Source organism: Lagopus leucura, unplaced genomic scaffold, assembly GCF_019238085.1.
Source record: "Lagopus leucura isolate 7727_CA_CO unplaced genomic scaffold, USGS_WTPT01 Super-Scaffold_100048, whole genome shotgun sequence".
NCBI classification, from domain to species: Eukaryota; Metazoa; Chordata; class Aves; order Galliformes; family Phasianidae; genus Lagopus; species Lagopus leucura.
Genome location: NW_024962294.1, coordinates 1,754,272 through 1,819,954, shown reverse-complemented (window position 1 = coordinate 1,819,954; position 65,683 = coordinate 1,754,272). Strand labels below are relative to the sequence as shown.

The following is a 65,683-nucleotide window of genomic DNA, read 5'->3' as shown; positions in this document are numbered from 1 at the left end:
GTTTGCTTTAAGTTGTTGGGTGCTAATTATCACTAAGTTACACGTGGGTTCCTCTGGAGCTCTGATAACTTTGCTGCTGGTGCTGAATGGTTTCCACTGGGCTGATGCCATGTAGGTGAGGGTGAGAGCCTCAGTCATCAGGGAGTGATGTGTACAGTTTGCATCTCCTGTGCTGTTGCTTAGTGAGTGACTGCTTCCAAAATGCCCCAAAGCACAGTGCCTGTGTGCTGCCACGGGTTTGCTGGAGCAAGACTGGGTGCGTGAATGCAGCCTCTTTTTCTCCTGGACAAAAAAGTGAGTGTTTTTCCAGCATGTGTTTCTCCTGTGCACGTTGCAGCCCAGCACTGTGTGTGGATCTGTGTTGCTGCTGGGACTGCGCTGGTGCTGCTTTTGTTACCAGTGATTGATGCTCCAGGTGTGCCTCTGCTTAAAGCTCCTCTCACATTACCCATTCCCTTTCTTTTCTTTCCGCCATCCTTTGAAATTTCCTTTCTGATCCCAATGCTGCTGCCCACCAGGCTGCAGATCTTCCCTCCGTGCCACCAGAACAGAGCCATCCCCGGGAGCTGGGAGCCTAATTAAGGCACGTAATGAATCTGCAGAAAGAGATGGCCCGCTGCACTCATGCATCCTCGGGGTTCTTCCTCCACAAAGTTAATTGCATCAGACAGCTCTTAAAATAGGGTGCTGTGCCTCCTGGGGGTGGCTGAGGGCTGAGTCCTGGGGAGGTGCTGCTCCTAAAAATACATTCTTTGCTCCCTCTGACCTTCCCACAGCAAAAACCCCACGGTAGCATCGCCCTCTGTGTGCTCAGGTTGGTTCTGTCACCAACCATTGTCACCAACCATCATTGCAGAGCTCAGGTCCCTCCTCTCCGGCTCTAATTAATGGTAGGTGATAATTTGTCTCCGGTTGAGTTGGAATTGAACGCTAAATGGATGCTTGCCCCCATGAAGAGGCTGGGCTTCACGCTGATTATGACAGAACAGAGTATTACTTATGTAAGTGTGATGATTTACGCTGCCTGGAGCTCTGGATTTTCTCAATATATGACAAATCTGAGGCATTTAAAAAAAAAAACACGAGACGCTTACTATATTTTACATTATTTTCTAGAACGCGGATCCCTGTGGGCTGCCTAGAAATCCATTAGCATGGAATGTAAAGATGCTTAGAGGCATTTACCCGGATTAGCTGCCTTTATGTAGTCAAGGATCTTTTATATGATTACCTTAAAAGCTAAAGAGCTGCTGCAAAACATTTATAACCCGGAGATTCTGAAGCGAGGAGGGCGCATCTGACAGAAAAATTAAGCTGTTCAAAAACAAACGCTTCGACTTCCAGACAAACAACATGGAAGGTGAAGGCAGCGAGCACACTGAGTAGCGACCCCTTTGCAATCCATGGTCCCTGCTTGGGGACAGTCCCCGAGGAGCAGGACAGCAAGACCTGTGCTGGAGCAGATTCCTCTGGCATTGCCTCACGCGGCACAAAATCGCACATATCTCTTGTTTTCAGCTGTAGGGAAATCTTTTCAAGTGTGGAAGGCGAAGGGAAGGCGCAGAAAAGCATCGGTGAGCTTTTTTGCTGCTCCTTCTTCCTTCAAGGGCAGCTTTGGCAGCCGCGCATGGAGGCCGGCATCCTCCTGCTCCTTTGTCCTTTAGAATAAAAAGTCATTTGTCAGCAAAAGAAGCAAAGTTTTGTTTTTCAGTCTGGATCTGGCTGTCCTCCCACTGAGACTTTCAACTCTTTATCTCAGGAATTGATGGTCTCGGGTTCTGATCCTCTTTCCTTGGTGTTTGTATTGATTTTTTTTTTTTTCCAGGAGTGTTATTTTCACCGTGGTTTCAGAGCCATCCTTCTGTCTCCACTTACAGTCAGTAATAGCTCAGCTCGCAGAATTACCCATTTTCTGGGCCGTGTTGGTCCCAGCTCTTTGCAGAAGCTCCTGGGGTGGCCTGAAGCCAGGTCTGCTGTCCCCATATTGTCAGTGGGGCTCATCCCTGTGCCTGGTGGGGCTGTGTCCCCTCAGTGCAGCCCATGAGGGCTCAGGGGACTCTCCTTGTTCCATGTCTGCGCCCAGTAATGAATAAATCCCAGTCTTGATTCAAAAAAGCTGCTCTGTTTCCTCACCCCCGCGACGGTTTTCAGTCATCTCGTCTTGCCAAAGAAAAATTCATGAGATCATTCCCCCACAACAACACGATGCTTCAAACCCGTAATTAAAATACCTCTGGCTGTTCTAATATTGAGCTTTTATAAGTGCTTGGAATAATATCTCAGAGAAATGGGAGAGCTTTGTGCTCTATCAGCATTGACATACCCTTCTCCCAGTGAAATATCTCGAGCATCAAATCCTCTGTATATGTGGAGGACACCCTTCCCTGTTGGCTTCCTCTATGGGGGGAGAGCCTACACCTCCCCAGGGCTCTCAGTGGTGAATGAAGCTGTCCCAAGGGTCCATATTGATTCGGTGGATGACATTAATACCTTCCAATGTACCAGCAGCAAAATCCGGGCCATGAATGCTAAGCGGGTGGCTGCTGCTCCCCAGAGATGGGTAAGCAAGATCCCATACATTACACCACGTGAGTCGTGTGTCATATTAGAGCAATCTAGTTTTAAAGGGCATCTTTCAGGCACAAACTAGCTTTTTCTCACACTTGACTGATCACACAAATAACTGTGATTAAAGGTCAAGTGCCTGGGTTTTTCTATTTTACTCCTTAAAAATTTATATGCGAAAGAAAACCTAGAAGTTAACATAGCATGAAATTGTTATGCAGTTATGAGTCTTTAACGACAACTAAATATCACTTTCCTTCCTGGGTGGCTGGCAAAACCTCCAGTAATAATGGGACGTTTCTTCTGGTTTCCACTCGAGGAAGATTATAAATAAACCCTGTCCTTTGCTTCCCTGCCCTGTAAAGTGATGGAGGGGAGATTTATTTTAATCAGGTTGTTACTTGATTCCAGGGCTGAGAAAAGGCAGTCGATGTGTGCCTGGTGTGGGTGAGAGATGGGGCACCCAGTGGGGATGTCTGTACCAGTACAGTTCTGCACCCCAGGGTCTGGGTTTCAGGGCTGGCTGTGGGGTCGGTGCTTTGGGGTGAGAGGGGATTGCTGGCAGGCAATCAGAAACACAGGTCTGTATTGCTGAACCTGAGTGTGAATATGGGCAGGAAAAATGTTCCCTCCATTTGTGCAGAATGGCCACAGCAGCACCTCCCAACAACCCCTGGTTTCCAGCAGATTGCTTCTCTATTGCAATGCTTCCCAAACCTCTCAAAAAGCAAATGTGCCTTAGGTGTTTAAAATAAAACGCTCGGAAAGATGAGATTATAGCAACGTTGCCCTCAGGGTCTTGAGCTGGTCCTCAGGTCGCTGAGGATTCCCAATCTTGCAGGGATTGCTTGAAGTTACTCACATAGGTGGTCTCATTGACTTCAGGAAGGGCATACTTGGAAGCCAGGGCACAAGGCAAATGAACTGCAATCACCATATCTAATTAATCTAATTATGCAGTGTGCAAATCTGAGTCTGATTGGCAGCAGGCTTCAATGGGGTACAGTAAACTTATGCATGTATGAAGGAGGCACTGCAGAACTGAGATGTTTCAGTGCATTTGTTGTGGTTACAAACCGCTGCTCTTCCTGCAGCACCGTGCCCCCTTTCCTACGGGCATCATCGCTGTGTTCCTGCTCCAACAGACATCCCCACACCTCTCCCTTCATGCCCAACCCAGCCCCCAGTGCTGGCTGCCGTAGCTGCAGACTCAATGTTTTTATTCCAGGCTTACAATGTTTTACATTTGACAGCACATAATTACGGCGTGGGGAACAACCCACAGGAATAAGTGTTGCTACATAAGCAGACTTCAGCATTGGGTTGTACAGCCATCAGATGGGAGGCTGACGGGTGTTCAGCCTGTTGAGATTTTGCAGGGACCTGTAACACCTACAGTTAGCAGGAACTGAAGCACACTGCCTTCCTCCTGGGCACAGGCAGCTGCACACCCATGGCTGTGCTTTCCTGGTGCTTCCTTTTGGCCAATCTGAAATTTATGGCATCTACAGCACCTTGAAATGCAGCTGAGAATCCAATTCCAGCCTGGAGAGGCAGAGCCTGAGGCTGGAGGTGAACTTGGCACACCCAGGCATGGCTCTCAGGTGGTGCATGAACGAGGTCTGCAGGTTTGTGCAGAGCACAGACTTTGCACACTCAGGAGCAACATGGGACTGTGGTGCTGGTGCAGGAGGTCAGAACAGAGGGATCTGGAACACCCCGAACAGGTTGCCCAAAGAGGCTGTGGATGCCCCATCCCTGCAGGCATTCAAGGCCAGGCTGGATGTGGCTCTGGGCAGCCTGGTCTGGTGGTTGGCAACCCTGCACACAGCATGGGGTTGGAACTGGATGAGCATTATGGTCCTTTTCAACCCAGACCATTCTATGATTCTGTGATCTGCTGGACACCTCTCATTTCTCCAGCAGTTTGCAGGGGGCCAAGGCTGTGCAGCCACCCCAGTGTGACAGGACAGTGGCAGTGTTGGGACAGGGACGCCATTCATTCCCAGTCTGTCCATCTAGGCTGCAGGAGGGTGTGTTGCTGCCTGCTGAGGCCCTCTGCTTTCACCTTTCCCCATGGCTGTATAGCTTTGGGGCCGCCCATTGTGTGGTGCAGAGTGAAGCCAACCCATCAGCCCTCCTGCACTGCTGAGCAATGGGAACACGACAGTAGGAGGCAAACATCACCTAACGGGAAAGCCTGCTGCATTAGGGCTGTGACCAGAGGCATCTCAGCTTCCCCAATGGCCAAGCAGTCCGTCAGCTAACATCAGACAACGATCCCTGCCCTTCACACTAAGGCCGGGAATCCCACTGCCCGTTCCAACCCCGCGAGCCTCTCGACGCACAGCCGTGCCATCAGTCGGCTTCAGAGTGAACGCGGCTCGCCCCGCCCCCTGACCCCCATTGGCTGTTGGGCGCTCTAAGCCCCGCCCCCTCGGCGGGGGTTGGCTGGAGGTGGGGGGAGCGGGGCGGAGCGCGGCGGTCGGAGCGCGGCGGCGGTGGCGCGGGGCGAGCGGAGTCGGCGGCGTCATGGAGACGGCGAGCGACGGCGGCGGTTTCCCCCGGGCGCTGCCGCTGCTGCTGCTGGTGCTGCCGGTGCTGCCGGTTTTGCCCCGCGCCGCCGCCGAGAAGGGTGAGCGCATCCCCGGCACCGCCCGTCGGGTTGAGCGCTTCGCCTCCGGTGCGGTGCCGCTCTGTGGGTTTCCCTTCCCGGCGCAGCCCTCGGGGATCCGCCGTGAGCTCGTTAAAAGGAACGGGATGGGGAAGGAAGGAGGGCGCGGGGTACCGCTGTATCTGCAGGGAGGGAGGGAGGAGCGGGCTGGGATGGAAGGCACGGGCGGTGCGGGGCGCAGTGCGGGCACGGCACGGCTCGCCGGGTTGCTGTTTGCTGCCAGCGAGCGACTCCTGAAACTGAGAACGTGGGCAAATGCCCCGTCCTGCCGAAAGAAAAGGGCTGTTCTGTGCGAAAAGAGTGACTTAGAAGCTGGGATGTATTTTTTAAAGGAAATTCGGGCTGAGATCTTTGTGGGGTCCATCGGGCGCCAGCGGGTTCATTAACCTGTGTTGCTCTCCGCAGTCGTCCTGATGGACTCGAAAGAATCCCAGGCGGAGCTGGGCTGGACCTCACAACCGGCCAACGGGGTAAGGGCAGCCCCGGGTGCTGCGTGGGGCTTTGCGTGGGAATCCTTGGTTGTGTGGGGCTGAGAGAGCCGGCGTGGCCACGGGGATGGTGTGATAAAGGCGAACACCTCCCCAAAATGCACCCTGTGCTCCTATAGAGCAAATTGTCAGCAATCTGAGTGGCACAGGGGTGAGCTCCGGTCCGTTCCCTGCAGCAGGAGCTGCTGTTGGCAGAGTATGGCAGCAAAGTCAAAGTTTGTGTTCCTCACTGCTTCAGGTTTGTTTTCCAGAAGGCAAACAGAGTGTTTAGAGGGGAAAGTGAAGCATCCTGGAGTCGTCTACCTTCCCTGGCTGTCAATCTGCAGAAGAAATAGTGTTTTGGGTGCATTTAGCAAGCTGGCATAAATATACCCTCAAAAACAATTGCTTTGGGAAGTGTCAGAGCATCCTTAAAGCTTGAATCACCAGCTTGCTCAGAATCTGTGCTGGTGATTTTGGGGAAAACCACTGCACTTGCAGGCAAAGGACTCATCCTGTCCCAGCTCTAATTTCTCCGAGCAGAGGAGCTGCTGCTGGTTGTGATATTGTCACTGCACGATGGCTCTGTGTGTCCTGAACCATCTGTGCCTTCTGTGGGTGGCTCTGGGAGCTCTGGTGTGGGGTGGTTCTACAGCCCTGTGACCGCAGCGTGTGGTTTGGGTGGCTGAGGGATGCTCAGTGCCTGTGCTGTGCTGTTTGTAGGTGGAGAGGCAGCTGGGGAGGCACTTACAGTGGTGGCTGTGTTCTGCTCAGGCTTTGGCTCCAGCTGCCAAAGCCTCTCGGCCTCTATATTCTTTTCACAGTGGGAGGAAATCAGTGGTGTGGACGAGGAGTACAAACCCATCCGTACCTACCAGGTGTGCAATGTCATGGAGCCCAACCAGAACAACTGGCTGCAGACGGGTTGGATCGCCCGGCGCGATGGACAGCGGATCTTCATCGAGCTGAAGTTCACCCTGCGGGACTGCAACAGCATCCCAGGTGTAACAGGCACCTGCAAGGAGACCTTCAACCTCTACTATGCCGAATCCGATGCCGATCTGGGCCACAGCATCCGCGAGAGCAAACACACCAAGATTGACACCATTGCTGCCGACGAGAGCTTCACGCAGGGGGACCTGGGCGAGAGGAAGATGAAGCTGAACACAGAACTGCGGGAGATCGGGCATCTGAGCAAGAGAGGCTTCCACCTGGGCTTCCAGGACGTGGGTGCTTGCGTGGCCCTGGTCTCCGTGCGGGTTTATTACAAGAAGTGCCTCAGCACCGTGCAGAACCTGGCGGTTTTTCCAGATACGGTGGCAGAGACGGCTTTTGCCACATTGGTGGAGGTGAAGGGCACGTGTGTCGAGCATGCCCGGGTGGATGTGGATAATCCCCCCCGGATGCACTGCAGTGCTGAGGGAGAGTGGTTGGTGCCCGTCGGGAAGTGCCTCTGCAGCCCAGGCTTCGAGGAGAGGGACGGGAGGTGCAGAGGTAATGGGGCTGTTTGCATCTTTTTGGCTGTGGGAGCGCTGGGTGGACGTGCCAGAGCTCTGAATACCACCAGCATTTCCCCCCAGCTTTATTTGGAGCCCTAAAATTACCCTCTGTCGTTAATATCCCAATCGCCGTGCTTTAGATGCAAGTTAATCATTTGATGACTTTACAGCTCTCAAGGTTGCTTTTAATGACAGCTGTAAAAATGAATATAACCCTGACCTTCCCTGGGGTCTTCTTAATGAACCCAGTGCTGGGACCATTTTGGAGCAGGAGAGGTGGTGGCTGTGGGTACGGGGGATGCCTGGGAGCTGCGGGAGGCGAATGTGGGCATCCATCTGCACATCTCTGATGTGTCCCTGAGGAGTGCCATGGGCTCGAGTGAGTGGAGCAGCTTGAGCTGTCCTGGTGTGGATGGGTTTTGGTGTGAGAAAAGCTCTTGTTTTCACGTGTTGGGTAGCATCGGTGCTTGTTCTGCAGCATGGAGCCTGCTGCCTTCAGAGCAGCACAGCCTGGGGTTGCTGGAAAGCGGGCAAAGAAGCACCGAGGCCAGGGGTTGCCAGGGCCCAAGTGCTTCAGCTCTGCAGTAGGAGAGTGAGGTTTTCTAGAGGGAGAAGATGTGCTTCGATGGCGCTGCTTGAGGCTTTATGGATGTGAACGGTTCAGACGTTCCCCTGAACCCCGAGGGGTTTTTATGGTGCCCCAGCAGTGACTCTTCATGCGCTGCCCTCCTCCAAAAGACCTTATTAAAACTATGGGGTTGAAATCTCATCATTGCTGACTGCTTCAGTGGCTGCGTGGCAGCTCGCCACGCTTTCCCCATCTGTTTGGAGTGGGAATTTACATAGCGAGTCCCAGAAGGCTTTTGCTAATGTTTCAGGTTTCTCTGTGTTGAGTTTAAATAATTCATATTCTCTAAGGAAAAATATCTGAAGTAATTTAATGGACGTAATTAAGTTTTTCCCCCCTCGCACAGAAAGCAGGTCATTAGTCACTCTCAGCGGAGCAGCATCTTATGTCTGGTCAAATATCAGAAAGCAGTTTTAAGAGTTGAAAGTTTTCGTGTGTGTCTTATTTCCTTCTTTTTTTTTTTTTTTTTTAAAGCTTTGAATAACTTTAGAAGATTTCTGATGAAAGCCTTTCCGGGCTGCAGAAATTGCTGTGCAAGGACAGGAGTCCTTGAATTGGAAGTGGATAAAGGGAAGGGCTGTCTGGGGATGCTCTGTGCCCAGCAGTGCAGCCAGAATGCTGGGCACCAGCCTGGTGCTGCCCCTCATAACCTGTCCCATGCTTGGCAGTGGGATGGCAGAAGTGATGCAGGGCAGAGCTTAGAGGTGAAGGAAAGCCAGGGAAATTAGCTTTATTTCCCGCTGAATGCGGCTTCCAGTTGAATCACAAAACCTCCTTGCTCTGGTGATTTAGGTGCTGAAATCACCCTGCTGCTGCGAGAGCATTTGTATCCTCACACTGAAATTAGGAGAGATGAGAAAAGACTAATAGGATTTACGGCGCTGCTAATTAGTGCTGTGATAAAGCCAAGCCTTTTTGCTGTCCGTCTTCCCACATAGCACCGTTCCTCTGAAGAAATCCCAGAGCACCCGACAGCTTTCCTGGGTTTGCACATTTCTGATGAATCATTTTGGTGATCATTGAAACGCAGCCATCTCTGGGGTGGAAGTGAGCAGCTTTAGCATCTGCTTAACATCTTCCTGCGAATGAGAGGAGAGCTTCTGTCACTGTAAATACATTTAAACTGCTTTTCTTGTCTAATATACACCTCCAGCCAGCTGCTGGCCTGTGCTTACCCTGATCTTAAAACCTATTTCCAGCAGATGCACGGTGGGCGGGTGGAAGGTGCTGCAGCACTGTGGGCCATCTCCTGTCCATCCCTATCTTGTTTTCAGTTGGCTTCTCAGCACTGATGTCTTTTTGCCCTTCGTTTTGCCAGGTGTGAGCTGCAGCCCCTCCACGCCATTCACTTTGCAACAGCTTCTGTGTAAAATGAAGCTGCGATGTGAGGGATCTGCCTGACGTCTGCTGTGAAGTTGTCTTTTGTGCTTCATCTTTCCCATCCAATCCCTTGCAACGCCCGCAAGGAGAATTTCGACAAAGCCCAAGGTTAATATTTACCAGCCAGTTTTGTTGCAAATGAGACAACTTCAAGCAGACGTTGAATTAATATGACGGAGATCCGCTTCCAGAAATAGCTGTCAGCCACTCTTCTTTGACAGAACCGTAAATTTGTGCTGTGGTTCAGTCTCATCCATTTGTTTCCCTCTGCTTTTGACAGGAGTGGTGGGAGCTGGCGTGGAGCTGCTGGGACAGCAGTGCTGCTGTCACCTACACGGGGCTCGGTGGCAGTGACAATCAGGTCAGGCGGCTGTGTCCCTTCTGTGCGAGGATCATACATTGCTGATGCTAATTTTAGGGAGAAAACAGTTGCTAGTGCTTTGTCTGGGTTTTTAGAGTGTGTTCTCAAGTGAGTTTGATGGGGGTGGAAGGGATGGCTTTGCCCTCTGTGGTGCAGCAGGCAGGGTTGTCCTGGAGTGTCCATCCCTGATGGTGTGCAGGGGGATGTGGGGGCTTTACAAGGTGAGAAGCTGTCTCTGTGGTCTTGAAATGCAGAGATGAGGCGAGGGGTCAGCAGCTGCTAGAAGAACACGGTCTTTGCTAATGGCAGCTACTGGTGGTGCAAAACCTAACTCACACTGGATGCTGTGCAGTTAGCAGCAAGTGAGCTCTGCTTGGATCCATCAGGATCTGCCTGTTGGGGTGTCCTGATGGATCTACCAGCAGAGCAGTGCCTCTGCCCCAATGCCAGGTCCTGTTTGAGCCAGTTTTGATGAGAATGGATCTTATTTTGCAAAAAAGCAAGGCTGCAGTAGTAGTCCTTGAATTTGATTTTCCAGAGGGGAGCACTGCAATAGAGGAAATATTCACTGTTCCATAAATGCAGCCTTCCCCCTCTCGTCCCACCAGACCTCCCCTCTGCTCCTTGTGCTGCTGAGTGCCGTGGGCTGAGGGTGGAGGAATGCCAGCTCTGCCTTCAGCCCCTTTTTGCTGTGCACACATCTCCTGGGACTGCCACAAAGAGCTTTTGTTGGCCAGCTGCTCGTGCTGGATGGCAGCACTCATGCTTCCTCTTCTTTGGGAGAAGGGAACGAAACCATCCAGTCCCCTTGCCCAACGCAGGATGGGGATGCTGAGAGAGGGGCTGCGTCGAAGGCAAAAATCAAAATTAGTGATCCTGAGAACCAGTGCAGCATCTTGTGATGGCAGTGCGCTGGAATATTGCCACTGCTCAGCTGTTTGCTGCCCTTCTCTGCAAGCTGTGATGTCAGTGCATCCTTTTCCTGGCTGATTTATGTGTTCTGCCCTCCCCCCCCCCCCCCCCCAGATGTGATACAGCAGTTGTGTCTGACTGGGGGTGGTGGGAAGACCCTTTCCTCTGTGGCTCATGCCCCCATCAGAACGTCGTGTCTCTACAGTAGTTGAGAAATAAAAAAGTTTGAGTGGGAATTAAAGAAATTTAGAGTGAAAAGTTGCAATATTCTGTGGGTCGTTACAAAGGTACCTCCTGAAGCCTAAGGTCTCCTTTTCCATTTAAGTACAAAGAAGATGGATCCAAATGCTCAGCGCTTGGGGCTCCTGATTTGTTTAATCTTTTATACATTAGTTTACAAACCTGTGTGCACTCCTGGAGTTTATTTTATCTCCTGAATGATGCCAGGGTATTATGCATAATAAATTTATTTGCTCTCCTGGGACTCTGCACTGAGCACCAGGCTTTCCTTTCATCCTCAGAGCATCCTGTGCAGCCTGTGGGATGCTCAGCTCTGGGCCTGGAGCTGGGCATGCCATAGTGGTGTGAAATGAGGACAACACATTGAGAGGGGCTGAGGGAGTAAATCCGTGCTGCAGTTGGAGGACTGATTGGTGAGGAAATTTACATTTGGGCTTCACAGAATCACAGAATCACAGAATCACCCGGGTTGGAAGGGACCTCAAGGATCATGTAGTTCCAACCCCCCTGCCTGGCAGGGCCACCAAACATCCACATTCAGATCAGGTTGCCCAGGACCCCGTCCAACCTGGCCTTAAACACGTCCAAGGACGGGGCATCCACAACCTCCCTGGGCAGCCCGTTCCAGGGCCTAACCACTCTCCTAGTAAAGAACTTCCCCCTAACATCCAACCTAAATCTTCCCTCCTTCAACTTGGATCCATTTCCCCTAGTCCTGCTGTTGTCAGCCCTTTTGAAGAGTTTACTCCCCTCCTGGGTGTAGGTTCCCTTCAGGTATTGATAGGCTGCAATGAGGTCACCCCGCAGCCTTCTCTTCTCCAGGCTGAACAAGCCCAACTCCCTCAGCCTGTCCTCATAGGGAAGGTGCTCCAGCCCCCTGATCATCTTCCTCTCTGAATTATTGGCTTTCTCCTCCTGGGGGTTGTGCTCTTGCAGAGTGTGGCTGGAGCCCCTTTTTGACCTGAGCAAAGTGACTTTTTAAGGTGTGGGGAGCGTGGCACTGAATGAATTCTGAGTATCTGCCCATCAGCAGCCCCTGGGGAACCCGCAGTGCCTTTGGTAGATGCTGCTCTCCTTAAGTTCTGCAGACGGACCACCCATATGAAATATGCTTTCTCTTTGGTCTCTTTTTGGAGTAATGATCAAGCTCGGAGATATTTATTATTCTGGATTGCATGTTATATTGCTGTATTATAGTGTGTCTGAAATAATTATGGCTGTGGAAATTGTGGCAGAGCCAGACACAAATTACTCTATGACACTTAATTTTAGACCAAACTACTCAGAAAATTGCAAGCATCACAGTTGGCTTGCAGCATTCTTGTCAGGCCTAAGGTTATACAGACCTGGCTGCTGGATGGACACGGTGGTTGTTCTGCTGAAATACAAAGGGAAACCCACCTTGCCCCCAGCTCAGGGGGCATTGCAGGGACTCACGCACTCAACACAAGCAGGGTGAGCTGGAGGTGTGGGTTGGCCAGCCCTCAGCATGGGAGGAATTGGCTGGCTGTACTGGGGAACTGTAAGGGACAGCAGTAAACAGCAGTTGGCTCCATGGATGTGCCTGCATTAATGTGTCCTTGAGGAAAATTCCTGCGTGAACAGCAATGAGTTTCTGCTTGGTTCTGTGGCACTGAATTCAAGTGAATGCCTTCTTGGTGCTGAATGGATTTTGATATTTCAGGACTGCCTTACTAAATATACTTGGGTATTTAATTTTCCTCTAGACTAAATCACAGAATTTAATTTCGGCTATTAAGAGCTCATTGTTGGAGATGCACAAAGATCTACCCTCTGGACACAGGTTTTCATTTCAGTACTTCTCCAATTATTTAGCGAGGACTGAAATCATAGAGTAGCCTTGTCTTAAAGCTTTCAAGGATGCTGGAAACGACTGTGGGCTTTTTGAAAGTGTTACTGAAAAAATGGCTATGAAAAAAGAAGTTTTCAGAAGAAAAACTGCCTTTGAGTTCTCCTCGAGCGGACACAGCCTGAGATGCCCATCCTGGTGGGCAGCACTGAGCCCAGAGGAGCAGAGACCCGATGCGGTGCCGCATTGATCTCTCCTTCCTGCTGGCTTTGTCCCTCCTGCACGGGCACAGAGATTGCAGAAGGTCTCTTTCCCTTCATCACGGCAGGGCTCAGTAACGGTATCGCTCGCTGCCTGCAAAGTATTGATTACAGCTTTTGCAATAAGACAAGGCAAGATTGCAAACCCAGCGTGCACGGGAAGGCAGGAGCCTCTCTATTACCCGAGGACATTTGTTGACAAGGCTCTTTCACCAGCTCAATATACTCCCGGAACTTCAGTCTGATGCTATGTTTTGCACAAGGTGCCCTGTCTGGTTTGGGGCTACCTGTCCTCATCTGTGTGTGCTCGGTGGCAGCTGTCCTTCCAGGGCACCAGCACGATTCTGATGGGAAGAAAAAGCAATTGCAGAGCTCTGGGGGATGATGCAGTGCTTGGAGAAGCTGGGTCTGAGCTAGGAGGAGCTCTGAAGTCTGTGTCTGGGGTTTAATTTAATTACATGCTATATGAAGAGAATATTTTTGTTTGTTTGCTTTAAGCCTGCTGCTTGATAATTTCATTAGCTGCACCCGCAGCCTTGTGTGTTGTGAAATGACAAGTGACAATGCTCTCTTCTCCACGCTTTTAGCGATGGGATGGAGTTCAGCACTGTGTCTTTTTGGGAATCTCTTCCAAGCTGAGCAGCCCTGCTCTGCTGGGCCCCCATTTCCTTCTTCTGGCAAAACATGAGGGTTTTAGGGTTCCCTTTTTGGAGATCTGCTGCCAAATGTCACAGCAGCCAGAGGCTCCCTGGGGCAGGCAGGGTGCAGGCAGGCATCATCCCACGTCTTGCACCCACCCTGCCCACACAGATAGATCATCTGATAAAGAAAACAGGAGAAATGATGTGCTTACATGAGCAGAAAACTCAGCTCTGTGGAGGCTGAGCTCAGGCTGCTGCCTGCTGTCCCTTCGCCCTCCTGGAGAAGGTTCTCTGCGCTCCTTCTTTAGACCTGGGAGGCTGGTGGGAGACCCTGAGGTCAGCCGTGGGTATGGGAACTGCTGACACCAAGTGCATTTCCACCAGCATTTCAATGAAACGTTTAGGATGTAATAACCATTGGCTTGATAATGGCATTAGGATGGATGGAAGCTGGATGTGCACACCTGGTCCGAAGGGTCAGCATCACTGTAGCTGCTGTGGGAGACAGCAGTGTGGGCAGTTCTGTGTTTTATCCCACTGCTGATAACAGAAAGTGAGGCAGCAGGGACTGATGTGGTGCAGGCAGGGCTGATGACCTGTGCTGGGAGCAGGGGGCTCGCGGTGCTCAGAAGGGCTCCTCACCTTGATATGCATTAGGCACAGGGACGGATGTGCTTCTTCCTGGTGCTCCTGGAAATGCTTTGGACCCTGGTGAAGGTCTGCAGGGAACGGGGGACACAGAGGAGCCCAATGCTGTGATCCACACGCAGCCCCTCCGGTTGGCAGTTCCAGCAGAGAAAATTAACGCGCATTAAAAGAGAGCGGACTTTGTCAAATACAATTTCATGACCAAAAAAAAAAAAGGAAGGAAAAAAAAAAAAAAAGGAAAGGAATTGATTTTGGAAGACAACCGAGTTGTAGTGTTAATTACAAATGACTGTATAGGCGTTTTGGGTGAATCTGCAGGCGTTATTGATTCCTGCTGGCAAGCGCACGGCTCTTCCGCCGTCTGCAGGAATTCAGCAGCATGAATAAGTTCAGCAGTGCTCGTGCATGCAATGTCCTCCCTGTTTTCCCTTTGTTCTCAGAGATCTGTGAGGTGTGTGAATCACCAAGCTGGCGTGAGACAGTTGGGGTAGGAAAACCAAAAGGTAGAACTCATCAAAAGCTTTCAGGTGGGGGGCAGAAACATGCTGCTGGGCTGCAAAGGAACTTTCCTTGTGGTCTGGCACAGCTCAGTGTGATTGGAGAGGCGAAGCCACAGGCACACGTGTGCACATGTGTTTCCCAGTGGTGGAGGCAGGCAGGAGGTGTTTGATGGTCTCTGTCTGATTTCTGTATCGATGCTACCTGGAAGCTGTGTGGGTTAAGTAGCTTTAGTCCTAAATCCGCGATACAGTGCAATTTCCACCTCGTATTTAATCTTCCATCTGTGCTCATCCTCTCAATATTTTATGCTAAGCTTCGGTGTTTGCTCAGGTCTCAGCCCCATCCTCTCTGCAAAATGATGAGCGCTGTTTAATTAGGCACCGATAAGCTGCAGGAAATGGATTTTTGGATTCCTCAGGCCCTGCTGAGTGGCTGGGGCAGTGTCAGCGAACATCTCCTAACCTGGATTTGTCTGTTCAAACCCACCTGTCCCATCTTCCCTGCTTGAGTGTGGACAACGTTCCCATGCTTCAAAAAGAAAACAAAGGTTAAGTGAATTGTTTGAGGTAATCAGCTGTTGCAGCGATGGATAGCAACATCACCCAGGCTACCGGCCAGCTGGTAAATAGAGCTGGGGTGATTAATAACTTCATTTTACTGCTGCATGCAAAATCCTGGCCGTGCTTCACTTGAAAAGAAATGCAATCAGCTCCAAAGCTGCAGAGCTGCAGTCAGTTGTCCTGCTTGGTGCACTTAGCGAGTCGCCTCTAATCACTGCTCATCAGTTAACAAGATAAAGCTGCTCGGATGCTGATGCCCCACAGCTGATAAATCAGGGTTTCAGCCAGGGATCCCTTGCTATTTTTTAAGGTGAAACATCTATGCCCAGCTTGCTGCTGCCTGTGGAATGCTGAGATCCGTGCTGATGACAGAGAGGCTTCTGCAGCCCCTGGGGGTGTGGGGCAGAGCCTGGGCTGCAGCAGGAGGAGCAGTGGCAGCAGTGAGGTGCTGCAAGCTGGATCCTGCTGGGGAGGGGGAATTAAAGCTGTCCTGTGGTGGCTTAATCAGAAACCAGGCCTTTTTCGTGCCTCTCTGCATCCTTAATTGCTCCAATCTACCTATGGCTAAGACTGCATGTGGGAGAGGATGCTGCTTTTTGCTCTCTGAAGTCACCTGTTCATGTCCAACAGTGGCAGCAGATGTGTCTGCGTGAGAAACCCACGGGGTTCTGCTGCTGGCAATGCAGTGTGGTGACAAGGAGGGAGTGTGCCCTCTTGGAGGTGCGAATGGGGGACACGGGGAGCATCTCACGTGGGCACCAGTGATGGAAACACAGAGAGGCGATGAATTTGTCTGGCCCACCCAGCTGCTCCTCCTCCAGGATGAGGGATTATTGGATTCCATTATTTAATAATTCAGTTGTGGTGGTACCGGAGAGGCAATTGTGTACCAAACGGAGAGTTTCATTCTGTAAGTGGATGGCCTGATTGCTGGAGAGCTGCCGCATACCCTCTGCAAAAATGAGCACTGCAAAGTAACAGAATTGCCTGTAAACTAACTGGGGACCAAGGAAAATGCTTGTGGGATGAGGTGGAGAGAGTGGGAGTTTGTCTCAGAAACTGAGATGCATCTGTGATGCATCAGATGTCGTGGGGTGCTTCTGCACTCCTTCTGGAGCATCAGAATAGGACAACCAGGGGACAGAGTTAAAAACAACAACGTGCAGAAAGCCAGGAGGCTGCAGCACTCCTGTTATTGGCTGTGATTTCAGTGAAGGATTAGGCAATGTCTAAATGTTGTTTTGTCAACTTCCTTCTCCTAGCTATTAGAGACGGGGAGGAACTGCCTGAAAGATGCTTCTAATTGAAAACGCTCAATTTCCTACCATGAGATGTCAAATTTATGTGACTGCTGGGCTTGCCTTTAGCTCCGGGGGATGACAGCAGTATATTCCCTGGTTTTACTGCTCGAGTCCCATCAAGTTTGTAAACAAGATTGATTTTTCTGTTCTGCCTGACAGAGGCTACGAGCAGGAACCCGGTGCCAGCGTTGGAGCTTTGATGCTGTAATGAGAAGCTGCTCCCTGCAGAGCAGGACATGCCATGCTCTGGGCTGGGATGGCTGAGCAGGAGAGGAGCCCCTGGGAGCTTAGGATGTGCCTGCAAGCACTGCGTGCCAATGGCAGTCCTGCTGCCCTGTACTGTGGGCAGTACAAAAGGAAATGCAAGCTGAATGCATTGCCACACGTATTGGTGTAACAGTAGTCTTGCTTTGGTTTCTCAAATACAAAGGGGAGGCTGGAAGTTTTGGAGGTAGTTTGAACACCCACTGTTTTTGTGTGTGTGTTTGTGTGCGTGTTATCCAGAGCCTGAAGTAGGAGAAGACATTTACTGTGTGTTGCACACTGCCTCTATGCTGCTTCTCTGTGTGCCAAGCCTGTGCTTTGAAAGGTCAGCGTTATCTGGTCCTGGAGGTGTGCTGGGAACTGGGAGAGGAAAAGGCAAAGCTGCAGACTGTCCAGTCCCACTGGTTTTAAGGGCTTTTCTTTTCTGATTCTCCATTTTTACTGGTTTTCATCTTTAGTATAGAAAAGCAACATTGAGTCCTGCCCAGAGAGGTTGTGGGTTCTCCACCCCAGGAGGTGTTCAGGATGGATGGGGCCATGGGCAGCCTGGTCCAGTATCAGATCTGGAGGTTGGTGGCTCTGCCTGTGGCAGGGGGCTGGAACTTAATGATCCTTGGGGTCCCTTCCAACCCAAGCCATTCTATGATTGGCAAATGCTGATTTTCATTCCAGATACCAGGAAACCCCTTGCTTGGGCACAACTGGAATAGGCTTGGGGTGGCCAAACCTTCTGCTTTCTATCTGCTTGCACTGTGTGACAGAGACCTTGTGTGGAAAGGAGCAAAGCTTTCAGGTGACTCTTGAAAGGCTGCTTTTGTGACATAAGAGAAAGCAGAAATCTCCCTGTGCTGCTGCTCTGCCCGCAGCTGGTTGTCCGTGTGCTGGGACAAAGCAATCCCACCTACAGCAAGATGCAATCACAGCAAGATGGATTTATTTAACGGCAGTGAAGTAAAGTCCCCTGTAAACATTCACCCATTTTCAGCATCCCATGCAAGTCTTCTCTGCCCCGGTGCTGTGCCTGGTGCTTTGTCCTCAGATCACAGCCTGAGCTGCCAGTTTTGTGTCATGAGAAAAAGTAATGAACCGGAGTGCAGTGGAATAATTTTCATTAAAAGGAACAGTCTCAGCAGCCAACTCCTTAAAAGTGATGAGAGAGGGGACTTTGCTTGGGGAGCTGTTTGTGTGGGGACTTCACAAGGCTGCATGCTCAGGGAGCTGATGGAGGGGCAGCAGACAGCAGCCCCACATCAAGAAGATGAAGCCAAGCAGAATGTATTTGTTTGCAGGCTGCTGCTTTTTCAGATGTTGTTTTAGGGCTAAAGTGAAGCTATTGTGAACTGCTCTGTGGGGTTTTACAGCCTGTTTTTTTTTTGTTGTTGTTTCTTGTGAAGTAATGTGTCTTTCATGCAGAAGTAGCTCCTAGGTGTCCTGCTGGGGTTGGTAGGTTGTGCACTGCGCAGACTGTGGTCAGGATCAAGCAATTCCTCGACCAGCAGATGAACCACTTTCTTGTTTGAATATCAAAGACACTTTCCAAAGGGTAAAGGCAGCCTGTGTGTATGGCCTGTAAAAGTAAATTGCTACTGCTGCTGTTTGACTTCAGTACATACCCCAGTGGCTGCAGTGGCTGCTGTCAATCTGCAGTGATGGCACCACGGCTGCCAGCACGTGGCCTCGTGCACAGCTTTGTAGCTCTGGTAGCCAATGAGTTCTCCAGCTTCTTGATCTGCCCTTTTTGGGTTGGTGCTAAGTCTTGCTGTGACTCCCACTTCCTTTTGCTCTGCTCGCCTGGCACTGACCACTAAACTGTGTGCTTTCTGTATCCCATATTTTTCTGCAGCCACCTCCTCCTCCAAATCCCTCTGTAGCTTCCAGCATCACTCTGGCTGATGTCCTGCCAATAGCCATCATTCTTTCAGTGCATCCACACCCCACTGAAAGGGTTCCACAGCCCTGGAGGAACCAGCACCAAGTGACAGCATCAAAATGTCCATTCTGGGTCTAACCAAATGGACATCTCCCTTGGTGCCAGGATCCCAGCAAGGAGCTTGGAGGGTGATGTCCTCTGGCCAGCAACAGGCAGAGGAAGCCTAGGGAGCAGGATGGTGCAGTCACCAGCTGTGGCCCTGTTCTGTTTGTGCTGTTCTTTCAATAACTCCCTTTCTCTCTTTCCAGCATGCCTTCCAGGATTTTACAAGCTCTCCCTCCGCCTCCCTCTCTGCTCTCCTTGCCCTGAGCACAGCTTCACACATGAGGAAGCCTCCACCTTCTGCTCCTGCCAGAAGAACTACTCCAGGTCCCCGTCAGACCCTCTGTCTGCCTCCTGCACACGTATGTCTCACTGAAACAGCAGCTTTGTAGCATCAAGGAGGGCTGGGCCTGGGGAGGGCGATGGGCTCTCCTTGTTCCATGGGAGTGGGGGGTTCAATACATCCCACATGTGGTCAGACATGTAGGCACTCACTGGTAAAACTAGGGCAGTTAGTTGTTCAATGTAGTTTGCGGATTTTAATTAGTTGGCCTCTAGTTAATTGGATTGGACCTCAGCTCCTTTAGTGATGGATGGGGTAGAAGTGCCTGCTTGGCACTGAGAAGCTCAGGCATGGGTTGGATGGCAGGGAGAGGTGCTGTGGGTGCTCCTCACACCTTGTGTGAGCTGTGGCTGGATGCGAGTGGGAGGCTCCTCCAAAGAGAAGCCCACTGTGCAGTCCTATGTCCTGCATTCCCATCCTGTGAGCTGCTGTGGGGCAGCTGCCTGAACCCAGGCCTTGTTCCGTCACCACCTGCGTCCCCAAGCCCTACCAATAGGAGCCCTGAGCAACCTCAGGCACATGGCTACCCTTCTCCTCCTAGGCCCCCCATCTGCCCCAAGGGACCTGGTGTACAGCCTGCGGCGTTCCTCGCTGGTGCTGCGTTGGAGCGCTCCTGCTGACGCGGGCGGCCGCAGTGACCTGACCTACAGCCTGTGGTGCAGCCATTGCCCGGCGCCGAGGGGTGGCTGCGAGCAGTGTGGCAATGGTGTGGGCTTCGTGCCGCAGCAGACGGGACTGGTGGAGCGCACCGTTACGCTGGTCAACCTGCTGCCCCACGCCAACTACACCATCCGCGTGGTGGCCCTCAATGGCGTCTCGGCTGGCAGCCCGCTGGCAGGACAGCCCTACGCTGAGGTCAACGTCTCCACTGGGCTTGCAGGTACTGGTGGGGTGGGGATGTGACGTGTGCTGCGGGTTCCTGGCTTGTTTGTGGCACCTGCTGCTCTCCTTGATCCCAAAGGCACTCTGGGGAGTGGCTGGGGACAACCTGGGCTGGGAGTCACAACTCCTTCGAGCAGCTGTAGGTTGGGTTTGCAGCTCATGGGAAGCATATTCAAAGAGATGTGCCACTTATAAAAGGACTCTTTGAATATTGGTTATCCTTTGGAAACCAAAATTATTTTATCTCTTCTCTGTGCTGGTCCACAGCAAGATTTTTGACTGTAATTATCTACTTTATCGTATAATAGAATCATAGAATACATTCACAGTATGGCTTGTGTTGGAAGGGACCTTAAAGCCTGTCTAGTTCCCGCTGCCCTGGGCTGGCTGACCCCTCAGGGTCCCATCTGTGGCCTTGGGCACTGTAGTGGAAATGCTAAGTCACAACCTGAAACAGTGATGGAGCACCTGGTGAAAAGGCAGGGCCAGCCCAGGGGAGCTCAGGTGCATGCAATGCAGCTCAGTGACTGAAGGGGTGAAGCCAGGATCCACCCCTTCCCAGACCTCATTTAAGGATTGGCAGTGGAGGTGGGGGCATCTGTTGATGGAGATCCTTGCCTACCTGAGGCCTTCCAAAGATAAGCAGCTCTTTTCTTTCATTTCTGCACTCATGGCTGCTGCATTTGGCCTCATTCTTGTTTACCGTAGTCAAAGACTTTACCACCCTGCTTTTACCATCCCATTATAGCATTAGAGGCACCTGCAGGGATGGGGCACGACAGCTCTCAACCCTCTGAGCATCCTCACGGTCCCCTCTGGACCCATTCTAGTTCCCTTAGCATGAGGGGAAGCTGCTGTCGTGGTCCTGGGGCTGTGCAGCACTGCCTTGTTGTGTCCTTGTCTGCTCCTCTGTGGCTACGTTATTAATTTGCATGAAAGCCCTTTGCCAAGCCACGGTTAATGGAGACAGATGATCCTCACATACCTCTTGGCAGGAATTGGCCAACAATTTCATCAGAAAGGATTAAACTTTGATCTTGTTATAAATAATTTTCCCACCACTTGATCAAATGGTTTTGCCTGTGTTGTTGCTCTCTCTCCTATCCCAATTTCTGTGAATCCGCTCAGTGGATGCTGTGCCACAGACCGCCCTTAGCAGAGGTGTCACTCCACATTAGGGCCATGGCCGTTCAGGGAGGAATTTAGGGCTGGGAAGAGCCATCCCAAAGCTCAGGTTAGTCCTGAACCAGCAGTGCGTATGCTGGGGACGATGGGAGCTTAATTATAGCTGATAATGAGAGGTTGCTGCAGAGGTTCCCATGTGGGTGGTGGGGCAGAGCCTGAGGCAAAAGGTCCCTGTGCTCCAAAGGGAACACGGCAACAAGTCCGTGGTGCCAGCCTGTGCCAAATCTGTAAGTCTGTTTGATGCAAGTTTTTATCTGGGTAAGTGGGAATCTCACCCCCTTACTCCACGCTGTGTATTCCTGAAGGAATTGAAGTATGCATAAAGAATACGGCATAATTAATCTTGTAATCTGCTCAAAATCAGTGTCTCTTGTCGAGCTGTCAAGCCTCCGGATGCAGATGGTGGCACAGATTTAGCTCAGCAGCTGAGGTTTAGGAAACTGCTTGAAACCCTCGAGTGTTTTGCTTCTGAAGGTGTCCCTGCCCAGGCTGGAGCTGCTCCCCGTGTGCTGGGGCCCTTTGTTCAAATCCATCACCAAAGTGCTGAGCGGGGCCAGAGATAAGCAGAGAGCAAGGCCTCAGGGATGCCTGGAGCAGAGGCAGCTCCTTTCATGGCTGCGATATGATGGTCTTGGGGATGTCTTTGGCAGCATCAGGAAAGCTCTGGCTGGAGATATGCAGATTCAGAGGAAAAATTAAACAAAGAAACAAGACCCTATTTAGCTGTCAGATCCCAGCTCCTCTAAATATAGCTCTAAGTGCATCTTTCACGCTGCCCTTCCCCTTCAGCATTCACAAGAGGGAATTAGCAGTTGCTCATTGTATTTGTGAGGAAAAAGAGAAGATGCTGTTTAGTCTGCAGGAGGCAAAATTAATACCGTGTTTTTTCTAATCTGGCCCCAGCATGGGACTAAACAAAAGTGTTTGAGGAGAGAACGGAGCTGTTTACCTGCAGGAGCAGATCAACATCAGCTATGTAAATGTACAGCGTGGGACAATGTCATTTGTATTCCTGGCAGGGATCAGCTCCTGTCTTAAAGGGCTTTTAAATCTGTTGCAGATTAATAATGCAGCCAGTGCCGGAATGCATTCTGCTCTCTGAGACTGGGAAGTGCTTTTTGCTGAATGAGGTGCTTTGAAGCAGCTGCTCTGTGTGCACATTGCTGCTGCTCCTTTGGCTTCCCCACACTTTGCTGCCTGCAGTGGTGGCATTGGAGCCTTGCAGCAGCTTGAGTATGGGCTGCTTTGGAAGCTCCCTGCTCTGTGAGAGTCTCAGTGCTTTGCCCTGTGTTTAGGCAGTTCCAACTACCCAGGCACCTCAGATGCTGGATCTGCAGCTTGTGCTGCCAGTTCACAGGAATTAACAGGTGCAAATTGCTGCTTCTGCTCTGCTGAGTGACCCTGCAGTCGGTTGGGCTTTGTCTTGGCTCTATCACAGCAGCTGATTGCACTAATCAGGGCCCTGGGGTGACTGATTGCATCGTGGGGTGGAGAAGAAAAGTGATTTGCAGCAGAGCAGAGCTGCTCTCTGTCAGCTGTAGCATCTCCCTGTGTCTCTGTGCACCTCGAGCTCTGCCCAGGTGGAGATCTCCCACTCCTGTGCTCTGACTCCATCTCTCCTCACTGTCTCTGACTCTGGGCATCACCTTCACCCGTGCTGCAGCTGTAGGTTTGGCAGCACTCATCTCCTGAGCCCGATCTGCTGCTCGCAGGGAGCGATACTGAATTACTGTGTAATTAATGGGTACAGAATGGACACTTAAATTGGAGAATTCAAGCTCATTTCTTAATACTAATATCAGTCAATGGGCTGCAAACCCATCGTCCATCTGTCCTCAGAGCATCCACGTCCCCTCTGGATGCCTGCTTAGACACCTGGGGTGCTCAGGGCACAGCACCTTTGTGCCATCACTGCTGCCCCACCAGTTACTGGAGAGGAGCACACCCACATGCAATGGAGTGGAGTTTATAAAACCAGGCAGAGCGCTGAATAATTTAAAGTTTGCTTTTTCAGAATAGAGACAACATTAGGGAAGCTTAAAATATTGATGGGAAACATAGTTGTGTTATTTATTTATTTTTTTTCTTTTCCCACAGTGTGAAATGCTTTATAGTCTGTGTGATTTTCTTTAATCCCTTTTAAGCATGGTGAAGGCTGGTGCTCACTTTGCTGGCATGTTCCACGTGTGCTGCTCTCCAGTGAGGCACTCGGTGGGCATGATTTCTCCTGATGGCTCTGTTAACAGTCAGGAGAAGCTTGTTCATGTTTTCTCAGTCTGTTTGCTGGGTTCAGAGATACAGGCAGACATCTGTGTGATATCTTATTGATGGGGATCATATAGCACAGCAAGGGGCACTTAGCTCCCTTTACAGGAGCAAAGCCCAGGCTGGCTTTGGGAGCATGCACCGGCAGGGCTGCTGCCAAACTTCTTGTCTTGCTTTGTGCTCCTCCTTCTTTATGCATGAACAATTTGATATGCCCTTAAAGGTCAGCTCTGGGGCCAGTGTGTGTGGACACAGGGGGTTATTCCTTAAAATATCAACCCACATTTAGGCAGTGGGGGATAAGCAGTGTGCAAGGGCTGAGCCTGATGCCCTCGGAGCGCCCAGCTGTATTCTGCATCCTCGTGCTCTCAGAAGAAGCTGAGAGGACTTGGAATCAAGGAACAAATCATCATGAATAAAACATCAGCAGGACGTTCTTTTGCAGTGGAGATTAATGAGCTAAGTCATAAATACAAAATTTCACAGATACTTAAGTTTACTTTCCAGGGACTTGTTCCTCTCTGCAGGAGTCCTGGTGGAGCAGTCAGGGCTCAGCGCGTGTCCTGGTTTGATGGAGAAGCAGCACGGGCTGAGAGCAGCCAATTCCCTGCACAGCTTTCCCTGTGCTGCCGTGTGCAGGTGTTGGATTAATTGCTGCAGACCCTTTGCTGTGGTGTGATCCTTGGCCTGGGGAGGTTGGGCTTTCTGATCAATCCAGAATGAGGAGATCCAACAGAAGCATTTTTCACATTATGTTTTCCCTACTAGAACATTTCTTGTCTTAAAGAGCATCAGAGCCACTGCTGTCACAGCATCTCCCACCTTCTCCCTGCTGCTGCCCAGTGAGTGGTGGGCGCTGCCTTGGGCTGAGCATCATAGCAGTGCTGCTCCTGACTCAGGGGGAGCATTGCTTCCTTGGTGAGCTCCTGTGATGCAGCTGGAGCCGCTGGAGAACCTGCAGTATGTTTGCTAGTCTGGGCATTGGGATGAGCTGCAGCTATTCTGGGCAGGATATGGTATGGTGAAAGCAGGAGCTGCCTGCACAGGGAGGTGAGCTAACCAGGAGCAGAAATGCCAAGGAGGACGATGCAGCATGCAGTGTGTGCTGATCAGAAATAACCAGGCAGCTTCTGGAGCACAGCTCAAGTGGTGGCAGCAGGCAGGGAGGGCAGCTCTGCCCGACTCCCAGTGTTGGGATGGGATGGGATTGTGAGTGGGGCAGTGCTGGGGGTCTCAAAGTGTCCTGCAGCTCCCACACACCATTAGCAGCAGGCACAGAGCACCTGACACCTGCAGCACTGTGGCAGAGGGTGCAATCAGGGCTTTTTGCTTCTTTTAGGACAGAGCCTTGCTAGCTGACCAGATCACAAAGCAGTTGTATTTTGGATGATCACCAGCTTGGAGTTTGCCCTGTTTCAGTCCTGATTCAGAGAGAGGAAACCACAAACTGCACAAGATGAATGCTCTTCAGCCATTCAGATTATTAAAAGCTTTTACTTTGGCATCAGAGGACAAAAGCAGAAACAAAGTGACCACGAATGTGAGGACAGTGGTAAAACCCCCTCTAACTCATGCTCTCCTAGCTATTAATGTGGCTGTTGGTAACTGCAGTGCCCCAGACTTGCTGGCAGGGTCCCCAGGTGGGCAGGCTCTGCTGTGGGGTGGCTGCTGGGGGCTTAGAGGGATGCTCTGCGTCAGCCATCACCCCCTGCTTTCCCCTCTGCCCTTCCAGTGCCAACTCCTGTCACTGACATCCGCACCGATAAAGTCGAGCAGAAGAGCATCTCCTTGTCGTGGCAGGAGCCAGGCTTCCCAACCAACAGCACCGAGTATGAGGTCAAGTACTACGAGAAGGTATGGCTCTGGGGGTGGAACCAGCACCCGTGAGGCTCTGCTCCTCAGCACCCTATGGCTCAGTGGTGGACAGTAAGGGATGTGAATGCATGCTGAGGGTTTTACTGGCACCTGGGACTGGCAGAAGCGCTTCCAGTGGGTGCTTGTAAAGGCTTTTCCTCTCCACCAGCCTTATGAAATCTGCTTATGTAAGTTTTTGGAAATTTGGGTTGTTTGGAGGGTTTATTTTAATTAGGGTGGTTTTTTGGTGTTTTTTTTTTGTTCCCATCTGTTCAGCTAGATTTCTTCCAGTCCTAATGTTGACATCTCCCTGGGAAGAAGAGTAAAGCCAATAACTTGCATTCATTCATTCTTTGGATGGATTTTTTTTCAAGAATAGAAATCTGAGCTTTGGGTGCTTGCCATCACCCAGCTAGACAGGAACTATAAACCATGTAGTGCTTCCTGAGCTGTGAAGAGGTGACACCTACGTTCATTGCCTGCTCTTTTGGGAAGTTTTGGACCAGTGGTCTTTGGTTTAGGATCAAGTGCCACACGCCCCAGACTTCAGTAAGCCGTGAGTGGCCTTGCAAGCTGGAAAGCCCACCAGCAAACATTTCTATGACAGCCTCTTAATTCAAAAAATAGCTGTTATTTGACAGACACAGCAGGATGAGAATTTTAGAAGAGGTACCAGTGGGCAGAGAGCAGAGACAAAGCTCTAAATCAAAATAAATGCATTTTATGACACAGTTCCGCAAATTACCTTATCTGCGTGTGCTCAGGCTCGTTATGAAACTGATTGCATGTCAAGCAAACTGTGCAGGTGACACGTTGGCATTCTGTATTTAGAAACAAGCTACCTTGAAGCTGATTCATATTAATGTGATTTTCAGCATCTGATAGATTTGAAAGGAGGAATCTGTGGGGGAGGGCGAATGCTGAGAGTAATACGGTAATTCCTTTGCAAATGGGCTGCAGCAACAAGATACTCAGGGTATGTGCAACGAGGAGACATCCTGCTTGGGTGGAGAATTTAAACTGTAGTTTAGCAATTACTCGCTGGAATGAGGCTCTTGATGCTGACAGGAAAATCAACTTGGTTCCTAATCTGCACTTTTAAAGCCATACTTTAGTGATGGAGATGCAAGGCGAGGAGTGCATCCAGCAGAAAATCCTTTTGGTGGTGCCATCCCCAGCCCTGAATGCACGCTGAGTCGTGGGTGCTGTGCTTGATGCCACCTCCCTTTGTCACACAGAGGAATCTGCATGTTGTTGGGCAGGTGGATAGAATCCCCAGGAGCCGTGCTGGGGTCCTCCCCACCCCTCTGCCCTCTGCCTCTCTTCATAGCGCCTTGTCTGATTCTAGCTGCCATTTCACGTGACCTATCCGTGTAATTTCAATGGCCAAAAGATCAGGTAAGAGTTGCCTTTTTGGTGAAGGCTGCCTGTTTGCTGGGTTGTGCTGGTGAGAGCTGATGGGAGGGGGGGGGGGGGGCCCCCACGGCTGTGACAGTGGGACTCTGTGGTGCAGCCGTTGGTCCCTTTTGACCTCAAGCAACTCTTTATTTCACAGGATCAAAGAGATCGAAGTTACTCAACTGTGAAAACCACCTCAACAGCCGTGACAGTCAATAACCTGAAGCCTGGCACCCTCTATATTTTCCAAATCCGGACATCTTCCTCGCAGGACTACGGCAACTACAGCCCCAGCATTGAAGTGGAGACATTGGCTGAGTGTGAGTCTTGCATGTGAAGGCTGAATCTCAGAGCAGGTTCTTCCCAGGACTTAGAATCATAGAATGGCTTGAGTTGGAAGGGACTTTTGAGGATCATGAAGCTCCGACCCCCTGCTGCATGCAGGGCCTCTAACATCCACATTTAATACCAGACCAGGCTGCCCAGGATCTCATCCAACCTGTCCTTGAACACCTCCAGGGACGGAGCAGCCACAGCTTCTCTGGGCAGCCTGTTCCAGGCTTATTTTTAATTGCATTGTCCTGTTTGCAAGACAATTGCAAACAAACACTAGAAGGGAGCATGGTGTAGTGGCAGTGGGGGCAATGATCTGTATGGGCAGCTGCCTCAGGGGACAGGAGCAGTTCAGAGACAGCTCTGGCCCTGGGTGCCTGCCCAACACATGGGGCATCTGCCTCCACGCGCTGCCCCCTGGCTCTCAGGCACTTCTCCATCCTGTGGCTGGATTGAGTCAGCCAGCATCGGTGTTATTTGCTGGGTTTTACTTTTCACAGTTTCCATTCATAACTATAGTCCAGAAGCATCTTATTTCACTGACTAAAAGTGGGCTTGGAGAGATGGTAGGGTTTCAGTTTAATAACCCACCCTGGCTGGAAATGAAAGCCCTGAGATGGCTGGCTCAGTACGACTCGCACAGATTGTGTTTAACAGGGCTTTAAATTGCATCCATTTACCACACAGAAGACATTTTTGGAATGAATTGAAGCCAATGAAAATTTTATATAGAATGTAGCTTTCTAATACCCCTGTTTGCAAAAGCAGGAAGGGGGAAGGATGAATGGAAAACAGTGGGATAGCCATCAATTTTAAACTGTTGTTCTCCCCCTCCCCCTTACTAAGCTGGATCCTTTGCTCAGTATTAAGTGGTGTCCTGACCCAGGGTGTGAATTGTTGGGAGGATGGGGAGAAGCAGCCTGGCTCTGCAGGCGGGTCATCCCCAGCCTTACTGGAGGACACAGGCTGGCACAGAGAGGTGTGGGACATGGGACGTGCCCCAGGCATGATGCTGATGGCTCTGCTTCCCTCCTGGCAGTGACAGTGGCCTCAAATGAGCAGAATCCTGTCCTTATCATCATAGTGGTGGCCATCGCAGGGCTGACGGTGCTGGTGTCCATGGTGGTTGGCATGATGGTCTGGAGGAGGTGAGTGAGTTGGTGGCTGTCCAAAGCTGTTCCTTGAGCCACAGGCTCATAGAATGGCTTAGGTTGGAAACGACCTTAAAGTCATCCAGTCCCAACCCTCTTGCCTTGGGCTGGCTGCCCCCACCAGCTTAGGCTGCTCAGGGCTCCATCCATGGCCTTGGGCACCTCTAGGGATGGGGCACCTACAGCTCTCTGGGCAGCACTGGCTCTAAGCATGGGCACTGGGCTCTGTTGACTTTTGTGCCCCATGGGAGGCTGCCCCAGGCAATGACACGTATCCTAATTCTCATTGCAGGCAGTGTGGGTACAGCAAAGCCAGCCAGGATGGAGACGAGGAGCTTTACTTCCACTGTAAGTGCAGTCTGGCCAGCATGGTTAGTATGGCCAGTGGGGTCCCCATATTTACTGCAATTAATTGCTGTTAATAACCCAACTCTCCACCATGCAGCCCTGACCCCTTTGATGTTAAGTGTTCCCATTCACATTACCCAGCGCAGGGCTGAGCACAGCGATGCTCTCTGTGGGCAGTGGGCTCAGCAGCTGCCATCCTCTAGCAGGGCACTGGTGTGCCCAGGGGGCGGGGATGCTCTTGGCAATCCCTGGGTCACATGAATTATTCCATCAGCTTTTTTCATAAATGGCTGTTGGAGAACGCAGCGCTGTTTTCTGGGGCTCTTCCTGGTGACTGAGCAGCAGTCATTTTACAGATGAGGAAATTCCAACGTTGGAATGGATTTCTTCGATGCCTGCTCGGCACACACAGGCTCTTCTGCTCCCTGGAGCATTTCAGGTGCCCACGTGCTGTTGGGATGCGCTGGGACTTCTCTCTCCTGATCTTTATGCTGCCCATGGGGGGTTTCTGTGCAGAGCAGAGCCTGGGGAGCACGGCGTCGCTCTTGTTAGCTCTGTGTATTTCCCTCCTTTGCTGCAGTTAAAATACCGACCAGGAGGACTTACATTGACCCGGACACTTGTGAAGATCCCATGCAGGCTGTGCACCTCTTTGCCAAAGAGCTGGATAATGCCAGTATTAAAATCGAGAGGATCATCGGGACAGGCAGGTTTCCCCCATGGCCTCTAACACTGTGTCCCTATGCATCATCCCCTGCTTGGCCACTGCCTGCCAATGCTGTCCTGGGCAGCTCCTCACCCTCCATCACCATCATCCCTTCCCACAGCTCTGGGCATGGGGTTGGTGTGTTGTCCTGCAGCTGGATTTCCCCTTCTGCTTTGTTTTGTGGCACTATGTACAGCCAGCAGAGTGAGGCGTGCACCAGAGGCATCAGCAGTGATCTGCATCTGGGCAGGATGACAGCAGCACAGGAGCTATTTATAAATATGTGAACTTAATGATTTATTGATTTTCATCACCGTCGGTGCCTAAAACTTAAAAGCAAATTAAAATCCCCACGCTGGGCCCTAGAGCTTTAACTGCTAATGTGCACCAGAACACGGGAAACACGATCATTCTTTGTCATTTTTTTTTCTTTTTTTCCCCTAAAGATAAATTCAGCTGCAGAGTAAGAAGATTTGGGGGTGGGGGTTGCCCTCCAGCTCTGAGGGCAGTGATGGAAGGAGCAGCAGAAGTCATCTGGGTGCTGCTGGGCCCGCAGTCCCACATCGCTTCCAGAAACAGATCGGTGTTTGAGAAGATCAAGAAAGAAATTAGTTGGGGAGATGTTTAAATATAAAGAATTTAAGAGTGCATTAGTCTCGCTGCTGACCTAACAAGCACCTGGCTTTCAGATCGATAAAGCTTTTCAGATCTACTCTTTTTTTTTTTGCTGTAAAGCCAATATTGGCCTTTTGCTATCAGTTGGGTAGCTCCTGTTTCTGAGCACGTGGCTGTGAGGAGCGGGGTGCTCAACCCCAGGTGCTGCTTGGATGCTCCAGGTCCTGCTGTGCTTTTTTTGCTGCACAAAGCAGAGCTATGCTTGGATGCAGAAGGGGCTGGAGCCAGAGAGTGTGAGCGTGGTGGCTGGGATTGATCTTCTCATGGAGAAGTGTCCAATATGCCCTTGAGCAGAGCGTTGTGAGAACGTAGCTTGGAGACTGAGAAAGAAGAGGCATTGCATTTGTGTTTTTTAGTCTCATGTGCTGATGCAGAACTTGTGTGGGGTCAGGGAAGGCAGCACAGAGGACAGCAGGGGGAAAGCTGCATCCAGGCAAGGCTCTGTGCATGGCTAAGGTCTTGCAAATCCTCTGGTTAATGATGGGAAGGTCTGTCTTGTGGGTGCAGTGAGGCTCCTGGCTTGTGCTGGAGAGCTGCACTGTGTGTTCCCAAAACAAAGGAGGTAACTCCTACAGGGAAATCCTTCAGGACTGCTGCCTTCTGCTTTAAGTGGGTGCTGTAAATTGTCTTAGAGCACACTGTGACAGCATCACCCTTGCACAGCGCTCCTTCCTTCACGGTCTGCAAATATAACAAAGGTTTGGTGCAAGCGATGTGCGAGCTACGGCAAGGAGCCATCTGGGAACGTGGGGATGCCCCAGTGGGGATCCTGCTTACCCTCTTTGTGCCATACAGGAGAGTTTGGAGAGATCTGCCGGGGCTGCCTGAAGCTGCCCAGCAAGCGGGAGCTGCCGGTGGCCATCCAGACACTGCGGGCTGGCTGTTCTGCCAAGCAGCAGCGCTGCTTCCTGGCCAAGGCGTGCACCATGGGTCAGTTCGACCACACCAACGTCATCCGGCTGGAGGGAGTCATCACCAGAGGTAAAGGGGCTGCATGGGGCAGTGTTGGGCTTTGTGCTTCACGGAGGGACTGAGCAAAACCCACCTCTGTGCTGCGTTATCACCCTGTTTGTATCTGCTGGCGAGTGCTGGCTGTTGCAGTGCGTTTGCAAGGGATTTCTGTGTAGGATGGCGTTTTCATTTCAATTGTTATGCATGCGTGTGTGTATATACGTAAACTTTTTTTTCAATATGTTCAACCTAAGGTGGCTTTACCATCTGTCCTCTCGTTTTCAGCCCCCAAATCCCAGTTTGCTCCTTCCTCACTTTGGAGAGTAAGGTTGCAGAGCGTGGATGCCCTGCCCTGCCTGCATGCTGTGCTTGTGGCTCCTCCAGCAGCCTGCAGGGTTCAGGGGCCATGCAGTCACCCTGCGTGCAGCGCCCTTCGTGCAGGGCTGATCCAACATCTTTGCAGGAGGCACAACGTCAGCACTGCCTGATGAAGGCACAGTGTGCAAACCAGTCTGTAGTTTTACCATGCAAGGCATTTCTGCACCTTTCTTTCCTTTTTCCAGACAATGTTCCCATGTAGGAGTGTCTATGCATGGTGGCAGCCGTGCTGCTGACCCACAGTGCCCTGCACAGCACAATGCCAATGGTCTCTGGAACTCCATCAGCATGGAAATGATGGAGCCAGGTACTTTGTACTCAAGAAATGCCTTGTGCTGCTGGAGAAGCACAGAAAGGAGTGCTGGAACCTTTCACAGCAGCACTGTGGTGTCAGGGGGCGACGACAGCCTGATTGCCCTCTGACAAAGTGCAAGGATGCTGATGTTGGTGATGCACTGCAGATTTTGGGCAGTGTGCTCAAGCTGATGCTTTGGAGATGCCGTGGTGCTGTGAGTGCAATGCTGTTGTTCTCTGAAAATCAAGTGTTAGCTATTTTAGCATTCTGATGATTAATAAAGTGCTTACAGCTAGATTAATAAATCCGAGGAGTAGGACTGGCTTAGCAGTACAACAGTGTGCTTTTAATAAAAGCAAATTAGAGGGAGGTGGTGTCGGTGAAACAGATGAGGCCAACTGCTCCCAGCCCTCATGGGAGTGTGCAGTGAGCTGCTCTGTGTTAAGTGGGTATGGGTGTAAATCCAAAGGCATGTGAGCACATGTGGTGACTTGAAGCAGCCCTTCAGGACACAAGGAAGTATCTCTGCCCTGAGTCTGGCTGCTTTTGTGTAATTCTCTAAGTAATGTGTTTATTTGAAATGATTTCTTTGTGTTAAGAGACACAGACTCCGCAGGAGCATCTTGTCCTGCTCTTGGATAAGTCTGTGTTATGTGAGTCTGTGCCCATATCACGACCTCTGAAGAAAGTGCTTGACTTTGTAACAGGCTTTCCAGGACAGCTGGAGAAATGAGGACAAGCTCTTCACCTGATTTCCTCTTGCCAATTGTATTTCCATCCCTTTTAGCCAGATCTTCCCCTTGTTGAGCTTCATTAATGCTGGCAGAACTTATTGTGTGGCCACACTGTTGGGGTGCAGGAAGCTCAGCACCGTGCTGGGGTTCTGTGCATCTCTTGGTTTTGATCATTCAGAACAAGAAAACCACATCTTTGCTGGGAAGCACCTTCCAACATGAGCTCCTCCCTCAGCAATGCTTCATGAGTCTTAGTGCATGTGCTCAGCAGTGCCAAAGCACTGCTGCTTTCCATCAGCAAGCCTCCCTCACCCATCCCTGTTGGTCACATACGTCGCCTCACCGGTGGAGTTTGTGACCAAAAATCCCACGTGGAAAATCTATCAAACATCCTGTATTTGCAGGTGGGGAGGTTTGAGGGCAGGGAGTTGTGCTCTGTGCTTCCATTCCCCCTTCAGTAGCATTCATGCAGTGCTCCTTGTCTGTCCATGCAGGGAGCACCATGATGATAGTGATGGAGTACATGGGGAACGGAGTGCTGGACTCTTTCCTCAGGGTGAGTGCTGTGTGCTGGCTGCTGGGCTCCATCACCTGCTCAGGCTTCAGCAGGCATTGCTCAGCTCCAGCTTTTCCTCCTCCTCTTTTCTTTCTTTCCTTCTTTTTGGTTTTATTTGCAGAAACACGAGGGCCAGCTCACAGCCAGCCAGCTCCTCAGCATGTTGCTGGGGATCGCTGCTGGCATGAAATACCTGGCAGAGATGGGTTACATACACAAAAGCCTGGCTGCCCACAAAGTCCTGGTGAACAGCAGCCTGGCTTGCAAAATCACCGGATTCAGACGGCCGCAGGAAGATAAGATGGAGACCATCTTCTCCACCATGGTAAGGTGCCTTTTGGAATGGGATTTGGACATGGAATGTGTTGGGCTGGGGATCTGCCCCTCTGCATGGCAAGCAGCCTTGGGCATCATTAGCTCTAGTTTGTCATTCATAATGAGGTTCATAGTTTTCAGTTAAGAACGTAAGTCCTGCTTGTTTTGTGCTCGCACCTCGTCAGCTCACCCTGTCACAGCTGAACCTGTTAGTGCATTGCATTAACTGGGCACAGAGGTTTTAAAAAGCCCTGATTGTGTGCACTTAGCTGAGCCCTTATTGTTTGCAGGGAGTGTGCAGGCAGTGCCAAGGAGGTGTGCTGGCTGCAGGTACCTGGAGCTGTGCCCCAGTGCTGGGCACTGCTGTGCCAGGGAGAGAAAGGTCTGGGTGTGGGGTTCAGCCCATGATCTGTCAGGAGCTGCACTTTGCTGCCATCTCTAAGCTGGCAGATAGCAGCAAAAATCTCTGAGAATATTTTTTCAGCCTTTATCATGGGCTCCAAGGAGACCTTGGGGAAAGCATCCCCATCCTAGAGAGAATGTGGTGAAATGGGACCAAGCTCTGAGCAACCCACAGAGTTTGGGAGAAACCTTTCCGTGGCACGAGGAGCCCAGCTGGTAGCTTAGGGGTTGAGGTCTCTCTGCTGTTAATTACAATTAGCTGCAGTGTCTGTCACCTGCTTCCCCCAGTGCATCCAGAGGGTTCTGCAAAGGTGGAGGACAGGGCTGCTAATTACAGGAGAGCAGCCGGGGTGGAGGAGCTGTGTGTTTGTGCAGCTCTGAGATGGCTTTCGTTAAATATTAATGTATAAAGTGCCATCAGCTTTTCCCAGAGCCATTCTCCCTGCCATTAATATTTCAGGACTCGCCTTCCCATGCAGCATACCATTGCATGACCATTTTAAAATAAATGGAGGCACGAGTTGTCAGAGCTGCACGTGGTATGCAGGGGGAGAGGATGCATGAGATGGCCACAGGCATCACTGTGTCACTCTCTGTCCTATGTGACAGCCCCATATCTCCCCTTTTTCTGCCTGGCAGCGTGGGAAGAGCCTGGTGCTGTGGTCAGCCCCTGAAGCCATCCAGTACCACCACTTCAGCCCAGCCAGTGATGTGTGGAGTTTCGGCATCGTCATGTGGGAGGTGATGTCCTATGGAGAGAGACCCTACTGGGACATGTCCCACCACGATGTGAGTGCCCCAGCTGCGTGCCTGATATCGTTGTATGGCTCACCATATTTGATGCAATCTGTATTCACCATCCCCCTCACCTCTCTGCCTTTCCGTGCAGGTGATGAAGGCAGTGGAGGATGGCTTCCGCCTGCCTGCCCCAGCACACTGCCAGCCACCGTTGCACCAGCTGATGCTGGACTGCTGGCAGAAGGAGCGCAGCCAGCGCCCCAAATTCTCCCACATCCACGACGTCCTCAGCAAGATGCTGCAGAGCCCAGAGCCGCCTCCATGCACCAGGTGCCTGCCTGTCCCCGTGGGGCTGGGACCCTGCCATAAGTCCCCACTTTGCCCCTCACCTCCCTTCTGCCCGCAGGTCCCGCAGCACTGTGCCCCTCACCGAGCGCTCCTTTGTGGCTTTCCCGGCGTTCAGCTCTGTGGGAGAGTGGCTGGAAGCCATAGGGATGGGCAGGTACCGGGATAACTTCACTGCTGCAGGCTGCTGCTACCTGGAGTCCGTGGCCAGGATGACAGCGCAGTAAGTGAGAGCGTTAGGCTGCAGCCTGGTGTTGCTGGGTTCAGTTTAAGCAGAAATTTGTAAGGTTTCTAAATTACAGCCTCTTGTGGCGAATGGAGGAGGCAGATGTTCCCAAATGTGTCTGCTGAAAGCTCGCTGGCCTGGCTTTGGTTGCTTGTGCTGTGCAGTTCAGCTGCTGCATTTTGGAGCTGTGGTTTGGAATTTTAATCCGTAATTTCTAGCAGCAGTAGCATGTTACCTGGCCCACATACAGAATGGGGTCAGAGATCTACTGACAGATGGTACTGTGGGCAGCATGGGGCCTCCATATCCAGGAGCTGTGTTGGGAACTGTTGTGTGCTGTGGGCTTGTGTCACCCCCAAGCTCCTTACCAAGGTCGGTATTGTTCAGCTGGGACAATGCACTGGGGACTTTCTTACTGCCCAATGGCCTGAAATTCATGCTGCTAATTGATGGAGAGCAGCCAGCACGGGAGGCTGAGATTAGGATTGTTCCCCTGATCATGGGGTGTATTTTGCAGAGATGTCCTGAGCCTGGGGATCACTCAGGCAGAACACCAGAAGACCATCCTGAGTGGCATCCAGACCCTGCGGGCCCAGGTGATCCAGATGCATGGCAGGGGTGTGCAGGTGTGACGTGGAGCACAGACCAATGGAGCAGAAGGAGGTGCTGGCCCATGTTGGACCAAATTCGGAAGCCTTGCAGTTTTGGGTGGGATGTGGGATCTGGTGGGCTGCTGCCAGATGTGTCGTTCCAAGTGGTAAGAGGGCAGGGCATGCCATCCCCTGTGCTGGGGAAGCTGTGTTCCCAGGCACCAGGTACAGTGTACTTGGGTGGCTATGGTTCTCCCCATTGCTGCTCTGTAAGATGAGTCAAACTGTAATGACACCATTTCACATGGTAACTAGATTAACAGGGTGGATGAACATTTCTGTGCTGTCTTCATCCAGAGCTGACAGCATTTTCCTATCTAGCATCCTACTGGTGAAATCCATGGGTATTTTTATACAGGCTGACATCTTCTACCAACCCCACCAGGAGCTTTTATTGCTTTTATTTTTAGAGGCTCACACCCAGCTTCAGGAAGGTGACTTTGCCCATCTGGCACGCTGGAAGGAAGCTCTGTCCCAGCCATGTCCCTTCTGCTCAGAGTCACCTTGCTGAATTCTGACACCACTGTCAGTGAACAAGAGACAAATGTTCGCTGCCAAAGTGCAGTGCTGAATGTTTGGAAGATGCTTTTGACAAGACAGTTTCAGAGGAGGGAATGGAAGGCTTTGATGAAGATAGCCACAGCCAAGAGAGGGGAAGTAGAGAAGCCTTGGGTTGCCCCACGTTCAGCCTTTTGTGCAGGTCCTGGTCCATCATTTCCCTGCGTGAGCCCACCAAGTGGGATGGAGTTACAGAGCAGCAGCAGTGAGCAGGAACCTGCTGCCCTTGGAGGGCTGATGCTAAAGCAGCCGCTGCTCCTTTAGCCCCTTTTCCCTTCTTCTTGCCCTGCAAAGTCTTGCAGGCATCCTGTATCCTCGCTGGCAGTGGGGGAGCGTGATGGCACCAGGAGATCCAGGAAGGCAATGGGAGTGAGGTGTGGCAAGCTGCTCCTTGCAGGTAGGAGACATCTTTAGGAGTCTGAAAAAGTGGAGGGGTCTGGTTACCCCCAGCTCTAACACAGACCCCGTGAGGTCTGCCAGCAGCTGCGTTTGCTCTGCAATCCCAACACTGCACCATAGCTTAGGGCACTGGTATAGAAATAACCACTGGGAAAGAGGCGGGGGGTACAGCTGGATGTGGTACAGCTGGATGTGGTACCCATCCTGCAGATAGAAACAGAGCATTGCTGCGTGGCTGAGGGATGGAGTCAGGGGTGCTGCTGGGCTCCAGGTGGGCACACAGCACTTTGTTTTCTAGCAGCCCTGCACAGCGTGCCTCGTGCGCTGGCGTTTCTGCTACAGGCCCAATCTGTGACAGAAGGCATAAATAGCATCTGCTTAACAATTCTTTGAAGTTAGTTAATTAAATGGGTCTTTGTAGCCTCGTACAGAGCTTTGTAGGCCTTTTATTATCATCTGTATGTATTGCGAGTGAATTATTAATGATGAAAGACAAAGATTTACAAAAGGAATGAGTGCTGTGGAAGGTGTTCAGTGCAGTTGAAAATCTGTATGCGTAGGATTCAGGTCTTCTGCAGCTAACCTGTGCTGAGGGGATGCATCTAAAAGGCAGTGAGCTGCAGGGCACTGACACAGCTTGCTTGCAGGGCTGGCATGGCACCCACCTGCCCAGAATGAGGTCACATCTGTCCTGACCCCACAGCCTTCACAGTTGCTTTAAGGATCCAGCAAAGCCCCATTCCTGATGGGTTCCTTCAAACCAGCACAGTGCTGTGCCCTCAGAGCCCTCTGGCTTGGCTTCTTAGACCAGGGCTGTGAGTGCTCAGGACTACATTTAACTTTGTTCAGCTATTTCAATGTGATTGCATTGGAGATCAGAGCTCTTTGGCTGAACTCCAACAAGCGGAGTCAAGAAGGTGCTGGCTAAGTATATTTTTTTTCTGCCTCATCTTGCCATTTGAAGGCAGAGCTGCAGTGAGCTGCCACCAGCTCTCGGTGCTCTCCTCCTGCAGTTTGGACATCGTTCCCTAATGCCATGAGGTCATTTTTTGTTTGTTTGTTTGTTTACAGAATTAATTTGCCTTTAGGTTTTGCAGTTATTGGGTCCGTTGCCAGCATCCAGACATATCACACCCAAAAGAGTAATAATTATGAACTGAAACCTTCATTTGGTAGAAATGCCAGATCCCAAGGATCAAGTGCAATTTGTATGCTCGTTATGTTTACATTTTATCTATAGAGAAAGTATATTAAGAGTTCTCTGGGCAGGGAGCTGAACCAACGTGATTTCTGATCCCACTCCTGTCCCTCCTGCATGGAGGCGGCTGTAGGATGGGCTGGGTGCAGGGTGATGTGGTGCCGTGGTGGGCACCCTGGTCTGGAAAACTGCTGGCCTTGAGCATGCAGAAGGCCTTCTCTGGGTCTGCAGTGTGCAGGAAGGTTGGGATCATCCTAGTGGTCTTTTTGACCCTGAATGATTGCATGATTCTTTGAAGGTGCTGAGGGCTCTGAGCATCACAAGTGCAATGGTGAGGAAGTGAAGCTAGCAAAAAGGAATGAAATTATGGCAATAAGAACAGCAATCAGCAACTGGGGAAATCACTGGGGAGGTGCCCCAATCTCTCTAACACCCATCTGACCCACTGGGGGAGGCTGAGGAGCTGCTGAAGAGGCTGAGGAGGCTGAAGCCTCTGCCCACAGCTGTGCATGGAGTCCAGTCCATGAGTGCTCATCTCTGATGGCAGCACCTTGGAGCAGCTGGGAGGTGCTGGGTGCTCCTGCACAAGTGTTCCCATGACTGTGAGGGGACAGTGCAGATCCCTGTGTGCCTGGTGAGTGAGATCAGGTGTAGGGATGCGTGCAGAACTGCACAGAAGTGCCTGAGAGCAATGAATTCTTGGCAAAAAGTGGATGAGAGAGTGGAGTTTCCTTTCTGACAGATTAAATGTTATTCCTTGGGAATGCTCCCGGGTTTTATTTGTCATTTAAGAACCTACAACCAAAGGCAGTGCTGACAAAAGCAACAGACCTGGCGAGCTCCAGTGCAGGGAATGATTGCATTCCCTACAGAGGCAGAGGGGGATGTTGGGGTGAGGAAGGGGCAGTCCTTGTCCTCATCCTTCCCCATCAGTGAGTTCACAAAGCCTCTTGATCCACATGGCTGAGCACTTGCATGCTGGCTTTGTGCTGGAGTACTTCAATTAAAAATGAGACCATTTTTCAGTCACTTCTTAAGCGTTTCCCCTGCAGAATGAGGCTCCTGTACTGCATTCTCTATCTGTTCCCAAAAGAAATTCCGTGTTTAATTACTTTCCTGACTTCCTGTGGTTGAGGGATGTGGTGTTTCACAGCTGTTTCTCCTTGACAGCATCATTCTGTGACCAGGGCAGGAGCAAGGAGTGCTTGCCATCCTGGTCCGTGCTTCATGGCTCACAAGTGGCATCAGCACACACCTGTAGCTGAGCTCTCTCGGCCCTGAAGATAATCAGTTGAGCAGATTAAGTTATAAATTCTTGCTACGATTTCAAAATTAACTCATGCCCTCTAAACCTCCTCTTTGGGGAAGTATTCAATGCCTTATAATTAAATTAATTAGCAATGCTGTTGTGCAGCTGCTCAACCAAGGGAAACACCTCAAGAGGAGATGCTCTCAGCCCATCCATGCAATGTGGGCAGAGCTCCCCAAACGCATCGTGCTGGTGCTCAGGAGGGCACAGGGCAGAGCTCAGCCCACCTGCACCATTGGCACCAGGTGACTGGGTTGGAGAAGGGTGAGGAAGCAGCACTAGGTGACCTGCCTGAGCTGATGGGTATTTTGGGTTGGTATCTTTAGGTTTCTGCTGAAGTCATGCAGGAGTTCACCAAGGTCGGCGTCCCCAGACCCCCATCCCACCCTGAGCAGCATCAGCACCACATGCCTCTGGGATCTTGTTCCCTTCCTTGTTCCCAGCACGCTCTGTTCTCACGCAGCCTCCTCTTGCTGTGCTGTTCCGTGTATTCCTAAGGAGGATGTCTCCACTAGATGTTCCTCTTGGCCAGGGAGAAGAGGCACAGCACAGCCTCTCCTTGGGAGTTCTCTGCACATCGTGGAGAAATTCCTCTCTGCAAATCCTCCCCTCCTGCAATGAGCCCTGCATTCCCCCTGGGCAGAAGGGCAGCTCCCAGCAGTGCTCCTCTCTGGGGCAGTTTCCTGCAGCCAGGAGTCGAGGCAGAGTCAGTCCAGATCACGTTGGTTCACCTCCAGCTGCTTTTTGATAGTCATTAACCACGTGTTATATACTGTAAATACATACTTGAGAAGTCAATATATATTTTTATAAGCTTGAAACAAATGTAATATAAGATCATAAGGGAACACTGTGTACATTCAATGTTTGAGCTATAGTCAGACATCTCCAGGGAATCACTGTTGGTTTGGAATAATAATAAAAATAATAGAAGGTAATAAAGATCTATTGACATTTTTGTTAATTTTGTATTTATTGAACTACGTTTGAAGATTGCAATAATGAGATGCCTAAATACCGAAGTAAAAACAACACTAATTCTGTCCTGGCTTGTCTGTGTGGGTTATTTCAGGTATCTTGATGGAAAACACAGTGCCAGCAGGGGTGCCAGGTGCCAGGTCCTGCAGAGCTTAAGCAGTAGCCAGGTGTAAAATGATGCCCTGTTTTATTAAACAGCAAGTGAGCTCCTGCTCCTATTGCTGAGAGTGCAGTGGTGCTTTCTTGCTTCTGATATTTCCATAAGGGGAAAAATAATGTTTAATGAGTGCAGCTGGTGCATTTTGAGGAGGGAGAGGCTATAGGGCTGGCAGGGATCCCCACAGCCCAGGGAGCTCACATGGAGCAAAGGGAAAGCGCCGCCAAGTTCCTGCACTTAAGGCATGAAATAAATTGTTTAATTGGGAAAAGGCAAGCAGTGTAAGGCCAGCACGTTAAATGCAAACACTGCACAAATAGTAATATTAAGAAATAATTCAGTGTGTCTAATTCAGCAGTTCCCATTCCTTCTCTTTTTCTTAGGCTGCTTAATGCCAAGGAGTGCATACAAAGCCTCGTTGCAGCGCGCTGACAGCAGTGACAGCTGCTCCAAAAAGGGAACTGAATGGGTGCTTAAACTGGGTGAAGTCTATTTGCCTTCTGTCGATCAATTAATTCAGCCAATCTTCACTAGGAGCCCGGCCAGGGCTATATTGGCACTATAAAGAACTAATTAGAGCTCTGAAGCGGGCCTGTGAATAGCGGCTCACAGCGCAGCCATCAGAGGTGCTTTTTGCTCAGGCTTTACCTGCTGTGCTGCCTCCTGGGGCTGTGTGTGTGATGTTTTCCCCTTTTTTGGGTGACTTTCCTTGTAAGGATGGGGTTTGGATACCATCATGCTGCTGGGATGGGGATGGGATGCTTCCAGCGTGGGGTAGGGATGTGCAGCAGGGCCAGGGGACTCCATCACCCCCTGGGTCACTCCCAATGCCAGGTCCATGTGTTATCTATGAGGGAGGCAGATTTTTGGTCTTATTGGGTCACACATTTGCACTGCGTGGTGTCAGCATGTCATGCTCTGAGCTGGAAGCTCTGTCTGCATGACTTATTGCTCCCTGCTTTACGCCTGCCCTGCTGCAGTGATGGATTGCATGGGCTGACATTGAAGCTTCTGCTCCTTCCTTCCCCCTCATCCTCTGCTGGTGGAGCTGAGTGGGCTGAATATTTTCTGCACAACAGACACAAGCAAACGTCTCATAATCTAATCCCAGTCCTCGGAGGTTTGAGGGGGAGTTTCCAGCCTGGGCTGCAGCTGTGTGTGTGTGTCTGTGTATCCAGCAGTGTGTGTATCAGCCTCTGACACACGCAGTGTCTTTGAGGAAGCTCTGGAAAACATCTGGAAAATCATGTCCCCGCTCTCCAAGGACAGCAGCATCTGTCACCTTGCTGTTTGCCTTGTGTCCTGCCTCCCTTTGGACCACTGTTGCCTTCTGCTCCCCTCTGAGGTCTGTTTGTTGGGCGGATGGCAAAGCAGCCTTAGAAAGGGGCTGGGGAGGGCAGGGGAGAGCCATGCCTAGGGAACGTTTGAAAAAACCTGGCTCTGGGGGGAGAGTTTCATTTAAATAAGAACGACTGCTAATTATCAGGAAGAACCGGTGCCATCTATCATCATAATCAGTGATCTGCCACTTGAAGTGTCTCAGGAACGGATGCACCATCCCTCCTTGCATTAATCTCCCTCTGTTCCTCCACCTTTTCCCTCTCTGGTGCCGTGGCACATCTGGGTCTGCTGTGTGCCTGGGCCCTGCAAACAGAGGAGCAGCTCTGGGCATTGTCTGCATGTGGGGTGCACATCCCACAGCTCTGGGGTTTGCCTTTAGCAGGAGCTCACCTCTTCCCTGCAGCACATCCAGCTCCTGTGCTCTATTCTGCTAATTGCAAGCGTAGAAAATGCATTGTTAATGTATTAACCTCACAGTCGGTGGAGTCGTGTTAAGCAAGTCAAAGAGAGAGCTGTTAGGGTTCTGTTCCACTGTTCAGCACTTTGTGTAGCATCAGCCCTGGCCTTTTCTTCCCTATTTCCCAGCAGAACCTGCTTACACTACACTGACTGAAGCCAGGGGATGCAGGCGCAGTGCTTGAGCCACCCAGCACAGAGCAGAGCCTGCAAGGACCCGCAGCTCCTCTTCCTCATGCTGGGGCTGGGACAGGGACACAGCAAAGGGACAGGGACACAGAGAAGGGATGTGACCCATGGGAACAGTGCCACCCGGCTGAGCCACAGCAGGAGCTGGCCATGCATCCCAGTGCTGTGCCATCAGCCTGTCAGTGCTGGCGCTGAACCATCTGCCCAGCTGCGCGAGACGCCTGGAAGGCACAGGAGCCATTTAATTACACAATTATAAATGTGTTTGGCCTTTTTATCTCGCTGAGGTTGACAAGCACCTTCAGCATCAGACAAAGCGAAGCCGTTATCGCTCGGCACAGGGCCTGCGGTCCCACGGCTGATGGGCACAAACAAAAGCAGTAGAACAGGGTCAGGGGGTGCAGCTGCATCCCTGGGCTCTGCTGCATGGCTGCACCTCGGGGATCAGCGCTGGCCCTTTGCCTGCCTTGCTCTTTGCTGCGTTCCAACTATCTGCCAGGCAATGAGCCCTGACAACAGGAGCCCATGGGGTGCCAGTCGTGCCCCCAGCATGGCCTTTCAGCTCGGTGCAGCGTTTGGAAGCACAGAACGTGTGAGGTGGGGGCTGCATGGGGACACGCATCCTCCTCCAACTGCTTGCTGCAAGCTGGGGACACACATCAGGTGGCAAAGGGAGAAAGAAGAGGCACAAAATGTGGGTGCCATCACTGCCATCACTGTGGGTGATGCATCCCCTGGGACTGCAGTATCTTTCAGCAGCTCCCTATGCCAGCAGCAGGGCCACAGCACCGCTGGCTCTCAGCATCACACACACTGTGCAGAGGCCGTTGTGCTGCTGCAGCGGGCAGCCCTGGCACTGCTCAGACACAGATGTCCTCTGGGGGTGAGGGACCAACTGAGACTGTGAGGGTCACCAGTGCTGGCACCTCCTGGGACAGCCCAGGGAGTTCCTGTTTCAAACCGATCTGCAAAAGCACTGAGCCATCCTGGAGGGCCCCCGTGGGTGCATGCATGTGTGTATGACACCGAATCAAATGTTCATTAGATGAGGGGAACTGCACAAAGAAGTGCAGGGAATTGGCGACAGCTGAGCAAAGGCATTCATTAGCAATGCTTCCACCTGAGGCTTGCGGGTGTTGCTAAGCACGGATGGTCATTAAGTGACACTTTGCAAATGATCAGTTTTATATTTTCCCCCAGACACGGAGCTCTGCAAGGAGAGGCCCCCCCTGTGCCTGGGGCTGCGTGGCACTGCTCCCCCCAGCCCTGGCAGCAGGGAGTGAGCTGCTGTCAATGCACAGCAGGATGGAGCACAGCTCACTGCTTTATGTGCAGGCATAAACATCTCCATTAACTTGCACAGTATTTAAATACCATAATGGAGCTGAAATAAAGCAGCAGCATCTTATCCCCTCTAGAGCCCTAGATCATCTGTTACAAAGACCTGCTTCGGAGAAGCCTTGCGCATTTGGGTAAGGATTTAGAACTGTGCAATTCAGGTTATTTTGTGAGCATGTTCTCTGTAATGAGGTCTGTTCTGGTTGATGCCTTCCCTAGGGGAATGCTGTGTCTGTGGGCTGGGTGCTCGGGGCAGTGCTGGGGCATCACTGGGGCTTTTGCATTTGGTGATACAAGAAGCAAAGCTCAGCACAGTCTTATAAGGGCCAGATGAGCAACAGAGGAAGGGCACCATGAAACCAACCGAATGCCATGATGCATGAGCATCTCCCCAGGGCACTGCTGGCCTGCAACAAAGCAAAAGTGTGCAGCCAGGAGCTGGGGCAGAGCCCTGGGAACACACACTGAGACACAGCAGCCACAGGAATGGCATTCAGCTGTGGGGGTTTATGCTGTTAAATATTTTTAAGTGAATTCTATTAACCAACAGGAGAGGAAGAGATGAACAGGGCAATGAAAATGCTTTTTGTGAGTTGTAGGTGCTCTGGGGTGATGGCAGTTGGCGTGCTGGATAAATAGCAGTTTGTGACTGTAAATATGAGCTCCCTGGGTGAGTGGTATGTAAATGGGCAACGCTGCGTGTCTGTGGGGAGGAGCAGACCCAGGGACTCGCACTGCTTCTGCTGTGGCTGCTGCTTCTGGGCAAAGTCGAATGAAGTGAAGATGTAACGCAGCTTTGCAGGAGAACCAGAATTATTACAGTGGTTCTTGTGAGAAACGGCGTCAGGGTTATTTGCTCTCCATCATTTCATAACCAGGGATCCTGACGCAATCATTCTGGCTTTGCTCTCTTTGGGCACGCACATCTCCTTGCACGTTGCTCCCCAGTGCTGTGCAGGGAGGTTCTTTATGGTCCTCCCGTTGGTGCATCAGTTCATCCTGCAGGGAACGTGTGTGTCAGGGAGCACGGCACCGCAGCCAGAGGTGGTGTGGCACAGTGAATCAAGCTCCCAAAAATACAACTTGGGCCTCGAAATAAACTCGTGGCTGTCAATTAAAACTCTTGCCAAGGGATCGTGATTTAATGCGAGTTACAGAAGTGGGTGTTTTTAATTACTATTTATAACAGGGGTAGGAGTCTGGAGAGGAAGGTGTCTCTATCTAAGTGCGTGATAGCAGTACAACAGGAAAACCCACATCCTTGACACAGCTCCAATATAGCAGAGAGAGAGAGAGAGAGAGCGAAACACAACCTGTGTTGAATAATAAGGGAAAGGAACGTTTCCTCCCTTCCCATTTATTGAAACATGAGGGCTGGTAGCAGAAGCACTCCCTGTGCCTCTGCAGGCACTGAGCATCGTCCCCTGCAGCCCCAGAGCAGCGGGGAACAGGCAGGGCTGGGGTTAGGGTGCAGGCAGGGTGCCGGATGGTGGGATTAGGAGGTGGCAGCAGATGGCCCTTCTGCAGTCCGCTCCTGCATAAAGCCTGGAATCCTGTTGTAGAACTGCTGCACAGCCTGGCAGTTTCTGCTCCTGCTTTCTGCCCATTTTTCTTTTGCTCAAAGCGCAACCCAGGTGATGAGAAAAGGAGAAAGGTGGAAACTGAAATAATGTGGAGCAGGACTGTCAGTACATGGACAACAGCCCACAAGTCAACGAAGCAGCAGAACTGCAGCCAGGTCACGCTCAGCAAACTGAGGAGCTTGGGGAGAGTTTCTTTTATTTCATTTTATTAGAAGTATTTTACTTGAGAGGTGTGAATTATTGAACTGCTTACATTGGCCTGACTGCAATGGGAAGGTGAACTGTCACAGCCCCTCACTCAGAGCCCTGGTTGGTGGAAAGGTGCAGAATCACAGTGTGTGTGGGGCACTGCTGGGCCCTGCTGGCAGCAGTCTGCAGCTGATGCACAGTGGCTTCACACTGTCATGGAGACAGACAGTGAGATGGATGGGCTCACATCAAAATGTTGTCAGGGCTCCCCTGTCATTGAGGAGCTAAGGCTGAAAGGAAATCGGTCAGAGACAGTCTGGAAGCCTAAAATACAAAGCACAACACAAAGTCGATGTTACTGATGGTGGAACTGAAATGCAGGTTGGTGCATGGATGTCCGCGCTGGGAGATGGCTGTGTGCTCCTCTCTGGTTTAGTCCTTAAAGAGGGATCCTGCAGGCAGAGCTGGGAAACAAATGGAGGTATTGATGGAAGGGTTCAGGTGGGGAGAGAGGGGAGGAGGAAAGCAGGGCGGTGGGGAGCTCTGCCCACAGCCCCTCCTCAACTGGTGCACTGCCCCCAGCCCGACCTCAGCCAGGGCCGGCATCACCAGAGGGGAATGGGGCAGAGCAGCAGTGCCTCGGGCTCCGTTATTGATTTGAGGAATGCTTCAAACAGATCATTTATTTTCATTAGACTTCTGCCGACGTCCTCATATCAGTGTCCCCTACGTAGGTCGACATCTGTCCTCAGGAATGCTTTAATTGCATTTTCTTCGCTTTACGCAGCTCTTAGCTAATGCATTCTGGCTTCATTAGATTAGACACCTATTGTCCCAAGGATGTTGTCATGTTTTCAAATGGCTTCAATCAGCACCTCCCAGGCACTGGCTATTTCAGGAGATAATAAAGCCGAAACCTCATTCAACCTGGGTGAGTAATGGAGGTGCGTTTCCCACCCCCATCCCGCCTGGCTTTAAATTCGACGGGCTGACATCCCCCTGGATACTGACAGAACGCAATTAAGTCTCTTGTCTTGCAGGCATCGTCTGCGTGGTTACACACTGCTCGGGAGGAAGAGCTCTGCAACATTAACTCGGTTTCTAATGATCTTGTCATAGTGAACACCACAGCGAGATTAAATGAAAGACTGGGAAGAGTCAAGAACAAAACTCAGCCTTTCAGATGGACGAAGCCGCAGGTCAGTGCTGCTCACTGGGGCAGGAGCTCCTACCAAAGGGTCTGCAGGACAACCCTGGCTGCAGGAACCCGGTGGGGAACCTCCATGGCCAACTGCAGGGCTGGCACAGAGCAACACTGAGACTGCCAGAGCTGCTCAGCTGTTAGTGAAGGAGCAACACGTTGCCTGCTGGAACCTCTCACAACTCATTATGTACCATAAAAAGTTGCCATTTATGTATTTATGGAGATGGAAGTGAATTACAGGTGTGGCGCGCATTTTGCACAGCAGCCCCCAGTGGGGATTGGGCACAAATCTCACCAAGAGGGGCATGGCAAAAATTCAGCCAAGCATCAGGGAGTGCCTAAGGCGAAGTCGCAAGGCTCTTTGTACAGCAATAGCAGCTCTTCCTGTTGTCTGCTGTGCATCAACTAAATCTCATCATATCTTACTGTCATTTCGGCAATGAACTGCCCATGTGATGCTCCTGTTTTGTATGCTGGCTTCTCTGAACCCTTCTGGTGATGTACACATACATGCATGTCTACACTGGAGCTACCCCAGCTGGGCAGCACGCAGGGTTGGAGCACTGCATCCAGCAGCAAGGCTGGGCTCCATTCCTCAGCACCTCTAGCATAGCCCTTCCTTTGCAGAAGCCGCCTTCCCAAAAGGAAACAATGCTCACAACACCTCACATCTGCTTTGCTCAGCCACAAAACATTCCAAGACTCGGGGTGGGAAGAGTGGGACGCTGAGGTCAGTGTAGGGCAGGCTGGTGGTGGGCACAGTCCCTGCAAGCAGTGCCAGGACCCTCTGCCCCACTCAGCCCCATCCTCTTATAGTGGGCTGCACCATTCCCACAGCCATCCCCGTCACCCCACAGGCACTGTTTTCACTTCACACCTACCAAGGGACTCTAAATATATCCTAGACAATTTCCTCTCCTCATTTTTAATAATCTCTCTCAGCCTTAAATTAGTTTTCGAAAATACGTATTGAGGATGATGGGCTTTTTATCACAGCTGATAGACAATATTCATCACACCCGTGTCCTCATCCTCACAACACGCATACATTCATTACAGCAGCCCCACATCCATTTTACCAGTGTTTAATTCACTGCATCTCTATCACTGCGTGCACACATTCCCCACAGCATCCTCACGTGCCATTTGTCATCTAACCCGAGGAGATGGAGAGCTCTGAGCCCTCAGCTCAGGGCAGGGACCACAGCTGGGGCTGTGCCAGCAGAGCCCATGGGTTCAGATCCTCCTGCACAGCTGTGCAGGAAGCCTTGCTGGAAGCAGAGGACGATGCATCAGAGCAGATGAGGAGCAACGATCATCTTTTCAGGCCCGAGCTGAGAAAAGGAAGCTACGTAACCTGGAGAATGGTGACAAAGTGGAAAATCACCAAAGCTGGAGAAGCTGAGCATTAAAATGAGCATTGCAGGGAGAGCGAAGCTCTCAACATCTGTCACGTCCCAGGAGTGTGGAGTTGTCTGCTGGGCTAAAATAAATCCAGGCAGGCTGGCTGGGAGAGCCCAAGGACACGAAGACACAGTGCCCCAGCTCCCGGTGTCAGCTCCATTGCCATGCCATTAGGCAGCACACCAAGGAGCTGGAGCAGGATTTACGCTCTCAGCCTACGTGCCGGGAGGTTTATTACACCGTAAAATGGCTGGGCTCTAAACAAACAAAGCTGAACACTTCTGCACGGCTCTGTGGTTTTCAAAGCTGTTTTACGATTCTCCTTTAACATGACTGATTTCCTTTTACTGCACGGGCTGATTAAAACCATCATGAGCCGCTTCTCTGCTTGTTGGGGCACGGAGGTCTCCCTTGGAGGGGCAGGGATGGATGGCAGGGCTGGGTCCATCCCTGCTGGTTGCATTCAGATCTCTCCCCTTCTGCGTGTGGCCATGTCCCAGGCCCCAGTGGCTCTTCACTGCACATCTCATTGCTGCTGAGCTGCAGAGCTGAGCCCTCGGGCACTGCTTTAAGCCACAGGAAGGGAGCACTGCCACAGCCCACGGTCACGCAGGAGTTGGAGCAGAATGGATTATAGCCACTCCACCAGGAAAGGAAACACCTCACAGCTCTGCTGAAAGCTCTGCCGTGGTCAGAGGAGCGTTGCTACTGAATACCCACAGAGAAATAGTCATATGTAATCTCTGGAGCTGAAAGGAAATTATGACTGTAGCAAATAATTTCAGTCTCCAAAGAGGGAGAGAATATTGTGTGAGGAGGTTTTGGGAAGCAGGAAAAGCAGTGGTTCTGTATTTGAAATAGTGTTTCTACTTCTAACTGAAGAAAATTGCTGGGTTTTTTTTAGGACCATAATAGATACAATGAGGAAGAACATCCTGACTGCAGCATCAAGGCTCAGCCAGAAAAAGGGGTGAGAAGGTAAAGCCAGGTCATTAGCAAATGGAGCTGGAGGAGAGAAGCTGAGACCTTCCCTGCAGCCTTGCACCAATCAGTTAATGAAACCCTCAGCTGTGGTCACAGCACTGCCTGCACTGATGGCAGTGCTTGTCCTGCCCGTGCTGCCCTGCTGCTGCAGCCAGCGGTGCCCTGCCTGGGGCTCCAGCATTCTGCACAGAGAAACTTCCTGCAGCAAAGCTCTGGTAAGGCAGGGAGCATTGTGGAGAGCAGATGGCAAGTGCCAGATGGGTGAGGACGAAGGAGGGAGATGTTATTATGTGGAGTGAGCTGTAGGCTCCAATGAGCCCGGCTCCAAAGAATCGGCAATTAACGTAGGCTATTAGCAATGCACTTTGTCTCTGAAGTTTCCTCCCTTTGCCATTGGGCCTCCTTGTTTCTAGGTGAGCTGGATATTTGATGAGAAAGTGAACCTGTAATTCATTCTCAGCAAGACGCCTGCTTCCTCAAACATGCAAGAAACCGCCAGGGGTGTTATTTGCCAAAAATAATGGGATTGCTATCAGTTGGCATTGTCCCAAGGGGAAAAGGAAATTGGTTCTATCTTGCAAGGGCTTTTATTTATAGCAAACAAGCAGAGCCTTGTTGCTGCTTTGTACTGGGCTGGTGTGGGACTGGGAGGTGTCCTTCTAGGGGCACGAGGTGACCTCAATGGGAAGCATCCTCCATCCTCTCTTCTCCTGCCCTGCTCTTGCTGCTCCTGAGCAGGGCTGCAAACACATGGGGCATTCCCAGCACTGGCAGGCGTTGTGTTCCCGTTAATCACACCATTTCCTAATCACACCATTTAACAGCTGTGGTTACCACATACCAGAATCCCCCTTGCTGCTTTTCAGCATTAATTCCACCCTACGAGAGGTTTGCTGCCTGACCGACACGTGGGTTCATCGGTGCGAGCAGACCCTGTGACTGCCAGCACTGCCCTGCATGGGCTGAGCTGCCTCTGCCCCTGGGATTGACCTAATCCACATGCTGGGAAAGGAAATTCATATATTCCAAAGCAATTTATGGCTCATCTCTTCTAATGATAAAATGCTGAACTGGAAGAACCCAGCTGCAGCCAAATGTCTGCATGCATCTACGGGAAAATCCTTCTGCAGCCCCATTCTTCTTCGTGGCTGCTCCTTGCTACCTGATCTCCCCTTTATATATTTTTTTGGCATTACCATATGCTGGCCATGATGGTGGGGGTGTGCTCCTGTTATCCTGCAGGTTTTTGTTCTCTGAAGGCTTCTTGCATCCCTGCCATCAAAGGGCTCTTTATCACTAGTGAGGGATCTGCAAGGCTGGAGGAACCCCGCTCCTGACAGCCCCAACTCCCATCCCATCAGGTGCCTCTAATGCATTTCATGGCACTGACACTCTCTGATGGCCTTTTCCATCAGCAGAGCTGCAGGAGCTAATGCATTTGAACGTGCCCGAGGCAATTCCCTATAAGAAACTAATGTGGGCCTTTAATTTTAACAAGCATTTCAAATGCAGTGCTTGAGTAGCATCGCTTACAGCACTATTTTTCTGCTGACACATGCTACATCCCCGTTTCTTTCTCTCTGAGACAAGTTAAATCACTAAATTCCTCTTAAAAACGCTCTCATTTCCCTAGGAAACACAGATTTCTGTGGGTTTCCTTAGGAAGAACAGCTTTCCGTGGGTTTTCTCCCACATCTTAAGCCCTGGTCCCAGAAAGAAGCACAATCCCATACCACGTGCAGGTGATGTTCTGTTGCAGTACAACGCACAGAAATCCCTTCTGCTGTCCAGTCCCCCTGTGATGCACAGCACTCAGATGCTTCCCTGAGCAGCTCTGCTCCCCGTGGGCACACATTGCTCCTGGGAGGGTTTCTCTGTATGCTCTGCAAAGTGCAAAGCTATTCCTTTCCAGCCCCGTGCTGCCTGGTGGGATAACAGCATCTCTTTCCTTGTCTGCATGAGCTGCTCGGAGCTGGCAGGACTCGGAGCTGGCAGTGCTGGGCAAGCGGTTTCTTCATCCAGTGAGTTCCTATGGAGATGCATCTCCTGTCATCCTCGTGTGTGATAATTGAACAACAGAAAGGGAAAGGGAAAGCAGGAACGTTTGTGAGTGCACACGGGCTGAGCGCTCAGCACTGCCCCAGCCAAGCTCTCCTCCAGGGCCACGCGCTCCAGACAGAAGGCATTTTCAATTGCACTTTCCATCTGGCATTGATTACCGTCCAATTTCTCGTGCCTTCATTTGCAGTCAGCAGAGGCAGGCTGACTGACATTGAGGGAGAACGACTCCTCAGATCCCATCAATCAAGTGCCATCAGGATTCGGCTTCCCAGGCTCCCGGGCCACAAGGTCACCCTCAGTGGGAAATAAGCTTTCTGTCTGAAGCAGAGCCCTTCCCCATGCCTTTCTCCCACCGTCCCCTCACTGCAGTGCGTGGCAGCAGAGGGAGGCTGAGTTGCACACCGGCAGTCATCACTCACTGTCCCCTCACATCCCACTGCTGGGTTCTCACATGGAACATTTTCTGGGGAACTGGGAAGAAAACTCACGATGTTTTGTCAGGAAATTGTGCAGTAGCACACAGGGACATCCACCAGCTCTTCCTACACACGTAGAGGAAAGCAAAAAGCAGGACAGCTAAATCAAGTCCTGCCCAGTGCTCAGCAGCTTCTCCTCTCCTGCTCCAGCCCTCCTCCCATTCTGTTTCCCATAAGCCATGTGCCTGCTCAGAGAGCCCCAGCACTCAGGAAACACGAACCCTACTCTTGTTCCAGCTCCAGCTTTCACTGCACAGATGAGCCAAAGCCACCTGACAGTAGGAAAAGGCAAAAAGGGATGGTGCAAACCAGCTCTTCCCTGGTCGTTTGCACACTGAGGATGATGGAACAGAATGAGGTACGCCTCCAGCTTTAACGTGTGCTGCAGCAACAGGAAGAACTGCTCACTCACTGCTCGCAGAGGGTATCATTAGCTGATGTTCATCACACTGAAACTCTCTTAGCGTTCTTGGTGAAGGTGAATTGAGGCCCCTTGCAAAAGGGGACAGCCCTGCAATGGCTGAATGCCACAGGAGCTGGATGCAGAGGGTAGGCAGAGACAACAGAGGAATGGTGGGCAGGAGAGGCACAAACCCCCGGATGCTATTTACAGGAGTGATGCAGGACAAGGACAAATTGTCCTTTTCCATCATCCTTGTGCCCAGACACCATTGCATCCCCTCATCCCCCCCCCACCAGTGCTGGGGCACAGCTGTGTTCAGAGCACTGAGCCCACAGGCAGAGCAGGGCTACAACAGCAGCTGAGTTCTTATTAACGTTTCCACTTGCTACTTCATAGCAAAGGAATTGAGTTCAAATTGTGTACGAAAAGCACCGGCTTCCCAGCTCAGTGCAGCCCTAAACTGTGCAAAATCAGCAGGCTTTGTACTTTATAAGGAAGATTGACCCATAACTAGTAAATATTGATTTTTCCCTGGAAAGCTGCTCTCAGCCAGTTGCTGTGAGGCAGTGCGACACGAGCAATACAGCAGACGACGATGCCATGAGAGCATCTTCTCCATCCATGCAGATGGGCACAGCTCTGCCCTGGCTGCTCTCCTGGTCCCAGCCAGGCTTACAGGCAGCAACCAACTTTGAAGACATGGCTTTCCTATTAAGTGTCTCATCCTTATTAATGGAAATTAGATTAATTACTCTGTTGCAGGCAGTAAATCTTTCCCTGGAGAGACGGGGAGGGTGCCTGGGATTTTGGTCTCTCTGTGTGATGTTCAAATTAGTGATTCTGCCTAATACCATTTTTCAGTGTAATAATGCTTCTGGGCGAGGGATGGGTGAAACTGCATGGCTTACAGGCACTGACTTTCTGGGATAAAGAGAATTTCATCCCCACCCTCATCAGAGCCAGGAATAAAATTGCACTGAAGTCCGCACCCCATAAGCTATGTTTCCCACCACTGTATTTTAAGAGGACATTTATGCTTTCCCCCAGCTCAGATGTGACAGCAGAGCAGTGGCACCCTGCAATTCCACAGTGAGTTCCAGCCACATCAGTTTTTTGTATAATCTTACAGTAAATGAGATTCACTGGACAATGTGGATCTGATTTGCAGCACAGCTGTGAAAGAGGTCCTGCCTTTAAGAAAGCTACCATCTATGAATAAATTGGATATACTTATTTGGAACTCTTGACAGCTAAAACTTGCTGTTGTGAGATTATAAAAGCAGAAACCCAGCCTGTCTCATGATTGCCTCTCTTCCTACACAGAAGGAAATACTAGATTTATGTTCCAAGAAAGGGCTTGCAATATAGCATCACGAGCGTGTCTTGCTGCAGGGGGCTCAGCACACCCAGCTTGAGCACCCAGCTCTCTCCCTGCCCCACAAGGACAGTTTTCCAGCTGGAGAGAAGCTATGCTCACAATTCCCTTTTCAGAGAACTTGTCTACTTGGGCTGTTGGCCTCTCCCTTTCTCCTTTGAAGTGTTTTGACACTTCAGAGCCAGGCAGGGCGAAGCCCTTGTTGTTCTGCCAGCCGGCTGCAGGCAGCATGGCACAGAGAGATGGGCTGTGACCAGCTGCCATCCTCCTTGTGTGGGAGTGTAACAGTGATGGGACAGAGTGCAGCACACCTCAGGACCTCGCACAGAGCAATGCAGCTTTCCAGAAGTGCATCTGTACCATCAGGCTGCTGACTTCTGTAATCCCAGGTGGAGAGAAGCACCTGCCAGGCCACTTTTGGTCACCCACAGCAGGAACACGGCTTTGCCATCAGGTAAGAGCGAAGAAGGCATCTCTCCTGAACACACTCCTGCAAAGGGGCCAGGTATATGAGCAACCACTCTGCCCCTGATCACACACACACATAGGAGATGAGCAGGCATTACAGCAAGGCTCTTCTCTGCAGACACCTCCAGCACTCATCCAGAACCCTGCGGTAAAATCAATTAGAGAAAAAGAAAGCTGCAGCTAAATCCATGGCAAACAACATTGTTTGATTTGTTTTCAGGAGTTCCCTGTAGCCCATGACACATGACACAGGATCAGATAAAAAGCTGCAAGGTCCCACTGGGAATGTCACATTGCAGCAGATGCTGTCCGGAGTGGAGGGGACGCTGCTCATCACTGCACAGCACAGCTTCCATGCAGCCAGATGCCAGCCCAGGAAAGCCACCCTCAGTTAAGTCTTCTAATTAATATATTTTACCTAACTGAGTGCCCAACTGCTAAATTATACCAGTCAGGTTAATTTAATGTTAAATCTGTCCCAGTTAAGGGGAAAAAAAAGAAAAAGAACAGAGAAAAAGGAGCAAAGTTACAGAAGCTTATATTGCGAAACACTTACAAGCCTGTTAATTTGAGTAATTGTTTTCACCTCCCACCCTCCACCACCCACATCTTAACATTAAATGCCAAACTTAAGACTCAGCAGTCAGCCCCCTTATCAAGGGGGAACATCTGGATTAATGCTTCATCTTTGGACTACCCCCACTTTGCACTGTAAAGCAATCCAACACAAGATCTGGGCTGAATTTAATATTTGAGCATTTCAGTAGTCCCAATGAGCTGCTGGAAGCTGACCCTGGACACCAGCTGGGCGCTTCCAGGAGGGCTCTGCCTAAAGTGAAGAGAGCCTTGGCTGGAAGCAGGCAGAGAGCAAACACAATGAGCAGACAAGCGGTGCCGGCTGGAGCCTGCTGCAGCAGGGTTGCAGCAGAGGGCCTGGGATCCAGGAAGAACTGTCAGTACAGCCCACGGACTAGACATCTTAATGGAAAAGAGCTTTGTGCCTCATTAAAAACTGCTGTGAACTCTGCTGGAAGTTAGATCAGAGCTGGTGTAACATCCCCGCTGCAAGCAGCACAGGTCAACTGCATGGAAAAGCACGCTGGGATGGGAGAGGAAAGCAAACCCATCCCTCACTGCATGGACACCCTGATAAGGGGACAATTTATGCTGTTGGTGAGACAATTAATGTTTGTTTTGAAAATACCTTTTCTTCGTTATTGCCTGGCTCCCAAGGCTGTCACCCGCGTGCCGAGGTTCTCAAATGACTCACGAATTCCACAAATGGATGAAATTTCAGTTTGCAGGATATTTTTGCTGCCATTGAATGTGAAATTTGGAGATGCGGCCTGTTCAATGAAACTCGCCGAAATTGGAAGGGGGTCCAGTTATTCACTTCACCTTTGAGTCTGCGGTTCTCTCAGTCTCCAATTTAGGAAAGAGAAATGAATTACAGCTCTTCTGTTCTTTTAGCAGTGCTAAGAAATGCTTTCCCTTCGTGTGCTTTCAGACGACCACAGAAAACATGGGGTTTTGGTGGAGTCGTACAGGTCAGCTGGAGGAGCCGCACGTGCTGTCCTGCACCTTCAAATCAAACACTCCTCCACAAAAAAAATTGCCTGGAGACAACTCTAATTTGTTCTAAACTATTATCTCTTCCATCAGCAAGCAGGGAATTGTTATCTATTTATTTCTTACAATGTCATTGAATCAGTGACCACCTGCAAGGTGTCCATGATGATAAACGCTTGCTTTGTGTATGGAGCTATTTCTGACAATGCTTGATAGTGCACATCTATCAAATTGCCTGGAAGAGCTACCTATTAGGATCATTATCTAACACAGTCCCATTGAACAGGGAGTTCAATGTCAGCACATCCCAGGGAAGGTACCTTGCTGGTACCCATTCTGCTCATTATTTCCCTAGATTAATAGTTTCACATTTTCATTATGAATTTGGGCTCAACTTTGGAGTTCTCATGCCCAGAGCTGCAGTGCAAGCAGAGGCTCATGGGCAGACTCTCACACAAAGCTTGCTGCTGCACCCACTTGGTGCACACAGGAACTCATGGCTGGAGGACTGCCTGAGCTCAGCCAGCCAGGGAAAACAAATGTTATTTCCCCTGCAGGACTGCAGTAATTCACTACTTCAGCCTGGTGAAACAGGCACACCCTGCTACTTGCTTGCTCCCCGCAGGGTCTGTGCTGCTGGAAGTACCACAAACTCATCTTTCTTCAGCTTGCTTTGTCACTGAGGGGACTTATTTTTGAAAGATCTCTGGTTCATGCCAATGGCCTCGATCTAAAGAACATCAGCATTCAGCAGTCTTTTAGCAAACCATGGCCATTACTCCCCAAACCACTCTTCCTACAAGAAAGTCACAGCTGGAAAATAGCTCAGGAAGCAATTAAGCCTCCTTACTGTTCAGAACAAACCCTGCACTGATCTGAAGGAGTACTACCACTCTTATTAGGAAAAACATTAATGCATGGATTTACTTAGTAACTCTACCATATCTCGGTGTTAAATAGGAGAATGAAATGGCTGACAAGCATATAAATTCTTGGCCGTAAGGATTATAATTGGAACTTTTAAATGACAACAGTATTAACAGAAGAATTCTCTTGGCAAGCTAAGCACTTTAGATCCAACCCCAGTAGATGTTTAAAGCAGAATCTAGGGCTGCATATTTGAACCCAAGCGCTTCATGGCTTTATTTACAGTTGTTTGGGTTTTCTGTAAACGATTGCTCGCAGAATTCAGCAAACATAGCAAACCAGGAGTCCTAGCAGATCAGTAGTTCACAATATTGCCACCTGCAGTTAAGACCTGGAAGCTGCCACGACCTGAACAGCCCTGGCGCTCTACAGAGAGCTCTGCTTTTCCAAGCTGTTGCAAAGTAAGGCTGCGGTGGTTGCAGGAAAAGCAAATGAAAGACTTCTCTCTCCTGCCTCGCTTCAGAAAAAAAAAAGATGAGTGTTCCTGTTTGAGTTTTGATATAAATCTGACTGCCTAGGAATGGGCTAAAGGTGAGTTTTCCTGAATTTGGAATGAAAAAATATGTCTCCATTTCCAATAAGCATTTAGAAAGTTAATATATATATATATATTAATGACTGAGGAATTTTTATTCTGTTTAAACACCATTTGCTGGATTTGTTTCTTTGTCAAGGAGCTGTAGTGAATCAATTTTATTTTAATGAGTAGAAAGGGGGAAACAAAGGTTTGTCTAGTCCAAGTTTTCTTCCAATTTCAGGAGAACAGCTTCTAAAAATTTTGAAAAGTGTATAAGGAAAGTTCTCTGTCATTCCAGACATCAGTGAATAATCTCCAAGTTACCGGAGCCAATACAGCCAGAGGGCTGCCTGATAGACTATCAAATCACCTGAGATCTTCAGTTCTTTAAACCCAATAAAATGCATGCGTTCACTTTAAAACCTCAAAAGCATAAAGACTGCAATTCATGGCAGCACCATGAACTCCAAGCAGCTTTCCATTTGAATCCCAGGCACCAATAACTTGTTTTTAGCTATGTCAGGTACTGCACTGAGAGTCATCACCTCTTAAGTCCCTCAGCAGAGGAATTGGTACAACAGATCTGATCTGTTGCTTTCGTTTCCTAGACAGAAGCAAACTCCAGGCACCTGTGTCCACTGCTAATGCCTTCTGCAAGATATCAGAGTGGCCTTTCTACCCAGCTTGCTAGCCTGCAAGCCCAATTGGTCTCTGCCTTTGAGTAAATAATGTAGCTGCCTTTTAATTATTATCCAGGGGAAAAAAATATATGTATATTCTAATGAAGGGAAGATAAATGGAGACCACGATGGATGGACCAATGGATGAACAACGGTCTGACAGATGCTGAGCATGGCTTCATTCATTTCCAGCGCCCTCAAAGCTCTGCTACGAAAGTGTAAGGTGAACGATCTTACTACAATTGCTTGATGCACTTTTAGTCAAACTCGTTTATTTCAGGTTCAGAGAAAGAACAGTCTGCCTTCTGATGGCCGATATGTAAAGCCAGCAGCAGGTGCTCCTCTACATAAGAAATTAGCACAGAAGTTTAACAGAACGCAAACAACTTTGGGTGCGACAACAGAGAGCTCCCCTTGAACACAGAGATCGTTTCTAGCTGAAGCGGTAAAGATGCTTTTGCTCCATCTACTTAAAAGAAAGCAAACAAGCAAAAGCCCAGCAGCTCAGAGGAATCGCTTCGACTCTGCCTCGCTGCCTTAAAGCACCGACAGCCGCCCGCCCGCTGTCCAATCAGAACTCAGCGAGACTCAGCGCAGCCAATCCCAACCGAGAGCGGTGCGGCCAATCGGAGCTTGGCGCGTTTATGATGACGCATAACGCAGCGACTGCTTCCGGGTCGGCGGTCGCCATGTCGGCGATGGCTGCGATGGTGGCGGCGCTGCGAGAGTGGACGGCGGCAGCGGAGCGGTGGGACGCGGCCTGGCGGGCAGCTGTGGCCGCCTGTGCGCCGCTGTTGGCGTCGCTGGCTGGGCTGGCGGCGCAGATGCGGGCGGCGCAGCGGTTAGCGTGGGGCGGAACGCCGCTGGGCGCCTTCAGCGAGCTGAGGGAGAGGCTGTGGCGGAAACAGCGCGGAGCGGTCGAGGCGCTGCTGGAGGAGCTCAGCGAGCGGCGGTGAGGGGGAGGCGGCGGGACCGGGCCGGGTGCGGGGTGCGGGGCGCCGCTGAGCTCTGAGCCGTGCAGGGAGGAGCTGCGCGCCGTGAGGGACGCGGTGGAGGCCGGCGCTGCTGCTGTGCTGCGGCTGTACGAGGAGCGGGCGGCGGAACTGAGCTTAACCGAGGTGCTGCGGCGCGGGCCGCGCTGCCCGTCTTTGGCCGACGCTCTGGAGGAACTGCAGGATGTGGAGCGTTACTACCGGCACCTGTATCCTTTTGTAGCAATGCTGGGCTGCTGGGTGTCCCTTTCTCTGTGTTGTCCTTAAGCTGTCTGGAGGTACCTGGAGATCAGACTGTTCCTCCTGCTCATCAGCTGTGACAGCCTGGCAGACATGGAAGCCCTCCCACAGGCCTGGGAGAGGATTTTGGAGCGTTATGGGGAAGACACTGTGCAAGGTAGTTCTTCACATGTTGGATCTAAAGGATGTTTCTTTGAGCCCTGTGCTGGTATCTCTTCCCTGAAGGTACAAGGCCAGCATATTGCCTACATCCTGTGTTGCTTGTACTGCTTCTCTCAGTAGCAGTGGCTGAGCATGCTCTCTGTCCTTGCTCTTTGCAATCAACCAGCTCACAGGTCTTGTACACAATTTGATGGTAAATGCCAGCATTCCAGGATCTTCTGGGAGCAGTTTTCTTTCTTGCTATTTTATAAGGGACTTGGTAATCTGTTTCATTTGGTCTACAAACTTACTTTATATAAGCTTATATATATATGATTTTAGAAATAATTTTCTGCTGATACAGAATACAGGTAAAATGTATTATTTAATAGCTGTGTTTGTGGTTTTTTTTTTTCTTTCCCAACTCAGATTCTTTTCTTAAGATCTCTCTCTTCTTGGACAACCAGTGACAGCTGCGCTGCTGGTAAGGCTTCAGATGGAGAGCATGCAGGACTGATGTTGACCAGCTTGTGTGATCATGTGGTATATCCTGAGATAACCACTAAGAGGAAGATTACTTGAGGCAGTGTTTAGAAGGTGGATGAGGTGACCTCTGTAGGAAGTGCTTGGAGTGTTCCATTTTCAAGCTGAGGTGGATTGTGTTTGAGGAAGAGCTTGAGCTCAACAGGTCATGACAATAGAAAGAAATTGTCTTCAGCTACGGAAGTTGTCTTCCCTTCCCCCCCCCCCCCTCCCCCCACTGATGTTTTGTATGCTGAAAAAAAGTTTTGTGACTAACTTGTAAACAAGCAGTGAAATGCACTGCAAATAAAGGTAATGTGAGACACAGCAGGTTGATGGGAAAGTGTTTTAGATACCATCCTCTAAATAAAAGATGTCGTATCAGGAACTATAAGTAGTTTGTACATTGTCCTTCTGAGCAATATATTTGCTTTCATCCCTCCTGGAACAAGGACCAAATTTGGCTTGTGTCTGTGGTTAGGAAGGTAACCCTAACCAACATGAGCACTTGAGTTCGATGTGGGCAGTTTGTAGTGTGTTATATCTTTCTGAGGAAGAGATGTCTATGTAAGTAATAATCACTTGCTGAAAAGAAATATCTACAAGGGCACGTTTAATACTCAGTTCTAAAACTTCCTGCTCTATGCCAGCAGCTGCTGTCTGTTTTAGGTTCACCTTTTGTTGGCAGTGAAAAATGATGCTCTGTAATGTTCCAAGAAAGTGATGGGATTCGTGTCTCTAGCATAAGCTACAGCTGTAGTTTGCTGTCTGTCTTTCTCTCCCCCTTTTTTGGGGGGAGGATAAGGGCACAAAATAAGTTTCAAGCCCGAGGAATCCATTCGACCACCTGAGGGCACTGCTCGACCTGCAGAGGGCTCTGCGCGGCGGCCTTTGAAGACTGCTGATTGCGCAGGGCTGCTGCTGCCGGTGCTTCCCCATCAGCTGACAGCTCTTTGGAGAGGAATGGTACTTAATATGCAGTTTTAATTGCAAAGAAAAATCACGTCACCCACTTGGCTTTGGTATGGCTTCAGGGTGTCATGACTGATGAAATCAGCGTTTGTCAAACTAAGGGTGTTAAGCACATGGAAAGCCAGGCAGTTTCTGCTCTGAGAACATACAGGGCAGGTGTTCCAGGCATCTGCTGGCTGTGGGGGCTGGGAGGCAATATTCCTCTTTGTGTCTGTAAGCCCAACATTGCTTCAGGGCCCTGGAATGCTTGCTGGTGCTGATCCTGTCCTCCAGCCTGCCCTGAAAGGGGCTCTTGTGGCTTCTGCTCTGTGCATCCCTTGTAGATCTTGTGCAAGAGTGCAGTTTAACTGCTGAGTCAAATTTCTGCTGCTGGGGAGCTTTTCACTTGGCCCTCTCATTCCCAGGAAAGTGAGAAACGGGCTCCTCCTCCAACTGTTTCAGCTTAAGATAAAGCAGATGATGCAGTGAAGATACTGGTTTGGCAGATTAGCCAAGAATGAAGTTTATTTAGCTAATGGTTGTGTAGCAGTCTCGATGCAGATGCTTCTGCGTGCAAAGTATTTCCCATCCTCGAGCAGCTCTGTTTCACCATGACCTGTCGCTGACTCCTTTTGTCAGAGTGCTTCTGGTGCAGTTGGTTGCATCACAGTATTGGTTCAGAATAAGGCATCTATTTTCCTGTGCACAGCACAGTGCAAAAGTTCATCAGATTTCCAAAACTTTGCTCCCAGCTCACAGACTCCTCTCTCAGCTCCAGATATTCACCTTCTACTTTTGGGTTATTTAAATTCAAACATCCCCAGTATTTAGGATCTGGCCAGTGAAATACCCTAGGTGAACTTTATTAGCCATCACCTGCTCTGAGTGTTCACCTTCCCTAGAGGCATAACTGAGTTCTGATTTGAAGGAAAGGATGAGTGTCTGCTGGGGATGACAGGCTGCAGTAGATTTACTTGGGTTACCTCCTAGCTCTTATGTGACAGCTGACTGCTGGTGTCTGGAGAGACTGTCGCTCTAAATCCATCTGACAAACACGGTTTTATGCTGGGATACAGCAAAGAACAAAGATAATAGCAAGCTCTCTTATCCATCTACCTGTCTCTTTTCTGATAGCTAAGAGCCTGTGGCAGAAGTGAAGATGTATTGCTTGTGTTCGGAGCGTGCTGCCAAGCTGTTTGCTTTGCAAATTTACAGTAAGCATTTTGATGGGAGGGAAGAGACTTCAGTTTTCATGTCTGTTGACATTCCTTCAGTGTGAGCTGCTGCATTTTTCTGCTTGCTTCTGCTTACTGCTTGACTCTGCATGCAGCTGGCTGGTGTGTGCTGTAATTGTCACCACTCTCGATAGTCTGTCTTTGGTTTGCTGTCTGAGAGTGCTCTGAGCTTATGACTGCTTCCCACGAACATCTTGAGTCTCTCAGTGACACAGGAATGGGCCAAAATGATCTGACCTCTCAACAAATGTGTGCCTGAGTTTTTGTTACTGTCACTTCTAAGCACAGTGACGTACTCTGAGCTTAGTCCCTTTGCCACAGCTTGAGCTCAATCCTGAGCTGTTATACTTCAGTGTAGAGAGGATACAAGAAACCTCTCTGCTATAAAATGTCAATATAAAGCCAGAGGGGAGGGCAGACAACCTGATAGGGAACAGCTGTATGATCTTATGCTCATCACATACGGCACAAAGAGAGTAAAGACAGATGACTGTAAGGTGTTTCTTGGGGTACCATCTTCCCTTGGGCCTTGAGGTTTCATCTTATCATTAGAAAGTAGTAAATCATGTTGTTTGTGGATGCAAAATTATCTTTACTTGTGCACACAAAAGGCTGTACAGCCTGTTAATACTCCTCTGGCAGCCCATCTTCGAGCTGCATAAGGAACAAATGGATTTAAAGTTTGGAAGGCCCTCGGAACAGTTCAGTGGTGGCCTTTCTGCTTCTCCTGGAAGCCTTGCTCTCTATTATCTGTCTTTTGGGTTCATGACAGTGCTGTGGGAGTGCTGAGAGGGGAAGCCATGATCCAACTCCCAACACTTACTGAAGTGGGGTGAAGGAAGTGCTTGTTGAAGTTCTGGTGCAATTAATTACCAAGAATGGTTTATGGCTGATAGGCCGTGTCATCAGTTGTATTTGTCTGCAGCCTTCTGGAAGGGCACAAATGAACCTCTGCATCAGAGGGCTCTAATTGGATACAACTGTGGGTTTTGTTCAGTTTCAAGGTCTGTATGTTGCAGCTCAGGAAGGCTGCCAAGATCCCCAGTTGTTAACAAGAATGTCATTCCTTGTAGATGGGAGATTCCCTTCAGCCTGTGTTTGCTGGAGAATCTGCAGGTTCAAAGCATCCCACCATGAAGACAGTCAGGGTGGGCATTTAGCCTCCATGGGCTGAACTTCAGAGCACTCAGGTGAGAAGGCTGTTCCTCCTCTTTCCATCCCTGGCAGCCTGCACTGCTGAGCCAGATACCTGCAGCCAAGCAGAACGGATGCTGTTGTTTCAGTGCTGCCCCAGCATGCAGCTCCAAGAAGCAAGGATGCCAGGTAGGTGTGTGTGGACAGAGAGTCCAGCCCAGTGAGGTCAGGAGGTAACAGCAGCACCAAAGGCATTGCTTGCCCTAAGACTAACTGATATAACACACCTAGCCATAAAAATAACTCTGAGTGCCTTTATTTTTGGAACAGAGCTCTTAAAGAGTTCTTGCATGAAGACCTGTCTCTTAGGAATGCAATAAAACAAAGTTAGCAGCTGGAGCTACCTTGTTAAAGTGAAGTTTTCAGGAAACACAGAGCTCATGCTTTGATTTTTCAGCTTTACCTCCTACTAGCTTAATTTGAAAATAGTTATTCTTCACTTATGGGGAAGGCACAAAATAAGATCAGTTACTAAATTTAAATACCCACAAACATTTATAGGGAGCATCTGACTTTTAGCTGGTCGGTTTGTTTTTTTCATTAGGGTGAAAGCTTCTCTACAAAGTTCTGCTTTGGAAATGAGGCTGTCTATGGGTAATTTTATTTTAGACACATTTATATCACCCCGTTCTCTCACTCTATAATAGAGTATAGGTGTGCTTTCTGACCTTCCTGCCATCGTATTGAAAACATGCATGTTCTTATGCATTGTGTCCCTCCCAACTCTCCAAACAGTGGTAGCATCTCATGCACGTGGATAAATACCACTGTCCCAACATCTTTGCCCAGTGTCCATCCATGGATTTGGAGTGTCAGATTCAGGACTGCAGCCTTCCACAGGAAACAACAAAAGCTTTCCTTCAGCGTAAGTTCATGGGTTATCAGGCAGATTTCAGAATCAAATTCCCATAACAAGGGGAGAAAAGAAAAAAAAAAAAAAAAAAGGTAAAGAATTTGGCACCCGATTTTAAGTCTGATTTTAGTTGGATGCAGAAATATGTGACAAAAAGCCTTGTGAGTCATTTAATAAACCAAGCATGAGTTTCACAAGCCCCTGCGGTTTCCATGCTAATTCTTTGAGACTTTCATCTTGGCCTGGAGCAGCACTCCTTTGTGATTTTGCAGGGCCCCAGAGCCTGCTCGAGTGCTTATCCACTCAGAAATAAAACAAACATTCTCCCATCTACATTAATTGAATGTGCAGCTCTCATTCCTAGCACTCGGCTGTCTACGCTTTAATGTTTCCCGAGTGCTCTTGACTTTATCACAGCATTTGCCCTGTTGAGCTGCTGGTGAGCTCCAAGGGGAACAAAATCTGCTAATCCTATAGACGTGAGTTGAAAGGGAACGCATCTGGCTACAAAGCAAGGAAGTGCTTTCCTGTGGTGAGGAAGTGCTCAGCTCAGGGCCCATTGTCTGGCCTTGCAAAGATGGGCACAAAAATCTCTTTGGTCGGTTCTTTGCCTCTGTGCTCCATCCCCTGATGCTGCACCCAGCCCTCTCTGCTTAGCAGACCCTCTGCAGCAGTCAGACTGCTTGCTCTCATCTCTCCCACCTTATCTGCCATTCCTGTGTAGGTTTTATTTCAATCCTCCCTTCCTGCTTTTCCCCTCAACCCTTTCTCTCCTCCTCCCTTTTTCTGTGGAAACAAATGTACAGTAGGTGTCTCCTGAACTTGCCTGAACTCCTTGTCCCAAGCACCTTCCTGACTAATCCTTTCCAGATGTCCAGGAACTTTTATGTTTAGCAGTTCTGCTCGAGTTCCTCATTCATTCTCAGATGGAGCAAACATTATATTTCCTGAAATTATTTGGAAAATAAGGCTGATCTTAGCCTTCTGTGAAACAACCTCAAAATATGGCATTATGAGCACTGCTGCAGCACCCTGCACCCAAACTGAAGCACGGTGAGCATTCATAAATAGTGCTGAGAGCTTCATTTTCCGCCTACAACTCTGCTCCATGGCTTTCTATGAAGTTCTGAAAGCACTCAGTACTGCACTTACACCCAACCGAGGGGCAGGACTGTCAGCTTGCAACCTCCCAGTAGCAGCAGCATTAGGAGGTCTGTTAGATATCGTTGGACAGCAGCAAGACAACAGTGGAAACTGTGTTTCCTGGCTTATCCTCTCATCCTATTTCCCAAATAAGTTTGGTTTTGGGGGGTGGCTGTTCCTTCAGACTGGGATAGGCCTGATGGCTCCCCTTTGCTCGCATCTCCTACTTTCAAGCAGCATGCAGCCTCACTGCCTGTACTGTTCAGTGTGAGCTTCTGAGGGGAAAGGCCAAACTGTTGTCCCAGGGCACGATGAGGTCTGTGAGGCTGGAAGTAATGAATGGGTCGGTTTGCAATCCTGGGGAGCAGCTCTTCAGCACAGCCCCTGGCTTGCTTTGGAGACACATCCTGCATATCCCTGTGGTCATTCCTTGGTTCTCCTCCTTTTCCCAATCTGCTTTTCATCTGTTCTTCATGCTTGCTGTTCAGCAAGGGCTGCCTTGTGTTTGGGATATTAGAAGCCTTTGGGCTCTTTGGTGGCCTTGGGAAAGTGCTTTTTCCTTCCATTTGTTCTTATTTTGGGGTTCACCTCAGCATGTTATGAATTGACTGCAGAATTCTGGTGTTAGGAGAGAGGATTTCCATTAACTGGGAGACTTGCTATGATGGTGTTGGTGCCACTAGTGGTCCAGCAATGGGTAAGAGCTGATAGGATGAACCTGTTTTGTTCTGTGCTCCCTGTCAGCCCCACGTTCACCATCACCACACAACCAGAGCTTACAGAACAGTACATAGATCTTTAATCTCACAGCGCTGTGGGGTTTTGTGCTCCTCCTCCTGCTGCACCACTGCTCCTTCCTCACCAGGAGCTGACACAGGATGGCTCCCAGTCCTTTTTCCTGCAGTCCAGACAGTCTCTGGGCCACCTGGGGAAGGAGAATGAAGAATATCAAGCCGGTAAGTCTCCTAACCATTCTGCTATGTGAGGAATGAATCCAAGAGCCTTTGCAGACGATTAATCTTTTCAATCCTAAGAAAGCAAATGATCTCCTCCCGCTCCCATAAATTCAACCTCTCTCTCCCGCTCCCCCTCTCCAGTGTTTGAACTGCTCGCCAAGAGCTTTATTAAAAACTACAAGATGCAGTTTTGTTTCTAACCGAATCCCAAACAACTGCGTTAGGTGGAGAAGAAACATTTGGTGCAGTCAGCTTTAGAGCATTTTTGTGTATAGTCCAT

At 50.2% G+C, this 65,683-nt stretch overlaps 2 protein-coding genes across 2 annotated transcripts; both read left to right on the top strand.

Annotated features, from left to right (window-relative positions):
* Positions 1–5,097: 5,097 nt before the first annotated feature.
* On the top strand, positions 5,098–39,805 carry EPHA10 (EPH receptor A10). The gene is made up of 17 exons (XM_042885181.1): positions 5,098–5,200; positions 5,645–5,709; positions 6,531–7,200; positions 18,890–19,045; positions 19,568–19,906; positions 25,091–25,212; positions 26,768–26,930; positions 27,983–28,091; positions 28,387–28,442; positions 29,023–29,148; positions 30,619–30,804; positions 32,676–32,737; positions 32,859–33,062; positions 34,094–34,243; positions 34,344–34,522; positions 34,599–34,760; positions 35,281–39,805. Exons 1-17 carry the CDS (start codon positions 5,098–5,100, stop codon positions 35,393–35,395), a joined length of 2,967 nt encoding a protein of 988 aa, XP_042741115.1. The 3' UTR covers positions 35,396–39,805.
* Positions 39,806–57,865: 18,060 nt separating this feature from the next.
* On the top strand, positions 57,866–63,501 carry CUNH1orf109 (chromosome unknown C1orf109 homolog). Its single transcript, XM_042885005.1, has 4 exons — positions 57,866–58,128; positions 58,198–58,377; positions 58,447–58,565; positions 58,979–63,501. Exons 1-4 carry the CDS (start codon positions 57,866–57,868, stop codon positions 59,017–59,019), a joined length of 603 nt encoding a protein of 200 aa, XP_042740939.1. The 3' UTR covers positions 59,020–63,501.
* The last annotated feature ends 2,182 nt before the right edge of the window (positions 63,502–65,683 follow it).

Bases quoted from the DNA above. Each gene is read 5' to 3' on its own strand.
- EPHA10 (XM_042885181.1), top strand. From the start codon at position 5,098: ATGGAGACGGCGAGCGACGGCGGCGGTTTCCCCCGGGCGCTGCCGCTG. The intron at 19,907-25,090 runs GTACTGGTGGGG...CTGCCCTTCCAG, and splicing joins CGTCTCCACTGGGCTTGCAG to TGCCAACTCCTGTCACTGAC. The intron at 28,092-28,386 runs GTGAGTGAGTTG...TTCTCATTGCAG, and splicing joins GGCATGATGGTCTGGAGGAG to GCAGTGTGGGTACAGCAAAG.
- CUNH1orf109 (XM_042885005.1), top strand. From the start codon at position 57,866: ATGTCGGCGATGGCTGCGATGGTGGCGGCGCTGCGAGAGTGGACGGCG. The intron at 58,378-58,446 runs GTATCCTTTTGT...AGCTGTCTGGAG, and splicing joins GAGCGTTACTACCGGCACCT to GTACCTGGAGATCAGACTGT. The intron at 58,566-58,978 runs GTAGTTCTTCAC...TTCCCAACTCAG, and splicing joins TGGGGAAGACACTGTGCAAG to ATTCTTTTCTTAAGATCTCT.